Genomic DNA, 67,135 nt, shown 5'->3' with positions numbered 1-67,135 from the left:
CAACACTATCAAATACAGATGTCTCAGGTAATGTGAATAAAGAGGATTAAAAGAAAAATAAAAACAAAAACACTTCCCCTCAAAACTCCAAACCTAAACATTCCCGTTTCTGGACAATAAGAGACCACGATACTCGCAGCAGTGCCTCTGGGATTCCACATGTGCAGGGAGCAGAAGCTTATGCCCACATAGCTCATAGTCAGAGAAAGTTAGCAAAGGGAAATGAAACATTTTGACTTGTTGGGGTTCCGTGAGGTGCTTGTATTGTAAATAACTTGTCAGAGTTTCTGTTCGCAGCAGTAGGCGGTAGGCAGCAGAAGAAACCAGGGGAGATGGAAACACACTTGAAAGGAGGTGCCCTGCTCGGTGCAGATTTTCCTAATGCTCGTGTGCAGAGTTAATGTTCCTTGTGCTCTGGATAAATGGATCAGGTGAAAAGACATCAAGCTCAGAGGTAGGACATCAGTTTTTGGTTTTGCATTGCTTTGTTTTGCTTGTTTATTTTAGAGCATCCTGTTTGCACCAAAGGGCTTGCTGTTACCTGAACATTTAGCTGAAGGCCTTTAGGAGGCCTCTTGCCTCCAGTGGAAGATCTCGGAGCTCTTTAAAACCAGGTGTACCCAGGCTGCCCGCTGTGTAGCTCATTACATTTCAGCAGGCACCCTCTGCAGTCTGATGGTTTTGCCTTGGAGCCTTTCTACCTCCACGGTTTTGGCTGCCCCGTTGCCTGTTCCAGCAATGTGAAACCCACGTGGACCCATGTGAGACAGCGATCTCATGACGGGCTCTGTGACCACACACACGGAACTCTGCAGGTTCTCATATCAAGTTCACAGCTCCCTGTGGCCTCAGCTTTCACACTTCTTATTCACATCAATTCCTTTTTTATACAGGATTTAACCTTAATCTGCGATTCCAATGGTTTTCTACAAAGCCGAGCTTCTAGTAAAAGGTTGACTCCGTGTCAAATGTTTTCTTAAAATACATCATCATGATGAGTTGAAATAGTCTAGCTTTATTTTCATTTAAACAGCACTTCTGATTAATTAATCTCTATGAATGTGGTAATTGCAGTTGTAATGCCAGAGGTTCATTTCCATTGGGGCTGAAGCTGAAAACTTTTCTGCCAAGTGCACTTCGATCGTCAACGCAGTAAGTCTGCAATGTGTGGGTAACATCCAGAGTGCATAGGCTGGTAAATCCAGCCCTCCTCTTTGTGACAAGGAATAAATTTATGTTTCAAGTGAGCGGATTCAGTATTTTAGGGATTTGGGATAGGATAGCAAGATTGTTCATGCAGCAGAAAAAAAAAAAAGAAGCCTTGAGAAATCTTCCTAACATTAATCTGTGCTGCTTCTTTGTTTCCTATTCTTGATAATTTTTCTTCACTTTAATTCATGTTTTAAATTCTTCGATCTCTTCTCTTACAACCAGCGTATCAGGGAACCGTCCTGCTGCTCAAGTACCAGTCACGCTTCTTTGTACCCTTTGAAAACACAGCTCTTGCTCTTTCTCTTCTTTAGCATTTGGGATCCTGCATGGTTGTTTTCAATAAAGCACGCTAACTCATCGTACTGAAATTAGAACTACTGCTGCTGCTTCTTGCAACGATCTCTGGATTAATTTAGGCTACAAGTTTTAATATCAGGCATGCATGGCGAATTATTATATGCCACCTTTTAAAAGTAATACCTATAGTGACTATATAATAATTGCCAGGAGTATTCTGGGGAACAGAAAATGTCAGAAAATATGATGTGAATTGGTGTTTATACCCATGAGGCTCAACTTTGAGCCTAACCCTAGTCATGCACACAAGGGAGCACGTGGGAGAGACGTTTCTGTTTGTCTAATTCTGGTCTGTGGCTTCTCTGCGTGGCTGGACCGAGCGAGAGGGGGCTGGAACAGGATGGTTGTGCTTGCTCCAGCAGCAGAACAGCCAGGTGCAATTGCACGGTGCCCTGGCTTTGCTCTTCAACACAGCAGTTGGCAAGGATGTGAAAATCCTAAAAAGAAAATACATGGACTAGCTGACTGTTCCCTGCAGACTGTTACATAAAGGAGTCATGTCTAAGTTTCTGCCTGCCTTCAAACATCATCTATAGGTCACTGGGGTAGAAACTGAAGCTCTCAGTAACATAAGCACTGCTGCCTTTGAGGCGTTACCCAGCTGTTCTTCAGCCCATGTGTTTAAAGAAGCAGTGACAGGTGTGGCTGGGGTAAGAGATCCCTTACCTGCCTGTTCATTCCCATACTGGACCATGAAAATAAATTCTGGAGAACCTTCTTTCTAGCAGTGACTTCAATACAATCTGTGTGACTTTCTTATAAGCATTTCTCCCAGTCTCTGAACCGGTTCCCACTTCTCACCTTGTCTTAATGCTGTTATTTTGTTTAACTTGCTGGTGTTTCGTGGCATTTATTTTACCTGAAGAATAGATTTCAATTTATATCCTTGCTTGCTTTAATGCAATTAACTTTTGTTTCGGTGTGGATGCAAATTATGCAAGATCTTCATTCCCTGACCTAATTTCTCATTTTAAAACATTGTGGGGTAAAAAAGGTTGAAGCCCCAAGACTTACCGAAAGAAATACTTCATAGTCTACAGAGACAGCTAACAAAAAGTGAAAATGAGAGGCAGGCAGCTACGTATGGCAAGGTAACCCTTTCCTCAGACTCACTTTACTGTAGCAAAGTACTTTGGTAAAATTTACTGAGCTTTTAAAGTATTTATTTTTTTATTGGCACTTGCTGGATTCTTCAAAGAGCATTGCAGAAAAGAATACCATGTATGTCTTTCTACAGCCATATTTCAGTGGTGGATTATTCTATCCGTTTAAGAGTAAAAATGCCTTTTTCTCCCCCAGTGATTTTGTAAAGTTGTGCTTTGCCTAGGTCACTAGAAGTAGCTTTGCAGCCTGTAGCTGAACGGGTGAAACTGTTTTCTGAAGAAAAGGTGCTCTGACCTGCATCTGGCTGAACTCGGTTATGTATGTGTGAATAAATATATATCACACAGTGCAGATTTCTAACATGGTACATGGCATCAGGCCTTACTATGGCAGTATTAAAATGAAATACACAAGTAGCAACTTCTTTTGTATGAATTTTGCTTGAGTAGGTTTAAAAATAAAGCTTTTTAAAGCTAACAGTGTTTAAAGAATGACTTAAAATGTTACAGCATGCAGAGTGAGTATGCTTCAGTTTTCCCGTGATACCAAAATCAGATTTATTTACCTGTGTATCTGTTTTTATCCTGCAAAAGCCAGTTGTGTCTGGGCATTTACCAGTACCAGGAAGCACTGGTTTCAGTGGTACCTTCCTCATCTACAGTTTCTCTCACTGCCAATCTCCTCCCACGCCCCTTCAGGAATTGCTGCAAGACTTCTAAAACACCAGTAGTGTTTGTACTTCTAAATCGTAACCACACATCTTATTTGCTTGTACTCAGGCCCTGGAAGTTCCCAATTTCCGTGCCAGCAAGTGATTTGTGTGGGAAGCAGGGGCTGCAGCGTCAAATTTGATGTGGTGTTCCTGCGTGTTACGTGCTGCGGTTGTGCTACTAAACATGAAACAGAGGGAACAGAGATTTGAGGGCTTTTTACTTTTAACTAGCAATTCATTCCCCGTGCTTGTTAAACGATGAAGAGAGCCTGGTCATTAAAAGTCTTTTCCTGATTCCTTCTGAATAAAACTGGGGTTTATTAATACTTGCTGATGAAATGTTTCTTTAAAATGATCACAATGAGAGGTTGGCTCTATAATCAATATTTTAAATTCAGTGTTCCTATTCTGTGTGTATTCAGAATATGGTGTGTTTAAGGAAGATCACTGTCAAAAAGGAAAACATTTTTCAAGCCACTTCAACGATGAATTTCCACAAAAAAAAAAAAAAGGAAAATAAGCATTTTTTTCGGTATCTTCACACACAGAAACCCAGCGAACAGCATGTGTGTAATGCTAAAAGGAAGAGATGTCTGAAATAGTGTTGGCTGTGATTGAATGTTCTACAAATACGTCCTATATCTCATGTATTTATCCACAATGCAGCTTATTTCAGCCACCTTTGGAAGCAGTTTTAACAGTCTTACTAACGTCATGCTCAGTCCTCATCTGTGTTGTCTGCATTAGCAAATTAATCCTGTAAAACTATTCCCTGAGTGGGTTTTTAGGGTAGGTGCTTTGTAAGGCTAAAGTTTGCCATCAAAACTCTACTGGTATGTGGAAAAAATAAAAAATAAAAATAAAAAAGTTGACTTGGGCATGCAACAGTTGTTGAACAAAGTTGGCCCTGGTTTTTGTGAGCTGAAATTCAATGAAGGTTCTCCATGTTCTTGGGGAGGGGGGCTCCTGGCTACAGGAAAAACATTTTTCTTGAATCATTCTTTTCTGGTGTTCCCTCATTCTGCTGGCATCTTTGAAACAAAATTCGTTCAGACATTACGTTCAGGAATTTGGTACTTCAGAGCAGTTATAGCGAGTGAAGTACGGCTCTTACGATGTTGCTGCATGACTCTATTTATTGCTTTTGTGTAGTGCCTGTGCTAAATCTCCTTGACTTCTCTGTGTCTTTCTGTGCAGGTTACAAAAGTACGATCTCTTGCAGCCCTTAGGATAGGAGCGAGGTAAAGATCAGCAGAAGACCTGGGGTCTGCCAAGGCCTGCATTGCGCTTCTGTAAATCTGGACAGTTCACAGCACTTTAAATTAGGTGCTGCCTGGTCCACGAAGACTTTTCTACAAGGACCAGGAAGCGCTATTAAAACATTTCAGTAACGCTCGGTTCTCTCTGATCTCTCTAAATCTTTCCTTCGTTGTCTTTTCCTGGGAGAAAATCCTCTCTTAGAAGTGCTTCAGTTGTTGTTCTCCCCTGTAAAGCAGGACCTGGCAGTAAGCTATCGGCCTTTAACATGCGATGGGATGTGTTAGAGCGAACGGTGGTGCGGCCACTTCGGGGATCTTGAAGGCTTGGACCACAGATGACACAGTGTGGGAAGCCTGCCTCTATCCAGCCTGGGTAAAGCGAGACGAGAGTAGATACTTTCCAAGTTTTATTGGTTTTCTACACAATTTCTAATAGCCTTGAAGATACATGAACAATGTCAGGTGACTTTTTTAATGTCAAGCGACCGATTTAGTATGCCTGTACATACATTTCCAGTGTAAGATCCTGTTGCTACCTGCCTTTTTGTACGCTATTAGAACGTGCATACTGTGTATACGTAATGCAATGAGTTGTGCACCCTGCACAAAAAGCCTGAATAAATGGGTTTTAATGTTAACCTGAAGAATCACTATTCTTTCGATGATCAGTCTTGCTAATTGTTAGACTGTGCCATTGTTCGTTTCACTGGGAACTTTCAGTTTGTGGTACGAGTCCATAGTGGAGTTTCCACCTGTGTGTTTTGTGCTGCGGTCAGATAAGCTGGGAGAGAGTGGATTTGCAAAGAATGGATCACTCCTGAAGGAGAAGATGGGGACTGGTAAATAAGGCACTTGGTAATTAAGCTGATGGATAAGTGAATTATTGGGAATACACCAAACCTTGGAAGCATTTGTGCTGGTCACATTGCCATCATGCACGATGGCTTCCCAGGCTGAGATCCGTGTGGGTCGATCCCTTGGAGGAATTGCCTGAGCCTGTAAAAAGTGTAAAGCACGGGTCTGAAGTTATTGGCCAAAATGCCAAGCGAGGGAGCTGCCCAGGGCCCATGAGCCTCCTGTTGAGCCTGGACGCTGTCTTGGTACTCACACCGTGCCTCGTGGAGGCAGCCCGTGGGGGCAGCGTGCGACCTGCACCTTCACCACCAGCTCAAGCAGGACCACCACGCGCACAGCGTTCAGGTTCAGGACCCCAAGAGGGACCTGAAACCCTGCACAGTGGGATTTCAGCCTGTGTTTCACACATTAGGGCCAGCACTGGGGCTTGGGACATGCTTGCCCAGCACTCATCGATTCCTTTAAAACCACTCCTGACGCCTCCCGTTCTCTGTGTGGCCCATGCTGGCGATAGGGATGTTCTGGGGCTGAGGGGGATCAAGGCACAGCAGCCTCAGGTAGCAGCAGCTTTATTTCTCAGTTGCCATCTCCTGGAGGGCTGCGGGGAACACTCGTGCACATCTCAGCTTTGTTGGCTCTGAATTTCACTGCGAGCCAGATTTAAAGTGTTTCTGCCATAGCTGCACCTGGGAGCAGCCTCCTTCCTCTAAGTTGTTTACTTCAAGTTCCTGACGGTGAAAGGTAGTGAGGCACTTTCATGCAAATGCATTTCAGTACAGCAGCAAAATGTTCCCGAGGATTTTATTTACCATTATGCTGCCTTTGCTGATCTCTGCCCACAGTGTTTCTTGGCTTCTCTTGTCAGCGTGCAGGTTCCCTGATGGATGTGCTGCAGGCAGGGAGTTGTGCAAGATGACGTGTAATATATTTGTAAGAGCTTGATTTAAAAAAAAAAAAAAAAAAAAAGTGATTTTGACATAATGAAAGCTTTGGGCTATTACTGTTGCCGATGGCTTTGTTTGAAACGTGGCAGCTCTGCCACAGCCCTAGAGGCTGCCTGTTTGCCAAGGGCCGGCAGGGCTGGTGGCTATAGATTTACAAGGTGAAAATGATGCCACAGGATGTTCTCTGCTCATCCCTGTGGGATGAGGATTTTGCCCCAGTGAGGATTTTGCTATTGAATTTAGCAGACTGGAGGTTGCCCCTCGATGCGGGTCTGTCTGAAGAGCCTTTGCGGTGGAGCTGTGTGATGAAAAACGCTGCATGTTGGTGAGGGGGTGCCCTGCGTGGACACACACCACCGTGCATGAGCACTGCCTGCTCTGCAAGACCCAGCACAGCCTCACCTAAAGCTGTGTTCTCCTCCCTCCATCTGCAGTCCCCATGTTTCAGAGCTGCTGCCTCCATGCTCGGCCTGGGCAGGGCAGCAGCAGCAGCCGACGTCTGTCCCTATTCCTGTATCTTGTCCCAGTCTCTCTGCAGGACAGTTCCCATCTCCCACACCAGCCCCCTGTGCCATTATCGCTCCTCCGGACCCTCGGTATCAGGTCACCGAGCGCCGGGCCGCGATCGGGGGATCTCTGCAACGCGAGCCCGCCTGATGCGGAGCAGCCGCCAGGCTAGCGCCGATCGCCATCTCCTCACCCCCTGCTCCTGTTGCTCGCGCTTCAGCAGCTCATGTAAATTAATCGCGGCGTTTAATTTCCTCCCGACCCACCTGCTGCTCTTGGCAGGCTCCTTTGTGGAGCGGGGGGGGAAGCAAAAGGCCAGCCCTGGCTTTGGGGGCTGTTAATGGGATGCCAGCTCCGTGGCTGTGGGGCCTGGGGGTGGCGCAGGGACACGGGGCCTCTCTCTAACCTCTGCCACAACGCCTGTGTGGAGCACAGACCTTTCTGAAGCAGACGATCCCTCACCCATCTCTCCAAGCTCCTGTGAAGCTGGAGGACGCTGCTCAGTGTGGCACCAGCGGGGTTTTTGTGTGTGTGGGCACAGCCCCACGGGGAGCGTCCCTGTGTGGGCCTACGCGAGCCGTGCTGTGGCTCCGCCGTCTGAGGCACTGCCAGCTGCCTGCAGGACAGGCAACAGAGACACCGTAAGGACACTTCAACCGGCATCAGGAGCTATCTGAGAGATGAGGCTGACCCCCAGCTCCCCACAGCTCCTTTCAGGCAGTTGCAGAGAGCAATGAGGCCTCCCCTGAGCCTCCTCTTCCCCAGACCAAACACCCCCAGCCGCTCCTCACAGGACTTATTCCCTAAACCCCTCACTGGCTTCACTGCCCTTTGGACATGAATGTCCCTGATTCCTGCAAACAAAAGACCTCTGGGCCTATTGTGTGGAGACACAAAGGAATTGATTTAGAGAACGACTTCAAACATGTGGCCAAGCCACCGGCCAGTGCTGCACCGCTCAAGTACACGGCCAAGGTGACCTGGCCTTGGGTCATAAGCTGTCTCCTCCACCCAGTGGAGGTGAAATTCACCTCTACCCAGCCCTCTGCTGCCACACGCTCTGATGGAACTGCAAGTGTTGGTTTGCTGGAAAGCAGTGATGAGAAGTCAAGAAACCCTGGTTTAGCCCATGGGGCACCCACCCGGTGCAGAGCAGCCGGTAGTGCCCTGTTGAAGGAGCTGTGAGCACCCAGGACAGCCCTGCCCCATCCCATCCTGGTTTCAGACAACAGTGAGATCAAGGTGTTTGCTGTCTAGCAGCAGCTCAGGGAAAACAAAAACAAAAACAAAAAACAAAAAAAAAAATCTGTATAGGGTAAAAGGGCAAAACCCTGGGGAGGTTGTGAGGTGGATTAGGAGCCAGGCGAGCACCCAAAGAGTGATTTCCCCCCACCTTGTGTAGCATTAAAATGGCAGGGATGGAGGGGAGGGGAATAAATCAGGCTTTTTCATCACAAAATGCTGGTTCTGCCCAGACAGAAACATCAAAGTCACCTTCCCAGTTCCACTCCAGTGCCCCTGTTTGCCCTGAAAGGAGGCGAAGCCACGCGCTGTGCTCAGCCCGGGTGCAGTAACACAGCTGATGCACACAGCTGTGCAGAGCATCCCATCAGGCACGTTACCCATGCTCACAACTCATTTTGGGCAATGCTGCCTCATTTCTCAGGCCAACTCCATCTGCACTCACCTCAGCCCTGCCGGGCTCCTTGCCCCAGGGCTGGCAGGACTCTCTGTGCACTCACTGCTAACTTCTATGCTGCTCGAGGTTTTTATTTTATGAAACAAAACCAGCCCATCAGTGAGGAAAATGAATCTTTATTGTTTTCTCTAAAAGCAGAATTCGAGGTACATGTTTCTTTTTTTCTTTTTTTTTTTTTCTTTTTTTTTTGTATGGTTTAGACGGTGGCTTTAAGGTGTGAATTGTCACCTCACAGAAACAACACAGAACAACCAGTGGAGGAACGACGAGCAAGTTTGACAATTGCTTTATCACGTAGTCCAAACATGACTTTTAACTAACGCTTTTGCCAGAGCTGGATTCAGGACAACATTAAAATCTCGCCTACTCAATACAGGTACAGTCATAATGAGGGGAAAAAGAACTACAAAACACAATTATTGCTGCTGTATCTGCATTTCTGTTTCCTTGCACGATGTTCTGTAATATGCTGGTAAAACATTTCTTAAATACCAGTATAATTAAGCATTTTTCATATAATGTAACCAACCAGCCAACCTCACTTGTTAAATGAGACTTCATCTGAGCACGACGACAACAAAAAGGCTGCCTTACAAAAATGGAGAGGTTTTTAGGACGTGTGATTGTTACACCTTTGAGACAGCGAGGATGAGATGCGCAGAAATGCCTGAACAGATTTTGTTTTCTGCGTGCTTTCAGTGCTGGCAGCAGCAGTGAGCCCTCACCTCTGCAGGGCAGCAGGCTGCTCCCAGCTGGTCCCGACGTGCTCAAGGCCCTGACTCCTCCAGCACTTGCACACATGCCCACCTTGATTCGTGCCTTCTCCAATTCCACCAAAAGCAGCCAGTGCACGCATTTGTGCTGAAGTCAGGCGTGTGCGTAAGCACTCAGGAGACGGGGCCCTAAATGGCAGCTAAAGCTGAGCGAGGGGAGGGGACCTACTGCAGCCATTTACACTTCAGAGGTGAACGGGTAGGCAGAGGAATAAACAACTCGAGCACGCATTGTGCCCATCCCTCGAGACCTGAAAACGGAAGATGGAAAATGATTTGCAGCACACTCACGGCTATTAACAGCTCAGTGCATTCAGCAGTGCCAGCATAAACAGCTCCTGTATGTCACAGGCACCAGCGTACTGCTGCACGGAAAACCCAGCGTGCAGGGGTCGGATCCACCCGCGTGGAGATGTTCTGCGGGTGATAGATCACGACTCCACCAGCTCCTGGTGAAGCCTGAAGACATCCATGAACAATATGAAACGTATGCTGCAACATCTGAAGGTGAAGTCTGAACACACCTCGTGTTATCTACTGAAAGGTCAGCTGGAACAACCATTTCATCACACAGATGGTTTGGGGATTAGTTACAGGGTCAGTCCGAACAATGCACACACACACATCGACCTGCAACAAAATTCTTGGACTAAACTTCTCTATAACTTACAAAGTATATAAAATGCATGATTTGACATTTAAAAAACCTCAGCCCTTTTGTAAGAAAACAAAACAAGGCCATAGGGATTTGTTTTGTTTTGAGCTTTAATCTGTTGTTTTTTTCAACAGCTTAAGTTCCTAGGCTAAATAAAAAATATAAACGGCACTCCACCACGGCCTTATAATGCAAGGAATAAATTAGCAAGAGTCACACTGTAAATCAAAATAAATAATTTCTAAATTACTTTTATTAAAAAATGGTCTCTTTAATTGCACAGTATTTTAATTTCTCAGTAGCAATGCAAAGTCAGTTGGGTGTTGTATTGTTCTAAATGCTTTAGACAGTACGGAAAGCATCATCTCGCTTTTTTTCCTTTTCAAGCTTCACACGTCAAAAACGTCAAAGTTGGTCAAACCAGCAACTGATGGGACTGACACGGGTTTTGGTAGCCTCGTGAGGTGCTGCGGCACCTCTCCCCCGGGCACTGCGTCCTCCCTCTGTCACCCCGCGGGGACAGGAGCCGCCGGCTCCCCGCTCCAAGTGAGGTACTCCGGTTTGCACCGACGGGTTTGGTATTTTTGGAGAAGTGTTCACCAGTAGCTACTACTTTCACAGCAGAAGGTCGGCAACGAGTCAGTGACAGTCCGCGTACTCGAAGGCTGCAAAAGTCCCCTTCATGGGCATCCCCAGGCTGGCACTCCTCCTTTTTGGGGTGTTCCACGAACACGGCAGCCCTGTGGCTCTCCCCGGAGCTGTTCTGCAGTGGAGCCCCGAGCTACAGTTCAGACATAGCACGGACAACGGGACACCTGAAAGGATGTGGCCTTACCTCAGAGCATTAGCGGTAGTTGGCAAGTGAGTTTAAGGTATTAAAAAACAAAACAACCAAACAACAATGTGACATTTCAGGATTTTTTTTTAAAAAAGACATCTTAGTGATTAACACTGTCGCAGCCCGGGCACGTTGAGCTCTAAGTCAGGTATCCACGGGGCATTTTAGGAACTCTAAATATTGGCAACACACTTTGTATACAAAACTGCTGTGGGCAGATGCCAAATGTCAACGTGCGCTCAAAACACCGTGTATCTACACACCATTACTGAGGGAGCTATGATGGCTTGGATTGTATTTAAAAATACGGAGTTTCTGCTAAGTATCAAAACAACTCTTGAGTAGTGAAGACAAGGGTAAGCGCTGCCCTGTTTTTAGGGGTGGGACAGGGCAAGCTGTGCTTTATTCTCTGTAACCCCAGCACTTGCAGCAAAGACAATGTTACCGAGCCACCTTTTGCTGTTTAAGATGCTGCGGTTCAGTTATTTGCATCAACACAACCACACCGCCAGGCGCAGTACTGAGCAGTACCACCGTGGTCATGCCTAGCACTGGTTTCCTCTCCACAGGGTGTGAAATACACAGACCGATCTCCTCCTCGAGGGGGAGGTCGCACACACCTCCTCCTTCCCTCTGCTACTCACATCAACAACAAAGGAAACACCACGGCCAACGCTTTGTCCACTGCGTGTTTCCTTTACCCAAGGGCCTAAGGGGAACTAGCACATCATTGCACAACACTGAGAACCACCGAATATCCCCCGTTCTTCTACTTTTAAAGCATTTTCAGTGCTTCAGCACAAAGCACACAACATACGGTAAGGATTCCCCACCCAGCACCACGCTTCTTGGCACGGCGGCGCTGCTCGGAGCCTTCTGAGGCTCGTGTGATGGGCAGGAGATGAAACGCCTCGATTACACGCACACGCTTCTGTTGGCCTTCAAGGAATTCATCTTTTGGCAGAAGGGAATTCCTACATAAGAATGAATGTAGAAACTCACCAAAAACACAAACACAGGAACTGCAGTACTAAAGCAGCTGCACCTACACTACGGTGTAGTACTTCAGTGTAATTCAGTTTTTAAAAAATCTTAGAGTACGACTGAGACGAGACCCATTCACCACTCCAAACCTCAGCGCGAGCGCTGCATCAGCCTCTAGGTTCAGACAAGCTCTACGGACAGCGACCCACCACACCACGGGACAAACTACTGCCAAGCAGACAACTCAGGCTAATTATGTACAGCACCTCCTGTATTGTCACAGGGACAGGCGAATGCAGATCCCAGGCCAAATCAGCAGTAAAAGCTGTCTGGAACACTACTTCCTGAATTAGTTTGCTGAACACGGTTCAGATTATTGGATATGTCTATAAGCACAATGCTCTTTAGAAGCATTTACTGTATACCCAAATCCTACTCGCCGCAACACATGGTGTCGCGCAAGTAGTGAAAATGTCTTCGTATTCAAAGGTGCTTGGACATCATTTTCAGGCAGCATTTTACCTTTATTTTAGTGAGTTTACACTACAAAGATTTTAGAAGGAAGAAGATGCCAATAGTTTCTTTCTTTCTTTCTTTCTTTCTTTCTTTCTTTCTTTCTTTCTTTTTCTTTTTAATATGTGAAATTGAGACAGACACCTAAATAAATATCTATTTTTACTCACCTAACTCTATTCTATGTCTGAAAACTCTAATTTTCCAATAAGGGATAAAATGTTGCCCAAAAGACTATAGTTATATGTTTGTGTTTCTACTAAATCTACAAATCAAAATAGTTCTCAGTTAAAAAGATACAATTTGTATCAACAGTAAAAGGTACTTTCTGGTTCTTCAGGGCCTTTAAATTCCAGCAAGTGTACCAAAATTATCAGCAGTAAACTAGTGGTTTTGTAACACTGAAAAACATTACAATGGATGGAAACCTAAAACTGTAGGTAACTGACTATGTCACGTTAAGTACAACTGACATCAATTGCAAGATCTATTTCTATTTTATATATATATATATATATATATATAAAAGCTTATGAGGTGCTAGTAAAACCCATGACTTTAACCAGAAATATCCCTTACTAGTACTAAAACAGACTTGTTTTATCTGTTTCTAAAACTCTACACTATTTGTGGCAAGAATCAGGCCTCCATGATGCAACAGGCCAAGGACTAACCTCAGGAACACGTACAGCCTCTTCTCTCCCCGCGACCCTCCCTCCCCAACCGAAACAGAAAAGACAAAAAGTTTAAGTTATTATTTTGAGCTACAATATCATTACCATAGTGCAGTTAATAAACGTTGCATATCCTCAACACACAAACCCTTTTCAGGCCAGCCTTGATAAATAGCAAGAAAAAAAACCAAAAAAACAAAAAACCAGTATCTTAAATACAAAACTTGCATTGAGATAATTAAATTCATTTAAAAACAGGTAAATATTTTATGAAAAGCGTATTTTATCCAGTACACTGGTGCAGCAATACAAAGAAAAACACATAAAACAACTAAACAGAACCCTACGAGATTTCAGGCCCCTTTCCACTGACCAGGAGTACAGGAAGCTGGAAAACAGCACGTGGGAATTGAAACCAGGTGGCCTGTTTCTAGGAGGTACTGAGTGTTTGCAGTTTGTGGCAGGTTCAAAGGGGGCTGCAAATTCTCAGCACCTTTGAAAATCAGGCAGTAAGGCTTTCCACCTTATCCATAAATTAGTAAAAAATAAAAATAATAATAAAAAAATTGTCCTCTGATTGCATTTGATCTTACTCATCAACTGCATCAACAAAACATGTAACTACTTAAACAAAACAAAGAGCAATGAAAAGTGCCATACTATAAATTACTAATATATCGTTACCCATTTCACCGTTAACTGGTAACTCAATTATTCGTTTAAAAAATAAAGTCAGTGCTGTAGTAAATCTTTGTTTCCTATAAATATGATTATAGCACAAAAAAAAAAGCCCACAAAAAACAAACAAACAAACACGGTGTTGTAAAAAGTTCAAAAACTTGGCTTGAAAATTGTCTGCTGGAAGAAGCAAAATCCTCTCTCTGCAGGTCGTTTTGACACCACGCAGCCCAAGGACAAACATCCAGCAAGTTAAAAAACAAAACCGAAAGTCGCAACAACATGTAACAAGGATAGAAAGTGCTGCATATAAACCCCTGATGCACCAAAGATTATAACCAGAGACGACAGATTTTTTTTTTTTTCATATATATATATATATATATATTAATTTAAACTGGAGCATCCTCCAGCCATGAAAATAGCCATTTAAAAAATTTTCGAACTAGAACACAAAACATACCGGGTCCTTCGGATGCACGGGGCTATACATACAGACTCCATGATACAGCATTTCACATAAATGGATTACTATTATAACCTCCTTGCTGAGAAGGAGATCCCAAATGCTATTGTAGCAAACCTCCCTCAGCATTAGAGCTGAGCTGAAAAACTACTAGACACCACAAAGATGCATCATCTCTCAATAACCTAGCTGAGACTTCTCCACTAAGATGGCTGCGGCGAGCTGCTGCGCGTCCGTCACGTGAGGGTTCTTCTTCATGACAATCCTCACCAGGTCGGGGGGGAAGATGTTGCACAGGTTTATGTAAACCTTCTCCCTGGTGTCTTGGTGCCTCGGGGGGTCTTGAGGGATCCCGCAGTAGGGTACGCGCCAGGCCTGGTCCTGCTGTTCGGGCAGGCTTTGGAAGGCAAACTGCTCGTAGCAGGGCTGCGTGGGGTTGCTGGGCAAGGAGTAGGTCTGGCGGTAGCCGTAGGCATCGACCCCGTAGCTCTGCCTGTCCCAGCTTCCAAGCCCGTCCTGGCCAGCGAAAGGCTTCCTGTGTCTCAGTGGAGAGCTGTCGTACAAACGCGAGTCCGAAATGCTGTCGATTCGGGTGGACACGAGGGCTCTCCCCAGGTGCATGGCCTTGGAGTGCGGCGAGCTCTGCGAGGCCGGGTAGTCGCTGGGGCAGCTGGAGCGAGCACCCACGGCGGGGTGCTGCAGGTGCACAGCCATGTACGGGATCGGAGGTTTGTGGTGGTGCTTTGGTTCTTCGTGGCTGTAGCTCTGCACTCGGGCTAGAGGCTCGTGGTAGCTCTGCAAGAAGGGCTGGGAGTTAAGGCGGCCGTGGGGGTGCATGTGCTGGCACTTCAGGTTCTCCTCCAGCTGCGGGTCGGGCGAACTCATGTAGGAGCGGTCGCTGTACCCCACGTAGGAGTCGCTGCTGCCACAACTGACGCTCCCCTCGCTGCTGCAGTCAGAAGCCACGGAGCTGATCCTGTAATCGGTGTCCAAGGAGAAGCGCCTCTCGGGACTCCGTGGACCAGATATACTCAGATTCGAATACGCATTCAGCATGGAGTAGTACCCTACGTCCACGGGAGACTCACATTTTGGATACTGGTCGTAAGGCATTGGCGTTCCGTGATTTTTGGTTGCCATCATCACCGTAGGAGGATATTGTCCCTGTGGTCGTTGATCCTGAGGTGGGAAATGAACTCCAGATGGAAGGCCGTTGGTTAAAGGTGCAGTGCTTTGGGGTTTTGCAGCAGAGGAACTTGGTATGCTAACTAAGGAAGGTACAGACCTGGTTTCCAATTTGTTTTTGGTGGGAAGCTTTTCCTCCAAGTCTTGGTAGACTTGAGTCCTTATACTAGGATCCGACTGCCTCTTCGGAGCGGCACGCTTAAGCTCAGAAGTGCCATCACTCTTAGTACTACAGGGAACACTATTGCTTTTTACCAGTCCTCCTTCACTTGTAGTTTTGGCAGCTGTGCTTCGAGACATGGCACGAAGCTCATCAGCTACAGATCGCTGAGGCTGATTTCCTCTTTCTGGATGATAGTATTTGCACTTGTGTCCATAGGTACATTTCTTCCCTGTTAACACAAACATAATGAGATTAAGAACATGATGTAAAATCTGTTAACTGTTAAACAATGAAAGTGCCTCTCATTTAAAGTTTTGCTGACAATTTGAAAGATTGATCAGAGCACCTCTCCTATGAAGACAGATAGAGGGAGTTGGGGTGTTCAGCCCGGAGAAGAGGGCTCCAGGGAGACCTTACAGCGCCCTGCCAGTACCTAAAGGGGGCTACAGGAAAGCCGGGGAGGGACTTTCTATTAGGAAGTGGAGTGATAGGACAAAGGGGAATGGCTTTCAACTAAAAGAGGGTAGGTTTGGATTAGATATAAGGAAGAAATTCTTCACTCAGAGGGTGGTGAGGCCCTGGCACAGGCTGCCCAGAGAAGCTGTGGATGCCCCATCCCTGGAGGTGCTCAAGGCCAGGCTGGATGGGCCTTTGGGCAACCTGGACTGGTGGGAGGTGTCCCTGCCCATGGCAGGGGGTTGGAATTTGATGATCTTTAAGGTCCCTTCCAATCCAAACCTTTCTATGTTTCTAAAGAGATCTTGCAAATGGTTTTGTGTGACACGGTGAGATCTAGGATCTCCTTTCTTGTATTGTCAGTAGAAGAGGCAGTGGTAATGTGCTGAAGCAACTGCTCTAGGAACACAGACCAACACCACCAGCAGCATTTTGAGCTGAACACGATGCCATCTGTGCGTATGCACACACTTGCTGTATTGTGCTAAGGAGACACACAAGTGGGAAACTTAACATGAAAATCATACTCATAAGAGCAGCAAACGTTCAGCTCAGTCAAGATGCTGGTGTGCCTGTAAGGAAGGTGAGTAGCTAAACGTCAGGCTGCTCGATCCATTTTCTGGCAGAAAACTTGGATGTGCTATAGACAAAGCACGTTACAAAATGGTTTTTTGGAGACTGAAGAATTTAGGTGATGTTTTGGATCTCGTCCTACCAATGATGAATGAAGTTACTCCTTTAGTTCAACTGGTACACAGAAATGTTCTTTAGCTAGCACATGAAAAAAAAATCGCTTTGGTCTCCACTAACTCCAGTGCTGAGCTTTTCAAACATTCTCAGGCTAAGACAATAATGTAAGAACTTCTGTTTAAAAGTTTTATTTTTGGCAGCATTAAAGTAAAGCAGGAGTTCAGTCCCCAGCCCCAGCAGTACAGAAAGCGCATGGATAGAAGAACAAATTACCATATGGACAAGGTTGCTTCTTATGTTCTGGCACAATAGGCTTCTTCCTAAGAAAATTGTCCAGACTTGGGCCATGGCGGCCAAGAGGATCATCAGGAGGCATAAATCTATAAAGCAACAAAAAAGTGTTACAGAAGCAAATGCCTTTTCATATTCCTCATGCAATGACCAAGAACCTCACAACTGCGTCCCACGCCGTAAGCTGCCATGCTATCATCTTTAAGCCTGGGTACTTTCAGAGCTGCTTTGAAATCAGCTGCAGCTCTTGATGTCCCTGTCCTGCAGCGATGCAAGGCCACCTTTCTGCTGCGGGTACTACCTGAGAGACCAGTCATACAAACAGACTGTGGACACCCCTCGTTGGCTTCAGGCACCTCTAGTCTGGCCCAGCTGACTGCTCTGCAGCAGGGCAGGGCTGCTCACAACCCATTCCTAAACCAGTGGAAGGGAAGCAATTTCCTAAAACACCACAACTAGATTTGCAAAACTGTGCGGATTGAAGTCTTTTGACTTTGTCAAGGTCAAAAGAGTGTCAGAGTCTTTTTCATCATCACTGAGGCACTCAAATACAAGTGTCTGCTTGGCAGAGTACTGAGACCTTCCCACTACAAAAAGACACCAGTATTCATTGCAAGTGACACTTACGCATTTACAAGAATTTACAAGAATTTACAAGAGGTGGATCAAGGTAGATGGTTCAACTAGAGACCTCCTGAGGTCCACTCCCATGTGGGTCGTTCTATGACTTTATGATTTAGGGGTCTAACCATAGGCACCCCAAAATTCTGGCTCAGTACATCAAGAAAACTGGAATACAATACTGTAACATACATACAATATAGCATATACATTGGCATACACCAGAAGCAGCAAATAATTTTACAATATAAAGATATAAACATATTGCCATAAAAAAGTCTGGCAAAAATAAACAAGTTCAAGTACTTTTTATTCAGAACACCAAATCTATGACAAACTATTCCTTCTATTTTCCTGCATGTACTTAGTGATTTGGGTTGAAGATAAAAAATCCATACACGTCTTCAAACTGTCCTTTCCTCAGTTATTTTACTTATAAGGATGGAATGACTTACTTGTCATTAACAAATGAATACATCAGCAAGCGTTCATCTATGAACTTCTTCCATTCGGGCTTCTCATTAGCTAGATCCCTGTAGTTGTCATTAGAAACAATGATGCCATCTGACTCGAAGGCCAGCTTCACTATGAATCGGTCATCGTAGCATACCACCCTTCTCCCTTGCACTCGGCGGGACGGTGTGAACACAAGAATCTTCTCTTTTTCTAATTTACGCAAGATCTCTTGATCTACAAGGAATACGAATTAAAGGTCAAAAAATAAAAAGAAAGTAAAGAAAAAGATGTTTGTTTCACCTCTGAAGACATTAGATTTTAGGAAGAAAACCCAAGCATTGAGGAGTAACTATGTCTTAAAAGGCTACAGCCCTGCAGAAGATGTCTGATGTGTGATACTTGAAGTTACAGGCAGCAACCAACCAGCAACACTTTCAAAACCAAACCAAAGCAAACGAAAACCTTCCACTACCCAACATTTCTCTAAGAGCAACACAGGGGACCTTGTTCACTTCGCTGTGGTTAAAAGAAACACTGCTTACCAAAACTCGTGTGAAAAACTCTTCTGCTTGAGGGAAAAAAGTCTTAAATCTTACTCAATGTCAGTGATTAGGAAGATTACACCCAGCTTACAGCCAAAGGTTTTCCGTAACTGAGCTCTGTGGTAATGATACAACTCTTCCATCCTGTTGTGGTACCCCGCCAGCAAGAAACATCTTTTGCAACAACTTCAATAGCTTAAATAAATAGATCTGCCTCGTTAAAGTCTCTCCCCATCATGAGCAGGGTATTCCTGCTACCCACAAAGACTAGAAAACTTACGTTTTGTACAAACACTCAGGCTCTTCACAATTTTTAGTAACATCTGCTAAAAAGCCTTCTGATGTCATCTTGTAACCATATAAAAAAAGGAAGCAGAATTTTTATTTTTTATTTTTACTGCCAGTATTGGCTCAGAACTTATCTTTCACTGTAGAGTTTTCAGTGTTATGTATGAAGTCTTAGCAAACCCAAAAAAGGTTTCTCTTCATTCTGCTGAATAAGTGTTTAACATTTGATGTAATTCCTTCCTGTCCTACGCAGTCCTTCAGTCACCCCTCCAAAAGCATCCTCTCTTTCTTTCTGTTGAACCTGGAGACCCTGGGGAGCTCAGACTGCCAAGGAGGTGACCTGGACTATGACTCTGGATGTAGCACCAGTGCACAGAGTGCTGGGGCACCCCTTCATTCTTTTGTTTCTGCTAGCTATCACTCTCCTCAGAGCAGACAAGCTACAAAAGAAAAATAAGCAGAAAGCTAGGCGACACCTACAACTGCAGAAGACACCTGCATGGTGAATATGAGTCATGGCTTTTAATAATGGTTTAAATCTCAAATAACTCAGCTGTTTTGTAGCACAAGAAACTTGACAGGGAACGTGTTCCACCCAGAAAAAAAAAAAGACTCCAATACAGCACTGATATTACAAATAAGCAATATATTTCATGCAAGCATTTATCTGCTTACTAGAAAAAAACACAAGATCAGAAATGATGTCCAGCCTTTTTGTAGGCATTTTTCTCCCCATTTGGTAGATGATGAGCGAGAGTCTGAAGGAAAGTGATTTCTCCCCATTAAGAAAGAACAAAAAATCTGTCAAGTATAAGAATGACAGGTTGTACTAAGAAAAATGCAGTCATTACATAGTCCAAGAAGTTTCTTGGACAGTCTAGAGCCATTAGTAAGTCATTTGAGACTTTTTCAAAATTCCAGATGGCCAAGTACTTCAGATACCTATCTCCAGAAACGGAGTGTCAGCACAATGTATTTCGCAAGACTGTTGGCCAACAGGCTCCCTGCGTCCTGATACTTTTGTTCTACAGAAGACACAATAAACTGCTTTGGTTTTCCTTCCATTTTCAGGGTCCATGATGACATGCAGGAAATTATTTTTTTGTGGTAGACAACTGGTCAACTCTGTGACTTCCTACTTGCTTGAAATTCCTTTATGGGTTTCTAGCCCTAGCCACAGCTCCAGCAGATGTTATGTTTCAATTCTAAATAGTCAACTCTTAATTACTTGGCCAATGCTCTTCTCATACCTCAAACACTAGTACAGTGACACAACTTGATCAAGACCAGCTCTTACGACAGGGAATATGTCTTCTTTCTCAGGGTATGGTTTTCTGTATTATCTTTGCAATAGTCTATAGCAAACATTCACCTGACTACCTTCAAGAGAAAGGCTCCACTCTGCCTCTGCTGAGGGGATGACAACAGCTTTCCAAATGCTTTCTTACACTAACATTGCATGCTCTTGTAGCAATAGGGCAAATGAAACAAAGAGTTGTAAAGACCTTTCCAGCTCTTCAGAAATGCACGTGCAAATCAAAGCATGCTTCTATATTCTTTTAGAAGTCATAGCTACTGTTCTCATAAGCTTCTTTTCCTTTGCACCAGGGGAGGTTCAGGCTGGAAATTAGGAGACATTTCTTTTCAGAAGGAGCAGTCAGGCACTGGGACGGGTTGCCCAGGGAGGTGGTGGAGTCACCGTTCCTGGGGGTGTTCAAGGAAAGGTTGGACGTGGTGCTTGGGGACATGGGTTAGTGGGTGATATTGGTGGTGGGGGGATGATTGGACCAGATGATCTTGGAGGGCTTTTCCAGCCTTAATGGTTCTATGATTAAAACGGGAAAAAAAAAAAAAAAAAAAAAAAAGCAAAAAAAAAGCCCTAATTCCCCTCTGTTTCAACTTTAGGGCAGAAGGGGGACAACTCTCCATACTCCATACAGAACAAAGAAGCTGGATAAAGAAGTAAATGCCTCTACAGCTTTTTTTTTTTTTTTTTTTTTTAATAAACACATTTAAAACAGACATTTTCAAAAGCTTTCTCACTTGTTAACCAGAATGTTCAAAAGGAGAACTGTTCCCTTTCTGCTGGGATCATTCCTCACTCCCGGCGCAGGGCAGTGACTCACCGCAGGTGACTGGCAGACAGGCCGGGCTGGCAGACTGCTCACCACAAGAGCCATCGCTTGGTGAATCACTGCCTTCAAACCTTTGCTGCCACCGCTACATGGGCGGAACAGCTTTAAAAAATGGCAGTAATGTTCTTGAAGAAATAAGTAGCAATATTAAGGGAAAATTTATAAGGCGAGCAGAAAGGGAGGGCTTGGTGATAACATTGCTTTGCCTTTTTCCTTCCTGAAGATTGTAATGCAGTTGCTACACCAAAAATACCTTCTATTATAGTCTTTCATTTTTTATGATCTGTTCATCTGTGCAGTAGCATTCACATTGTACAAAGAATCAAACAAACCAGTAAAGGCAGAACAGAGCTTACCTGTGATGAGAGCATCAGGTCTTGACTGTTCTTTCCTCCATGCTGGCACAAACACTGTAACATCCTTATGGCCTCTTTCCAAAAACCAGTCTACTGCCAATTTGATCCCTCGACAAGAAAATACTTCTTTATTCCCGTGGCTGAAACACACATTAAAATTCCTTGTTATATGACTTGGCTTTTCTGTGAGCACACAAGGAACACAGTGAGACAGAAATCTCCCCGTCCAGCATCATGTTTTCCACCTGCTCCAGGGTTTCTGAAAGTAACTGGGCGTCAGTCTGAGCCTTGCCCAAACGCTGCTATCACTTGCAAAATGGTACAGCAGAGGGACAATGAATCTGCTGAATATTTTTAATATCTCTGCACAGACCAGAAAATAGGAAAAATATAAGCGCAGATGTTAAAAATCTTCACAGACCAACCAAAAATCTGGTGTATAACAACCCCCACAGAGACTTGGTAAGGGAAGGCTGAAACACACCATGAAAGAGTGCAACTTTTGGAGGAGATGCTGGCAATGAACACCGAGTCCCTGTGTGCACGGTGGCCTGAAGGGCCAGCAGGGAGCTCGGCGAGCTCCCGTCTGAGCAGAGGAAGAGAAGGGGGACTCCTAACCCCAGGGGGTGGCAGGAGCACTGCAAGACAAATTAGGCAAACTGGAGACTAAAATCAACAGGAAAAAAATAAGAATTTGCTTAGTGCTGCACTTAGGAAGGTGAAATTAATTGTGTGTTAAAAAAAACACGGAGAGACACAAGTTCAGCAGAATATGATCAGACACAAGCAAAACAAAAATGTGCGTCCATTGTGCAATAACTGTCTGAGGTAAGGCAAGGGATGCAATTATTTCATTTTCTGAAGGCAGATGAGTCCTCAGCTGACTTCCACATCCAATTTCAGGCACTGCATAATACGAAAGATGGAGAGAAACTGGAGAGGATCCAAAAGAAAGCAAAATGAAACCTATGGGGAAAGCTTGGAAGAACTTCATGTAGTTAATCTGGGAAAAAAAATGTCTTAATACGTTGGATGCAACTGAAACGTAAGACAGCAACCAACCATGGGCCTCCACGGAAAGTTTCTGGTCCCCGGGAGGCTGCAGGGGTGGCCTCTGTGAGGAGAGCTCAGAGGCAACCTGTGCTGGATACAGCTGGTACCAGCGTGCTGCCAACAGGCCTGCCAGGGAAGCTGGTGGTACCTCTGTGAAAATACACTTAAGAAAGGGCAAAAGCACGGCACAGTCGGAGGAGAAGGTAACGAGGGACCCCCAAGGCCAGAGGAGGAGGAGGAGGTGCTCTGTGGGAGAGCAGGAACCTCCCTCAGAGGGGCTGCAGCAGGGATGGGGCCACGCTGGAGCAGGTATAGCCCCAGGGGGACTGCGGCCTGTGAAGGGCCTGTGCCAGAGTGCAGGAAGAAAAACGTGAAAAGGAAGGAGCAGCACCCAGAAAGAGATGTGTCCATTTGTTGGTGCCACCCCCTGCACTGCTCACCGCCTCACAGAAGGGACTGAACCTCCTGGGGAGGAGAGGGGCCTGCAGTGAGCGTGGGGATGAGAAGCAGGGAGGAGAGGTGGTTGACGTGAAGGGAGTGTGGAAAAGATAGACATTTTCCCTCATATCTTAATGTTTGTCTTTTTTTATTTTCCAGTATCTGAATCAGTAATTAGATAATTACCACAGAGGTTGGACTAGGTGATCTTTGAGGTCTCATCCAACCTAGACGATTCTGTGATAATTGTTAACTGGTTATAAACTGAAATAAATTCCCCTAGTTGAGACTTTTCTGACTGCAACAGTACTTAGTTAGTGATTTCCCTGTCATTATTTTGGGTTTTCTTGCTGCTGTTCCTCCTGTTTTCTCCCCTGTCCTGCCGTGGGGTGGTGCTGAGCAAGCAGCTGGCTGGGTGCTTGGCTGCCAGCTGGGGCCAGCCCATCCCGGTCCCACTGGGTAGGGACAGGAAAGTCACCATAATGTGTGTAAGGAACAGCCAAGCAATGCACTAGAAAACCCCTTCTAATCAATTAACGGGACAATCTGCCTAGGGGTGTTTTGAGATCTCCTCACGGGACACGTTTAAGAACAAGCCAGATGGCTCCTCTGGGGCTGGCCCAGGCTGTCTCCACATACAAGGAGGCCGGCCGTTTTTCTAAGGTTTTCCCAACCCCACAGGTCCATGAAGCAGAAGAGACACACAGGCAGCAGGCCACTAGCTTTCACCTGACAGGTTGTTGCATACACTGCATCACCTGCTTTTCCAGAAAGGCAGGAGGTATTTCATTCACTGAGGAGCGGTTTGTGACGGGGACAATATGATGACACACTTAAAGGTTCCTACTTTCAAGTTGCTAAGTAAAGATAAACACAATAAAAGTTATTAATTTTTTTTTTTTTTTGGTAGAACCATTCCAAAGTATCAGGTATTTCTACCTTTCTAAACCACAGCACTGCCACATGTTCCTTGATAGCTTGAGTGAACTTGAGTTCCTGTGCACTGGATGAAGTGCTACAGGAATAGTGAGGAAGAAAATGAGGAACTGTGTTCAGATTCCAGAAGCCCGCACAGGATGTGGCCTACACCTTCAGAGGTGTCTAAAGGTGGTGAATCGTGGCTAACACCTCTCACAAAGCACAATCCTCAGCAGAGGCTGTGTTGAAGGTCACAGGCCCAAAAAAAAGAAGAAGAAAAAAATAGAAAAAAAGAAGACTAGCACATCTCTGTTTTAAGGAAGTAATTGCATTATTTCCTCTCCAATGATGCTGGAAACAGGACCTGGGGAATGTAAATCACATACCAAGATACTGCAGTGGCTGCAGACTGCCACAATCAACGTTTGCAGGTTTTAGCTGGCACAAGGAACTCTCTAAGGATTGCTCAAGTCCACCTCCTTGCCTACAGGGCTATACTAGGAAAACTGTAGGGCGCAAGAGATTTATTACCTTAACAGCCTGTTTAGCTATGGGTAGAGACCTCTGCAATAGTACTTTCCTTGTTTGGTAGAGTAATATAATGTAATACACCATTCCATTGTAATAACACAGTAATAATAAACTACATACAATAATTTTTTTCTAGGCATCACTTTATATCATACAATTATTCTTGTATTTGTTTAGCTGAAAGAGCAGTATGTGTGTATTTTGTAACTTCCCAGGAACGGGAAACCAAACCATGCAGAGATGCATCACGTTTAAAATGCACACACACGCACAGAAAAGAAATGGCCAAGAGTATTTCCAGCCATGGCAAATGTAATTACACCTCCCTGCGATAACACACATGCAGGACTCCTGGGTGTGTTCAGAGGGCAGGCCAAGCAGCATGCTTTTATTTCTGAGGAGTGATGCGAGGTTTCTTCCCTGCACGCATCAGCCAGCCTCCCTTGTGGAGCCTGATACAAGAAGTTACTGCTCCTGCTATCAGCACATCATGTGCAGCCATGCACATATTGCAATCCATTTTAAAACAGTCAGGAAGGGTTTCTTCCAGCTACTAAATTCCAGTGAAATCACCGTGCTGATATTACTCCAAACAATCTCCATGGTTTCAAATGGATAAAACCACTTTTCGCTCCTTACGGTGAAGCAGCGTTTTGTTAGAGTACGCTTTAGTAACAGTATGAGCAGTATGTTTCTCCCCATAAATCGGATAAATCACTTCTGGAACGAAATCCTGGCCTCTCTGAAAGAAATGAAAATTCTTTCCTGCTGCTCTCGGCTGGGTTGGAATTCAAGCCACGCTGTTCAAGGCAGAGCAAGGATCAGGCAGTTCAGCTCCTCAGCTTTCTCTTGCCTAACGCAGACCTTTGAAATATTCTCACCCAGAGCATAAATTTGAAATATACGTAAACTCTACATAACAGAAATGGGAAATATATTACAATACATACAAGCTTTTCAGCATTGCTGAGCAAGTGGATTTACAGCTCACATAAGTCTTCGCATTTTTTTGCTTCTCTTCAAAGGCATGCCTAAACTAGTATCTGAATTGATAAACTCCAAAAAAAAAAAAGAATTATTAGTGAAAAACTCTGAAAAATGTGATTAAAATTTGTTATTTTCTCCTGTTTTGTGGTTATGCAGATTTGATGCTCTGCTTTTTGTGATCTTCATGCTTCACCAGCTTTATGATATATCATGATGAAAAGACCGAAATCATGTTAATGGTTAATTATATATTAAAAAAAAAAACAAAAACTCTTCCAAATATTACAAGTATTTGGAAGCTCTGGGCAGTCAGGATAACAGCAGTAGCAAATTAGTGTATTCTGCTTTGTTTCTGTTTGCCGACTGTATTTAAACTACTGCTGCAAGTTAAAGGAAAGTAAAGAATATTCCTTACGAAGTATCTATTACTCTTTCATACCCTGCAGGAATGATTTCCTTTTGTTACTACCTTTATGTTTGGCCTGTCGATAGATGTGGTTTTCTTTTTAAAAGAAAAAAAAAAGCTAGTAGTATTACACTGAACACTTCCTGAGCAAAATCAGACAAGCATTTCCTAGGCTGACAGAGGTAGTAGAAAAGTGGTAAAATATCTGATGAGAACATTTTCATTTTCTCTTGTTACCTTCCTAGCCCCTAGATTAGATTTTCAAGAGATTAAGTCATTGAAAGGAGTTACAGCATACTCCTAAAACCCTGACTACTAACAACAGTTGCAAGCCTTCTGCCATGCCCTAATCCAATATTCAACCCAAAATTTGGCTCAGATTTTGAAAGCTGCAGAATACATACTAATGACATTAGAGCTGAAAGCTGTAATAAGGTCTGGGGCAATTCATACACAGGCTTTTATCTCAGTGAATTCTGTACACAAGATACTTCACAGGTAAAAGTATATTTATTAAAAACCAAGAACAACAAAACTAAATCAGTCTAGCACATTTAGAGGCGATTTTCTTAAATTTAGAGGATTTTCTTCCATCATGTCATAGGGGGAAAGCAGTCCACAAGAGAGATAAGAATTTCCACCCTGGATGAATGACTCATTAGCCTGGCAGGCTGGTTTTATTGCTAACCTCATCCCTCCTCACCTCCCTTTTATTATTATTTCTATTATTTTAAATTTTGTTATGAAGCTCCACCAATTTCCTGACCAGAGTAATAATTTGTTCCAAAGTATTTCTCAATAACCTGAACCTTCCATCCTGCTCCTTATCAGCATTTTGCTGCAGATGTGAAGTGGATCAAACAGTTTACAATTTTTTTCTCCCATTAGGCAAATGACTGCAGCGCTTTGAAGTCTTTGAGGGAAAATGTTCTTGTCTCAAAAGCCTGTATGAAAACACCACTTCAGCTGCAGGATTTCCAGTGCTGGGGCACGGCAAGCGTTGGCACCAGCCAGACACGCATGCGGGTGCGTGACCAAGCCAGTCATGCACTCATCAGTCAGAGTTCAAAAGAGACAACGAGAAGTTACACTCAGAGCTGCCAGCAACAGGCTCCCATCCACATGATTGTTACTTGTTGGAAAAATATTTTTATCTATTGCTTAAAGCGGCTTCATCAAAATAATTTAAGAAACAAGTCAGATCATGGGGAAAAGGCTGCTGGTGCCACTGAGGGATGAACGTCTCAGCCAGTGCTGTTGTGACTACTGATCTCAGCAGCAGAGAGTCTGAGAAGAGGCTAATGCAGCTGAATTGTTGGTTAATTATCATAATATATAAGCAATTTAATTGCTAGATGGAAGCTACATCTGGCATAGAGGAGACAAAACCACTCCTCCTTTGGTTGACACTGCACGAAGATTTGCAGCTGTGGAAAAACTACACAGAGCAGGTATCAGCAAACCTTTTACTACAGCCAAATGACCTGCAATGCGATTAGCACATGTGGAGAGGACTCAGATACCTAAACAGAGACACCCAAAGGTGCCTCAGCCAGCATTGAGCATGTCCTGCACATCCTCCTGCTGAATGCCCCTCCTGAATAGCACTGGGACTGTCATACCTGCCAGCTGTGGATGTGCATTTCTGATACTGCGGAGTGCTGGAGGCAAGGCTGGGCAAGAAAGCTGTAAGAAAACTGTACAATTTCTGCCTTTCGTAAGTGGGAGCACATTTAACTAAAAAACAAAAAGGTCAGCATCTTCCTCTCCCATAGAAAAGTTAGGTATGCAATGGATATCTCAGGTGGCCCTGTCCTTGTGCAAAGATGTATCACCAATACAGGCTGGGGTTTTCCAAAAGGGAAAGCTGAAGTTCAATGCCTACATCATCTTAGAATCCTAAGGGTAAAGGTTTCAGAAAAACCTAATTACTCAGAATAAGATTCACTGATTTTAACCAGCAAACCCACATGACACATGATCAAAACTCCAGTTCCTTCTCCTACGTAATTCTGAAAGTGGTTGAATAAAAATTCTAACATAGCCAATTACATGCTTACCATTCTTGTCTTCATGTTGCTTTCACCACTAAGCACAGCAACAAGGATCAGACTTTCTTGTCTGTATGTTTTCAGCACAAAGTTTTATGTACATTTACATAAAACCTGTAACTCATTCTCCCTGTCAGTAAAGAAAGCGAAGGCACCCACAGCTGCCTTGTAAAGGTAACAAACATGGGACAGAAGCACATAAATTACACAGTGAAGGTTTTGCAATCGTCTTTGTAACTAACAACACTGTTCCTTACCCTGTACTCTTGCTGGCAAAAGGCTGACTTTGATTCCAGCAAAGAAAAGCATCACAGCAGTAACTAATTTTAGGCAATTTTCAGAGTCCCAGCCTTATCCTTGAAAAGGACAAGCAAAGGAAAAGGACTGTGTCAAATATGCTGCAGCATATTTTCTCTCTTCAGAAGGAACTCTCTGAAGCTCTGTGGTAGAGCCTTAAAAGGAAGGGGCAAAAACCCTTCAAAACCTTGTCCCTGCCACCTCATGGAGAAACAGGACCTTCTCCCTTCCACTCCAGACAAGGCAGCCTGGGATGCACAAAAAGTGGATCCAGGAGAGACAGCGGACACTAAGGTGAAGAGCTGATGATCGGTAGTTAGATGGGCAAAGATTACCTTCCTTTGTCTACCTCTGTTAAGTAAATGACAAATTTAGGTTAGCTTAAAGGTTCAGATGAGGATACAGAACTACTGTGGACTGAAACGTGTCATCTGTATAGTATCTGCTGTGCAGTTTGCGCTAAGTAAGGTGCTGAGTGAATTTCTATATAGTGAACAAATGCTTTTCGTCCTCTTGTGGACTAAAACTCTAAATTACAGTTGTGCATTACAATGCATACAAACTAGAACACTATTCTGCAGCATGGTCACATCTACACAGCTCTCTGCAGTGCCAGCATACATCACTGCACAGGTACGGTACGAGTGAATCCCAGGTTTCTACCCCACAGTCCAGCCTCACTCTCAGTTGTAGTAAACGTACAGCAAGAGCTCTACACCTGCTCTAGGGGATTATCCACCCTACTCTTCAGCTCTGATTTTAAATTTAGGGATATGCACACATGAGTCAGTCTCATCTGTAAGATTTTTCTAAGAAAAGAGTGTGTGTTTGTGATTTGAAAGGGGGGGAAGATTGCTTTGTTTTTACACTTCAAGCAATTCTTTAGACAGTATTGGAGCTTTACAATATGAAAGACACACGATGCATCTTACCAACTGTTCTTGGTTCAAGGCACGAATGACAAGCAATGCCACCTCAAAGCGTAAGGAAGATTTTCCAAGCATTAGTGAATGACTGGAAGCCCACTGCAGTAAGAGAGGGTTAGCAAGCTTGCTAAAGCAGCTTGTCTGGAGCAGCCACCAGACCAGACCAGCACCTAGACCAGCCAAAGTGAGTTATTCTGGCCCAAACCTGGATCTATGCTGCCCTTTATCCCCAAGGGACTCACAAATCTACCCACCATCACTTGGCTTTACGCAACCAGCTACACAAATACGAACATCCAGCCACATAATCAGGCAAGTCCTTCCTCCTTTGTTTCAGACCTAGTAGTTCGCCCAACCACCAAGACATCTGGCTTCATTTACAGGTCTAATGGAAAAAATAACCCTAATTTAGGAGAAAAAGAAGTCAGAAGGGAAGCTGAATCAACTCAGCTTGCAGCTGTGCTGTCACTAGATGAGGCGCAGGGAGGGAAGCATCACTTTCAGGCTCACCTCTCACTGACAGGAAGCCACCCCGTGTCCCTCCCTGGATGTGTTGTGCAACCATATCCCTAGACACGAAATGGAGACAGGGCTGCATGCAATCTCTGATGCTTCCAGAAGAGGACAGCTGTCTCACCCCACTTGTATTATCGGGCACTGCTCACCTCATCCTTCACCAGAACACCTCCCTCCGCCCCCTTTACACCAAACTGATCCCTTAAAGGAAAGCAATCAGTCCTTATTTAGAGTAATTATAATAGGAAATCATTATGTCCATGTCTTATGACAACAGAGGGATAAGAATATAGCTCAGCCTACCCATTCCTGTCAGAACATAAGAGAAAACCCCCTAGACTAGCTATTGCCTTGCTTTTCCTGCTTGCAGCTCCAAAGTGGGCTAGTTGGCAGCAGCTTGGAAAAGCAAAGAGGAAAGAAAAAAGACTGTGCCAGTTCACAGGTGTTAGGTACTCATAACAGTACCCTGGACATACAGAGATACAGAAATTCGAGTAAGATCATCTGAGCTGCAGGAGAATTCCTGTATCTTATATACAAACCAACAACATTCAAAGCAGTGGGAAAAAGCTGAACTCCTTCAAGTATGTTAAGTACCTATTAGCTATTTTCTCAAAAGGGAGAGGACCCATTCTGCAGGTAAACAACTGGTTGCATGGCTAGTGTCAGCAACAGGTGCACACATTTTCACAAACATGGGACCTTCTTCCATAATCAAGGACTGATCTCTAGCTGAAGATGGAATCTGCCTGCCCAAGCAGAACAAGCACATCTTTGCCAACTGGCTGAACAAAGCAGAACAAAAATGTCTTTGCCATCAGGCTGGCCAGAACTGCACAAGGCATGAGCAACCCAGAAGTTTCTAGAGTGCATTGATAACTTAACATTGCAGACTAAGGAACCAACATGGGAACCTTGCTGGATCTCATACTTACAAACAAGAACTGGTCAGGGATGTGAAGGTCAGGGGCAGCCTTGGCTGCAGTGACCTGAGTAGTGTTCAGGGCCTTTGAAGAAATTAGCAATGGAAAAAGCAGGATCACAACCCTGGACTTCAGGAGAGCAGACTCTACCCTGTTTAGAAGAATCCCATGGGATATGGCCCTGGGGAGAAGAGGCAAGTACCTTGTGACAAAAGATGTGAAAAAGCTGAAGGTACTCAATGCTTTCTTTACCTTGGTCTTTACTGGAAAGATTTGCCTTCAGGAATCTTGGTCCAAGGAAAGTCTGGAGCAAGGAAGGCTTCTCCTTGGCACAGCTCAGGGAACACTTCAACTGGACATTCCCAAACCACTGGGTCCTGACAGGATGCACTCAGCAGCGCTGGCCGATGACACTGCGAGGCCACTCTTGGTAACCTCTGAAAGGTCCTGGTGAGCATGGATGTTCCTGAGGACTGGTAGAGAAATGGGCCAACAGGAACCTCAGCAAGTTCAACACACAGAAACGCCAATCCTACAGCTGGGAAGGAATAACCCCAGACATCAGTACAGACTGGGGGCCACCAAGTATAAAAGCAACTCTGAGAAGAATGACTCTGGGGCTTCTGGTGTGCACCAAGCTGGCCACGAGCCAGCAGCGTGCCTTTGTAGCATGGAAGACCATCAGAGTCCTTGGCTGCATTTAGGAAAAGTGTTGCCAGCAGGTTGAGGGAGGTGATCCTTCTCTGCTTAGTCCTTGCGAGACACATCTGGTGTGCTGGGTTCAGTGCTGGGCTCCCCCGTATAAGAATAGATATGGGCATACTGGAGCAAGCCCAGTGAATGGCAACAAAGATAATTAAGGGACTGGAGCATCTGTCACACCAGGAGAGGCTGACAGAGCTGGGACTGGTGAACAGAAGGCTCGGGGAGATCTTATCCATATGTATAAATACCTTACAGGGAAAGAATAAAGACAACTGAAACAGACTTCTCAGTGGTGACCAGTGACAGTACAATAGGCAATGAGCACTAACAAAAATACAAGAAATTTTGTCGAAACATAAAAAAAAAGAAAAGAAAAACAACTTCCTTATAGCGAGGGCATTCAAACACTGGCCCAGAGAACACGTGGAATCTCCACCCTTAAACACATCTGAAACCCAACTGGACATGGCCTAGAATTGACACTGCTCTGTGCAGGGGACCGGACTGGAAAACCTCAAGAAGTCCCTTCCAAACTCAATGATTCTATCATATAAAGTTGGTGAAAAAGAAGTAAAGAGCTGTTAATTGGGTTCTTAGGTATAGACTAAATCAGTTAATATAATAGTTTTTCTATTTTAAGGCCCCATAGCATGCATAGGATGGACTCACATTTGGCCCATTTTATGTAGGCAGTCAAGGAGAATAGGAAGTCATAGCCTTATTACTTCAGGTAATAGTTGAATAAACATCAGGAAAAAGTGACTGATCTGGAGCTACTGGAATCTGTCGGGTGCAGTTAACGGGAGTAGTTGCACCTAAGTTCAGGCATCACGTTTGAACTAACACACAAGTGTTTTGGATTTCTGTAAAAGGCAGTTCAAATCCATTTTAGCATCAGAATAGTGTTTGTTCAACTGGACATAACTGCTTTACAAGTCAAGTTGAACAAGACTACGAATGACTCATCACATAGAAAAAACTAGTAATGCCCCATTTAGAAAGAAGCACTACAGAATCACAGAATATCCTGAGTTGGAAGGGTCCCACAAGGACCATTGACTCAAACTCCTGGTTCCACGCAGGAGCACTCAAAAATCACACCAGACATCTGTGAGCATGAACCAAATGCCTCTTGAACTCCAGCAGGCTCGGTGCTGTGACCACTGCCCTGGGGAGCCTGTCCCAGTGCCCGAGCACCCTCTGGGTGCAGACCCTTTCCCTAACCCCCAGCCTGACCCTCCCCTGTCCCAGCTCCATGCCGTTCCCTCGGGTCCTGTCGCTGTCCCCAGAGAGCAGAGCTCAGCGCCTGCCCCTCCGCTCCCCTCGTGAGGGAGCTGCAGGCCGCCATGAGGCCTCCCCTCAGCCTGCTTTGCTCTGGGCTGAGCAAACCAAGGGGCCTCAGCCACTCCTCATATGTCTCTGGACCCTTCACCATCTTTGTAGTCCTCCTTTGGATGCTCTCTAATAGTTTTATGTCCTTCTTGTATTGCGGTGCCCCAAAACGGCTCGCAGTACTTGAGGGTGAGGCGGCACCAGCACAGAGCAGAGTGGGACAATCCCTCCCGTCGACTGGCTAGCTTCATGCTCCCCTGGCTACCAGGACACACTGCTGGCTCATTCAATTTGCTGTTGACCAAAACACCCAAATCCCTTTTGTCCCCAAGCCTGTACGTACAGGCAGGGTTGCTCCATCCCATGCACAGAATCCATCTCTTGCTCTTGTTAAACTTCACACTGTCGGTGATCGCCCAGTTCTCTTATTTGTCAAGATGTCTCTGCAAGGCCTCTCTACCTTCAATGGAGTCAGCAGCTCCTCCCAATTTAGTAGCACCTGCAAGCTTACTCAAAACACCTTCAAGTCCTGCATCCAAGTCATTTATGAAAACATTAAAGAGAACCGGCCCTAAAATGGAGCCCTGGGAAACCCCACTAGCGACCTACAGCCTTTATTCCAGAAGAGTCTCACACCAACTTTTATTGCTATGTTAATATAACCACATCAGTTCGTTAGGAGACTAAAAATGTCCTTCTAAACTGTGCTGCCAGTAATCAGATAATCCCTATGAATTACCTAATTAGTTACTAATCAATTTGTCACTTAATCATTTACATAGCTGTAAAAACCATCTCTGAGAATCTCTGCCATTTCCTTCTCTCTAATCACTGAGGAAACACGAACCTCCTGCCTCCCCTCAGACAAGTCTCTTGCTGTGCACCTAGACGAGTGGGGTCAGCATGGGTGAATGCTGCAGGTAGGTGCATCTCCCACAGGCACGTCAGTGAAAGTCTAACGATGCAGTTATCTCAGAATTTAACAACAGTAAAGTCTAGCTCCAAATCTGATAACCAACACTCAGATTTTACAGATAGATCACTTATCACATGAATCTACTGAGGAAAAGTATCCCTTAAACCACTCTCTTCTAAGTCACTTACTGTTTTATAATCTTAAAGAATCTTTGCTTTGACCTCTTGTAAGTAACTGGATACAGCAATTACTCGTAGCAATGGTGCCTAATAAGGATTTTTTTTAACTATATCAGAAGTTAATTAACTATTAGACTGGCAGTGGGAAGGAGAGATTTGATAGCTGTGTACACAGGGAGATTGACATAGTTAACCTACGGTTATTTTAACAGCAAGTACAAACCACTGAACTCTTACAGACCTCTAGCCTGATTACAAGATCAGCACAGTGTGTGGTTGAGGAAGAAGCTTTCAAAAGAACGTGCACACAGTTTTAGGCAATTATACAGAACATCAGTGCTTGAATTGGACAAGGTAATTCTGTTTCCATTTAAAAACAAAAGGAAAAGCTTCATGGTCACATACCTCATTGCAACATTGCTGCCATCAATAACTATTGGCCTCAGGTTGTCACCATCCTCCGTCACATCCTCCTGCAGCGGAGATTCTGACCTCTGAGACTCTATGGAAGACGCTTCACGCATTACACTAGTGTTAGCATTAGTTACAGACTGATCAGTCTCAGTTTTATTCCCAAGTTTGACAAGTTCTCCCAAAATATCGTTTATTAAAGCATCAGTACCAAGTTTATTTAGTACAAGTTGAACCTGCTCTTCAGAGTAACCCAACTTAAGTGCAAACTCCAGTTTGGTTTGATATTCTTTCACCACATCAGGGGGCTTTTTGACTTCCTTCGGTACTATCTGAGCCTCTTCTATCCTAAAGTCTTGCAAGATTTCATTTCTTTTTAGAATATGAGGCTCTAAGCAAGGAGATCGGCACAGCTGTCGGTGAGTCTTAGGCAATAAATGTGATTCTGATGCAGAATTATTCAGTTTCTCTGAATCATTATCAGAATTTGTGCTTTCTTCAGAGTCACAACTGGAGCTTCCTGAAGTCTCTTCAGATGCCTCCTTGACTACATCTTCTTTCCTAGAATTAACCTTATCCATCGTTGGCTTCTCCGCCATCGACCAAGGTACAATTGCATTTATTTGTGTGCCAGTGCTCCCCACATAAAGATGGCCTAAGTCATGCCCCAGGTGATCCTTCAAGCCCATGAAGCTGCTGCATGTACTTGACTCCACTTTGCTGTTTTTCTTGTATTCCTGAATATAAAGTGTTCCGTATTCCTGAAGAGAGAACAAAAATGTTGCAACTGGTTACACATCTTACTTGTTTTGTATTTTCTTCCTGCTTCCTTGGAACTGCACTTACTGTCTCCCAGAAACGAAATATAACTTATTTTTTAAATATGGAAAACTTTTTTGGGAAAAAACAACAACAAAAATTAATAAGGAATAAATGTAGGTAAGCTGACTAACAACTGTTTTCCGAATGTATGAAATACTTTTACTTAATCATTTCTAGAAATGTGAAAGAATAGGAAAGTTTATATAGTTTATGAAAATAAATAGTTTAATGAAAGAATAGTAAACCAAACAAGCTTTTTTTTACTTTAACTCGGAATTCATCAAGAGCTAAAGGTACCCAGGTATTTCTTCTAACTATAGACAAAACTGCAACAACAACAAAAAAATGCATCTGTACAAGTACTATAAAAACTTTTTAAACTAAGTAGCTTAGATTCTCTGTTGAATAGAAATTAGCATAATACTAGATTACCTGGCTTATTAGGCAAATAGAAGACACTACCATAAACAAAAGTTATTAGTAACATAAAAATAAGAAACTTATTGGCCCTAAAATACACTATCGGTTAAACTAAATACACTCAAGCTATTTCTGAACTCTTTCATAAAGTGATAATTAAGTGAAGAAAGGCTAATTGCTCTCAGAGTACTGCATTACTAACATATATAGGATGTAGAGGCATGGATTGATCTAATGGCCAATAAAGCCAATGGAAATCCTTGCACTGATCACACCAGGCTATTCATCAAGCCAGTACGGCAACAAAATTAAATGCTAATTTCAACTCTTGGACTTGACTCGTGCAAGCCTTTTACTGGATCAAACTAAATATATCGAAAGAAGTCACATAGGAAGAATGGAAAAAAAAAAGTTGCAGTTTTCTGGACTTTGTACATTTGCTGCACCAGTTTTTCTGGAGGTATTTCGTATAACAGTTATACAGAAGTTAGCTGCCCATTTCATCACAAAGATTACTTCCACAATCTATACTTCTAAAGATAGCTTGCAACCTCTTTCCCGTATTTTGTTCTTTTAGAAGAATTTAGATGGGAATTTTTACTAACTGCTTCAACTAAAAAAGTAAAAGACTTCTCATAAATGACAACGGTCAGTATGAAGCAATTCTGCTGCAAGGTTACGATAAAATAATAATAAAAAAACACCAAGGGAAGACTACGAAACAAAGAGTTTGTTCACACTTCATCTTACAAGGCAGAATATAAGAGTAAGATGTAGACTCAAGGGATTTCACTTGAACTTGACAAATACAGTACAGACACAAACTTCATTAAAGAAGTTATATTGAGAAAAAAACATTATGCTAAGCAGAATCCCTTGATCTACACTAATACAAGTTACTGATACATCCCACAAAGAGCCAACATCTCTGACAGCAAGTACATTAACTCTCCTATTCCCTTACAGGAGAGCATTTAAGAATAACCCAGTGTTTTTTAAATACAGTGTACGTTCCTCTTCTAGGGATAAAGATCTGGGTGCACATGAGCAATTCATCCAGGCTGGCCTTAAGACTAAAGGGAATCAACCAAGGAAACCGGCCCCTGATTTAATCACAGAGCATCCCATAGGCACTTAATGCTAAGATATCATTGCTGGGGTGGAGATTTCATTAACTGAATAAAAAAAGTTTACCTGAGAGTTTTTAGTTATAATACATAAAAAAAGTCACCAGAAGCATTTCTGTATCCAGTGCCATAATCTGGTTAAGACGGACCACTAAAAATATTCTACTTTGAAGTTTTATTTTGATCTGGCTATTAGAAGGGAGTAAGGCCACAACATTCTCCCAAACAGAATATCAAGGAACATTACGTTCCCTTAACTTGAAGTTTTAGGATTTCTAGCCATACCACAGATCAAACACAACAAGAAATTAAGAGATGAACCTTTCCAACCAGTGATTTAGTAACTAATGTAATGCACTCGATAGCACAGTGCTAGTAACAAATCACAGCGATATCCCAATAAAAGGATACAGTTAGAAAACCCAACGGTGTGGCCTTCATAGGACTGACCCCCCTCCCAAAAAAACAACAACAACAACAAAAAACTCAAACAAGGAAAACCTATTGGAAGCAAGGCTGCTAAGCAACAAGCCCTTAGTTGCTAGGATGCGCTCCTTTAACATACCATCATGAATACTAGCGCGGCAAAAGAATAATTTGGTATGAACAAAAGCCCATGAAAAAGAGTGGGACTTAAGTGCGTCTGGTTTCCCCTCGGAGAACAATGCAGCTGCCAAACCAATCTGGAAGGCCCGACATCATTGTTCCCCAGCCGCAATCTGCTCTGACTCGAGGAAGTCCAGTTAATGGGCAACACTGAAAAGTTGAGCTGGCTCATGTACCGCCGCCGCAGAATGCGCTCGGATAATGGGTCGCTGCCTAAATCCGTGTACTGTGAAATGTCATTTTAGCACTCAGCTAGGAGGAGAGAGAGGCTGGGTTTTGTTTTTCCTTCTCTCCCCCCCCCTTGGAAGTGTGTGGGGGATGAGGTTGGATATTAACAGCATGGCATAAAGAAATCTTGAAGTGCCTCGATCACCAGGAGGATTTTGTTTGCTTAGTGTTAAAATAACACTTAAGTCGTTTTCCAATTCCTTCTTCGCTGAAATTTGAGTGCCTCACAGCAACTACAGTCATAACACCCTCCAGTGTGATTAAAAAACCTCATTGGCATATGAATATATCCGAAGATCAGACCTAATACGGAGCATAGTTGAGATGATTTGCACATCAACTACATACAAAAAGTGACCACAAGTTGAGCTCCGTGCATTGTTGGGAATGTATGTATCACCCCCCCAGCATGCATCTGCTTTAAGTCTCCCCAGTCTCTCAAGGGTAGTTAAGACGAGGCATCCACTGCAAATCCCAAACTGAAGATTTCTGAAATAGTTGTGCTTAACAAGCACTGTGCTATTCCTGGCATTTGGCCTATACCCTGCATGCAAACTGTACTTGTTTTCAGACCAATTTTTGCAACATCCGTGAACTTTGCACACTGTAGTTGTGGTCAGCAGCATCTCTCTGAAATGCTGGCCTTGGGAGCTCCCAAGGTGATGTCCCTTACAAGAGCCCCCATTAGAACCATGAAAATCAGACGCCACTGTTAAATGCTGCTGGAGTTGATTATTTTATCTTGACCTTGTTAGCGAGGAGCAATATGCCAGAATCTGTTTATTTGGAATTCAAATTCATTCAAGCACTAGTGTACTTAGATATAGCACAATGAAGGTCAAAAAAAAAAAAAAAAGCCAACAGAAAAGGTCACATTTATTCAAGGAGTAACATCAGATACGAAGAACTCCTTACACTCTTTATTTACAAGGAACTCTCATTATGCACATAAGGTTTTGAAGTATGCGTGCTGATACAATGCAATATAGATAACAAAAACATCCACTACGAGTTCTGACTTGACTGAGTGCCAAACAAGCAAACAAAACAGCCAAAAAAAATCGTGTCAAGAAAAGTCTGCAACTTTTGGTTATGCTGAGTAACATAACATGCTTTTACGTGTAAAGAAAAAAAAAAAAAAACAAATTGGGGGTTACCAATTTCATTATAGTTACAACAATGTAACTTTTAAGAACAAACTACAGCCTGTTTGAAACCAGAGCATCTCATGCTAGATTCACTGATAATGGCCCAAAATACTGTACTATTGAGTCATTTATGAAGCATAAATGTAATACGTTGGATGAGAACTGTGCTATTACATTGTAGAATTGCATTCCTTTTTCATTTCCATTTTCATCCACTGTTCTCCACTAGCTGTTAACAACAATCAACTCATTAATTCACGGAGTATTTCTATTTCTCAGAGGAATGTGGGCAAAGAGATCATCTAATCTTTTAATGCATATTCTGAATATTATTCACTTACAACTGAACATAAGAAAAGTAGTTTAATGCAAATTTCGTTCATGGAGGAAAATAACAAGGAGCAAATGGCATGTCTTGTGGCATAGTACCAGAAATTGTGTATTCTCAAAAGAATTCAAGAGTTTCTGAAGATGCATTCTACAGTGAAATAGATCATCTTGTTTTCACACAGGAAGTTTTTTTCTAAATCTTCTAAAAAGAAAATGGAAAATATTGAAATCACAGTTTGTTGAAACACTGTAATCACTTGTCACAAAGAAGTGCATAGCTGATCAGGAAAGAAAAAATGAACGTGTGTTACTCAAATCGTAAAGATACTGCAACAATGCAAATAAAATAATGAATATGTAATAAATACCTACTGCTGTAGTTTCTATGTATTTAATTACCATTGTATTTCAGCGAGTGCTGTTGTCTGCATCATTCTACCCAACAAAGGAAGGATGTCCCATTGAACAGATTGGTTAATGCTCTGGGGCAACAGATGTCTACTGGAACTGCAGGAGACCAGCAACTGGTGGCCTGCCCATCTTCTGAAAACTTTCAATAGACTCATGCATATGTTCACACAATAGGGCATGTGGTAGAAATGCAAACCTCTTTTTAACCCTTTTATATGCTCTCTTTCCCTCCCAACTCATATATGAAGGTCTTTGTTTTTTTGTTTTGTTTTTTTTTCTTTACAGGATCCTTGGAACACAGGCTCATGGCGTATATAGCGCTTGTTCTTCAGCCTAACATCTGAACTCAAAACATAAAACAAAACAGATTAGAAACTTTATAAAAATAACTGTGCTAGATTTGACACACTTATGAATAGCTTTCAAAGCACAAAAGCTTTGAATGGAACACGTTCCCACCTGAGAATATCCTAATGCTCTCACAATACAGTATCTCTGCACAGCTCACAATGGAGCTCTTCCTATTTTCACAAACAGAAAAACTTACCCATTGTACGGTACAAAACAAAAAAAGTTTTCTTTCTTCTTTTAAAAGCATTTTCTACCTCTCAGAAATTAAAATAAGCAGTAGCCTACTTGCAAAAAGAACGTCAAGACCCGTAACTCAAGGTTGAAACCTTCCCTTCTCCTCAAAGGGCCAGAAGGAATTTTGTTCTATGGATGGGTACTGCCTACCATTTTCAGGTTCTTGCAAACGCACCGTTTCTACTGCTTTTAAAAGTTCCTTAACAGAATGCACTGAGCCAGAAGATGACTCTTTAATATACTTAGTCTTCATATATATATATATATATATATATATATATATATATATATACATATTTTTTTTTTTTTTTTTTAAGAGGTACCCAAAGTGTGCAAACCTCATCTGACCCAGACGCTAGCTACGTTGTCGGAGCACAAACTGACCTGCTGGAACATCAGAAAGGCGAAGCGTCCCATTGCTGCAGAGAGAAGCCCGTATACTTACGTTCGCTGGGAAACACACAGACATTGGTTTCTTGTAGCTGTTCCAGAAGCAACTCCTTAACACGATTTCAGCTGCAGACTTCAGGCTAGCGAGCAGAACAATGAATGGATGAACAGATGGACCCGCAATGTCTTTGCTTAACCTATTACTGAGCGGAAGAGGAGCCAATCACAACCCGCAGCGCTCACAATTAGTTGGCCGGGCAGATGCAAGGCAACCTCCCCACCCTGCATCAGGTTTGGAGGTTTCTAAGATAAGCAAGTTGATGTCATTCGCAGGGTCTGCCCCGGGCAGCATGTGTATTAACGAGGGGTATGCAGCAACAATAGGCCATACAAAAGAGACTAGCAGGCAGCTGCTGTATGAGAGCCAGAGTCATTAGGGAGCAGGCTGCCAACAAGAAACACCTGGCTTGGGCAGACTTCGGCTTCTCCTCATTGTTTCTAATTCATGAAACAAAGAAAAGGAATTATTTTTTAAGTAGTAAAAGTTGTGAGTTCCTATGAAATTAAAAAAAAAAAAATCACTCCCGAGGAATATAATCTCTTCCATCACGGAAACTAAAAGTTTTTTTTTAAGGAAAAATATTGAGGTGAAATAAATCCATCAGTAGCTATGCGTGTTCCCCTTCTCTTGTTAGCAAAATTAATCATATCGGTACGTTGTGCAAGGAGCTACGAAAGGAGCCCACACTAGGCACTGAAATGTATTCAGAAACCGCTTTCTGAATTTCCTGACACTTTTGTGCATCAGTCACTAAGTGTAATAAATTTGCATTTATACACAGCTATAACAGTACTTGTGGGTATATTTCAGTTTCAGCAGAAGGCAAAACTGATTAAACTAAACTCACATAATATTAATACTTGCAATAATGCACATTTTTATGCAATGGCAGTGAAACATTAGGGCACTTGACAGAAAGGCAGCAAGAAGCACCCTTTTGTTCTGGCACCGCTCCTGTTTGTAACAGGACTTCTCTCCCTGTTATTTCACAGGCCTGTTCTGGATGTCAAGATCTTTCTGCTCCTTTGCAGTGATGAAATATTTGAACAGAAGTCAGGAGCTAGGCAATAGCCGGCTTCTCTTGTTTTTATTTTGACTGAGGTAAGCCACAATGATAACCCAAACCCAAACTCCAGTCCTGCTCCCTGCACTGCCCAATGTTTCCAATCCAACAGGCCCTAAAACAGCAGCAAGGTTTGATGTCTGATTAAAAAAGCAGAGTCATACGGCCTTCCAAATCAGAAGCTGCCACGGCTGGTAACCTCAGCACAGGCAGCTCAGTGCAGAGAAGCACACAGCCTTGCAGGGATTCGACATTTGCAAACATTCACCTGAACGACTGCTAGAAGAGCAAATTTTCTGAACTTCAGCATCTGTATGTGGCTGAAAGCATGACTGAAAACCACAGGGTCAGCTGTCCTCCTCCTCTGCTTGGGAAGACAGGCGACCTGCTGGGAAACTTCAGCTGCGATTTAGAAGAAGTAACGAACGTGAACAGGTTTGTTAGGCCTCTCTGGGTGATTTCCCAGAGCTTGATGTTGATGTTAGCGATTCAAGGCAGTAAACGAAACCACACTCCACCACGCTACCACCTGATGACTTTACCACACGTCCAGATACGAAACTGAAGATCAGGACCCCCAAGTTTAGTTCCTCTGCACTGTCCACTAACCACTCCCGAGAACAACAGCCAGCACCACTATTTTGGGGCTTTTGAGTCAGCGGCAGGAGGAGACTCCTCACTAATTTCTGCCACCGTGAACACAAAGACTGAGGGAAAGCTACCCACGAGCACAGTGGGAAGCCTGATCTCCAGCACTGGATTAAGCCTCTTTGCAAACAGCAAATAAAAGCAGTGATCTGAAAAAGCTAATCAGTCCCTGCTGTGGTATTTAGACTACCTCAGTCGCCGGTATTGGATAACCTTAAGCATGTTAAAACTTCTGTAGGCAAAATAAGAAGCCAGTCCACTTCCCCTATGCCCAAGATCTGCCCTTAAAAGCAAGCGGGATCACTTGGTAGTCATTAGTTTAATATCTCCCTGATTAGAGCCAGGCACTTCTTCCGTGATACCAGAAATGCCTGTTTTGGCAGAGGGCATGTGAGCCACCATTTACATGCAAACTGAGAACTTCCCAGCACAGAAGTGGTGTCCTTATGGCTCCACACACACAGCTAGGACAAGAATATGATCGGGCTTGAAAACCTACCTTCAAAATAAGGGTGTAAGTTCTGGAAGTTTATTTGCTAAGACGGGTCCCCTCAATGTCTTCTGCAGTAGCAATAAGTATAACAAAAACAAACAAACAAACCACACAAAACAAACAGAGAAACCCTACACCACAAAACAACTTCCCATACTCCAACCACGTGTCTTGTGGGCACCAGGTCTGAGCGTCGGCTGCTGGTAAATCTTCGTGCTAACGCCACGCTGCTGCCCTGACTGTGACTAAACTCGGGACAATCTCAAGACTTGTGCTATATTGTTTCATTTGCATAAAGTTTTCTAACAAGCTGCAGTTGCGTGAATTAAGAAAACATTTTTTGCATGATGTCAGCTCCGTGAACCAGCTGCCTGGACTCGAAGAATTCTCTCGGCTCGCCCCTGAAAGAAGCTGTGCTGCCGAAGGTTTACAAAATGTCAGATCATCCCATTAAATCATGTTTGCAATGACAGCACAGCATTCATATTAAGGTTTTAACCAGTACACTAGGCTTCCTACTGGGATTGAGGGGGTCAACAAAGAAACCTCAGTAAGAAACAATGTGGATCTCCTGTCACATCTGTGACGGGCTACAATAGAATCACTCGAAAGTACACAGCGCAAACGAACAAAGAGCTCTACTTCTTCGCTAAAACCTGCAAATCCCATAACTTGACTAGCTCAGCAACCTCCTCTCACCTCATTTAAAATACAAAGAGTCACGAAGTTAAACCCCGTCGCCAAACTACAGCATATGGCAGCTCTTCAAACTTCTGACCTTTCAAGAGGGGGAAGCTCCCAACACCTACTTCTTGTGGCTCCCACAGATCCCACAGCTCACAGCGCTCATCGGGTCTCTGACGCCACTTGGCTGAGCAGCAGGCTAGCCCAAAATCGTGAGCTGGGTGGAGGTGGGGGGATAACTCGGACTCAGAGGCAGGAGGAGAGTTGAGGAGGGCGCAGAGCCAGGGGTAGGATGCTGTAGGGGTGCAGCCTCGGCTGGGAGAGGGGTGGGAAGGGAAGAGTCCCCTCCTTGGGAGGATCTGAGGGACCACAGCAGACAGAGCTGGAGCACCTAGGAAATCCGGACTGCCTAGAGAGAAGAGCTGCTGCTTTCATGCAAACCTTGACATTTCAAGCACAGAGACAAAGCCTTTAAAAAAAAGAAGTGATTGTATGCAAGCATAACGAGTGGTCACTCCGTAACTCCCGGGCTACGGTTGCAGCAATTAGATGATTTGCCTACCAATGCATTTCAGTATCTTTTGTTGTAGAACTTTATGCTAAGTCTCCAGTAATAACTGATGTATTTGCAAGAAACTGAACAAGTTAAATCAAGCACATAACACTGCATTTATGAAACTGAGACAAAGGTTGTATGCTAAGACAAAGCTCACTGCTGTGCCATTGCAAAATATCCTACGTTCACTGCTGTACTTGGAAGCTGCAAGGGAAATGCTTTTATTCCAAACAATGAGGTGGAAATAGGTGTTCAAGACCAGGCTGGATGGGACTTGGAGCAACCTGATCGAGTGGGTGGCATCCCTGCCCGTGGCAGGGGGCTGGAACGGGATGGTCTGTCAGGTCCCTTCCAACCCGAGCCATCCTATGGTACGATGCTACAAAATGCAGCAGAAATTCCTCTTCACCAGTCCGTGTCTTGAGTGATGCCAAGTGTCTCAAGCTCAGCACTTGGAGAGAAGAATGCTTAGTTTGGAGAAATGCTGAAGTGGTACTCTAGACGCTATCTACACGTGGCCACAAAACAAACAAACAAAAAACCACCGCCACTCTTACAGCCACACAGAGAACTAACCGGCCAGTAAAAACCCCCTAGAATTCAGGAACACAACCGATGTTATGATAAAGATGAGTAATGCTCCGCCTAGAGAAAATAGCTGGCCTGCAAAACAAATATTTTTAAAGTATCAATTGCATTTTAAAGTGCAATGTGATTTCTCCATAGGAATATAAATAAAACCACTTTCAAATGAAAAAAGCTGAGCGGCAAAGAGTTACTTCAATTGTGGAAAGACAACCAAAGATGCCTGTAGTTATCCTTTAATTTTAACAAGGCAGGGATGCACTTTCCACCAGGCCATCATCCTAAGAGGTCAATGAGTTCCCAGTGTAAGATCACCAGTATTGACAGCATGCAAGACTTGAGCAAGCTGTTGCTCAATTCATCACATCCTCTAATATGTTTTAAAGAGAAGAGCAAAAACTTAAGCTTTTTCTTTTCCAGAAGTAGCAATTACTTCTTTGCTGACCATGCAGATGAACAGCTGCAGTCTTTCCTCATCTGTGGGTAGACAAAGGCCGTGACCACAGGCTGTTTGCCATGAGATGACTTGGTGCCCACATGCAGCTGCCCCCAAATACTGCTGCCTGCTTAAGGAGGCCGACGGGCTCGAGTCCGACCAGCCAACTGAGCAGAAAGCACAGAGCAGAGACACTGCAGTCACCCCACAGCCTCTCTGGGCAGCCTGTGCCAGGGCTCCGTCACCCGCCCAGCACAGCAGTGCTGCCTGGTGCTCAGAGGGAGCCTCCTGGGTGCCCGGCTGTGCCCATGGCCTCCTGTCCTGGCACTGGGCACCACTGAGCAGAGCCTGGCTCCGGCCTCTCTGCACCCTCCCTTTGGGGATTTAGGGACACGGATGAGATCCCACAACCACATCACACATGACCACATCTGCATAAATAAACCAGTGCTTGCACACACACACGGCACAGCCACAGAAGTCCTGCTTCCAAGAAGAGTAAGTCAGGTGACCAGAAATTCTTGGTGTTTCGGGGAAACAGATACACAAGAGCAATCCAAACTGTATCAGGAAAGTGTTCTCCTTTACGGGATGCAAATGTAATTTCACCATTCCCACTGTTTGGCCATTCAAGGTTTAATTTCTTAACTATGCCTGTAGAAGAGGATCCTTTCACTCCCTGTTCAGATACAGCCATGAGTAAGACCCACCAACCCTGCGGACCTTGCTTTAGGATTGTTCCCTCAGTTACAGTCTCCTGAGGGAGGGGATTTTTTTTCCCCTCTTAAAAAAATGCAAGTATCATGGAAAAATATAACAGCTGCCACTAGTGCTGAGGGTAAGTTCAGAAGCTTTCTTTAGAAATGCACTGTAATCTAGTATCTTGTATTTATTTCTGCTCTTGGTGATGCAAGAGCCTACAATATGTTGTTATTAAGGAAATTACCCAGATTAAAAAAGGACAGAAAAATCACCTGCCTGGTTATCAATTCCAGTCTGTAGCCACTTAAGGGTCTATCCTACTTTTACACAGCTTGCTAAAGGAAACCAAGAAAAGCAGCTTCCAACCTGCGCCTTCCAGCTCTACCAGTCAGTTTTTCCTCCTGATTGCAAACCACGATGTCGAAAGCCCCCTGCCACGCAGCAGGGTGGCTGCTGATCAGCTGCTCCCATCCACACCAGGGCAGTGCGGAACACGCAGGTTTCTGCCACAAACTGGATGACGACAATTAGTTTAAGGTCATTGCCAGAGGACATCGTTTCATTCCTTCCTTATTTTGATTTATTTACTCGTGAATTGAGGCAGAGACACCGACAAACAAATCCCTGTGGAGAGGAGAGAGGAGTTTCCGGCGGTACACGTTGGATTCGATCTCTTCCCACTTCCAGAATGAGTCACGCTGTCTGGGTGCTTTCTGAACGTGAAAATCTGAACTGTCTAATTAACTTTCCTTGTGACAATATTGGGCGGCCAGACAATGCCTACAACTGTACAAAGTGTACGCCGTCATGCTTAGCAAAGTACTTTTATTCAAATTTGTTCTGTCAGAAGAAAATCCGCTAACAAAACTAACATGGTTAAGTGGGGAAAAAAAAAAAAAAAGTATTGTCTTCATTTAAATACAAATTTCAGAGACTTTGCTAGTCAACCTAACATCTTTTATCTGTGCCATGCTATTATTAAGAGTTTGAAAGGAGTGTCAGAGGAAAATAGGCTTCTCAAACTGTCTAGCGACACGGGCAGGTTGTGTTTCAGGTCATGCTGCTGGCAAGAGAGCTCCTTAATCTCCAGGGTTCCTGGACAGAGTTCAAGGTGTTGGTTGGACTCTGTGTAGCCCTAAATGGCTTCACAGGGCTATGCTTATTTGAGAGACAATTCCTCTGCCTGTACCACGCTGCTGCAGTTGTCATTTTGGACTGGAGCCTTCTCCAAGGGAGCTGCCAGCAGCGGATTTTCTGCAAGACTTTCAACTTTACAATTCACTCTCTACAGGGATGAAAAAGCCAAAAACAACATGTTAAGGTTCAGATTTTTTACTCAGATTTTTAAAGTAAAGAATTAAGAAAGAGACAGCAAATGTGGTTTGTTGAGACACACTTGGTATATAATTCTTCCCTGCTTTCTGGGGAATCTTTTAATAGCGCTGACAAGTAGTAACAACAGCCAGATCATTTGGTAAGCAGGTTACTGTAGCTGCAAATCCAAGCTCAAACAGAAATAAAGAGAAAATAACTACCCAGAGATCAATCTGATTACCTGTCATCTAGGTAAGGATTTTCTTCAGATTGCCGTATCCCAGAACTCAGGAGAACCGACCGGGAACTCCACACACTAAGCTGCAGACACCAATCTTTGAAATCCTAATTTTACATATTAATAAAAGTTTGGCCACTTTTGTTTAATAACCTAATATATCAGAAAGAGACAAACCATCTGGTAGTGATTTTAAACAATCTTTGTAGGACTTCAAAGTTGCAGATTCATTTTGTTCTAAGCTCAGAAGGTTGCAACTTTTAAGTTAGAAATGAACATTGCAGACCAGGTTTCCTCTATGTTTAGTCCCCACTTTATCATTTTATTTTTAAAGTTGGAAAGCAAACCAGATTTTTGTCCTGTGAGTGAATACCTGTGCATATTCCTTCATTAAAGTTAATACATTTTGATTCTTTTTGGCTCCCCAAGCTCACATTTTCCTTTCCTGAGTTCCACCCTCATACACCGAGTGATGCTGCATTTAAAATTAAATGATTTAGCTTGCAAGGGATCTCCAGAGGTCAACTAGTTCAACAAATCCCACAAAACTCAAAGCAAGGGCAACTACAGCAGGTCACTCGGCACCTTTCCCAGTCAAGCTTCCAGTCAATTTCCAGGGCTGGATATCCCACAGCCTCCCTAAGCACCTACCCAAGCGCTTAAATGCTCTCATGGGGAGAACGTTTCTCTTTATGGCCAGCGAGAATTTCTTCACTGTGACTTGTGACTGCTGGATCTTGTCCTTCTGGTCTATTCCTCTACACAGAGCATTTCTGTCTTCTCCACACCCTCAGGTTATAGAGCTGAAGAGAGCCGTAAGACTCCTGAGCTTTCTCTTACCAAGGCCACAGAAATTCAGGTTTCCCAGCCTCTCCTCGTACGTGAGGTATTTCAGCCCCCTGCACATCCCTGGAGCTGCCTTCTGGATTTGCTCCAGTCAGTCCACGTCCCCCATCCTCCAGAGACCAAACCTGGGCACGGCGCTCCAAGGGTGATGTCCTGAGTGCCAACAAGAGGCAGACAACCACCCCGTGCATCTGCTGGCTGTGCTCTTGCTAACGCAGCACGCTTGGCCTTAGGACCTATTTCTGCACAGTTTAATTTCTCCTACGTTATAAGGGCAAAGGAAGCTTACCAAGTTCCACTCCTAACAGAAGGGATGGCCCATCTGGAGAAGAATGCAGAGTTCAGAAGAAACAGCCTAACTTTGAATGAATTTTGGAATTCAGATCAAGCTGCAGCTAGTGGGCACCACACTCGTGAGCCACACAGCCTCTTGCTGGAACCAGATGAAAGCTCTGCCAATGCACGCACGATATCAGGTGTTATTTTCCACGCGATGGCTACCATAAGAAGCTATTACCAGACAACTGATCAAGCGGCTGGGGAAACAACAGCTGAAGCAGAAAACTCTGACTTTAATCTGACAGCAGCCAGCGCGGGCTGTAGCTCAGCAACAGCTTCAGGAAGCCCAGACTGCAATCCGACCGCGACAGCGCCGGGAACAGCAGCGAGCCCAACTCACAGCTCAGCTGGCGGCCCAGCGAGAGGAGCAGCAACAACCCCGGAGCAGCTGCTATAGAGACTCGTGAACCCAGGTGCACTGCCCTGGGCGTTTGTAAATCACAGCCCTTCCCCAGCCAGGAGAAACCATTTCCAGAGGTGCGTCTGGCAAGACAAACCGTATGTATTGGAATTATGGCTGAAGGAGAAATTACCTCAGGTTTATAACTCGGTTGAGCATTTTGAGCTGGGGAGGGCCTTAGGGGATGTTGTTGCAGTCTGTGAGGCCCTCAGACCCTCCACTTTGATGGAGAACTCCACGAAAGCGCTGATGGCACTTTACCAGGGAAATGTCTCACCAAGGATGAGGCTCTGCTTCGATGCCTTGTGCAGGAAGGAGTAGGTAACTCCATGGGTCAAATAACTTCACAGATGACGAAGGATTCAGAGCCCTATCAGAGACAGGGCACCAGTTATAACTAGGAACGCAGAGAGACAAGGGTTTAAAGATACCAGCTACTTGTGTAAACAGAAACTTGCAGAACAAAAGGAAGCTAGGGAAGTAATTTCTATTGGCGCAATTGCAATCTGTCCCTTCTCTTAGCCAAAACCACCAGATTTAATTAGTCCTAAGATAAAAGGACCAAGTGACAGCAGAGCAGCAATTTTCAACTCATCACAAAATCTCAAAGTTTCATGGCATTTTCCTTCAAGAACTGATCCATTGATTTCTCAACTTAACACATCACTTTTTATAGCTCATATGGGAAGCCGGCTCACAGAAATGGTCTTTCAGGAACTATCATGACAGCTTTAGTCAATTACCAAAGCACTCAAGGATTTCAGCCTCTTGCCAGCCCCAGAGCTTGAGCTACTTGCAGCAAGCAGACTGCTTTTCAGGTATCTGCAGTAACTTGTGTCACATGTGCCGCTGAACACCTCCAGCTTCACTCACTTCCCCAATCTTTGGCACCGCTCTGCAACTTTCAACCACCTCCTAAGACATTCCTTTCATACCAAAAGAAATTGCTGTATTTCTTCCTCTGGGAGGATTACTAATGACCACTAAATTCTCCTTCACTCCCGACCACTTCATGTCTTGCTTTGTCTCTTCCTCGCTTTTCCCTGCTTTTCTCAAAATACCGACTTCCACATAAATAAAATCCCTCCTCCTGAACACAGCTTTACTTTTCTCTCCATCCAGACTCAATAAAACTATTTTATGAGAATGAATTCTTAGTTTGTACAATCTTGCTGAAGTTTTATGCCTATTTATCCTGAAAGAACTCAGACCCAAATCACTTTGGATTAAAAACAAAGGTGTTGGGAACTATATTTTCAGAGGGTATATGATGTTTCTACATTTAAAGGACAAAGGACCCTGGGGATGGTCTAGCATTCTGTTCTGCATCTGTATCTACCTACATGTATACATAAACAGACATCTTCCCTCCCAGGGAGGAGGATGACGAATGAGAAATCTTCAAGTGTTACACTGGTATCATAAATCAAGCAAAAACAACCCCAACACAGCCAGGCACTCAGGAGAGGTAGTCTGGAGCGTGACTGTGCAGTGAGCCTGGCAGAAGGAATCCTGCAGTTGCAGAGGGCGAGCTGCTTTTCTCCCTGTGGCAAACTTCAGAAAGGTTCTTGTCTGGACCTTTCCAGCTGGGACTACAGATGCACAAGTCTGCAGATTCAAGCAGTCTCTTAAAACATTCTCCTTCTGCAGCTGTGATACAAGAATGAGTAGAGCTGGAGTTTACCAAAAAGCTAAAACAACTCCTTAACCAGGGAGCACAATATCCTTGCAGAGTGACAAAGCGTCAAGTCCAGCTCTTCACGCTAAGCAAAATACAGTTTGAATTTTTGGTAGTGCAAGCCCAGCCTTTTCACACAAGAAACGTGATACAGCCTTAAGTAATCAATCCCAAAACAGGTAAAAAAGGGAAATGCCTAGTTCATCTAAGCAGAAAGCCCCAGGGTTATGAAAACGTTCGTCAGTTTCTGCTCATCAATAAACAACATGGCACAGAACATGCCTTTTGACACAGCCTCAAGATGCTACATACCAGTATTTAAAGATGCAGAGCTTTAAGGGGGAAACCATCCATATGGTATTTTCCCCCTCTAACCCTGCAGAGCTGCCTATTCCACAAGATACGTAGAGGAAAAACATGGAGAGAGGGGAAAAAAGTAAAAGGAGGAGGGGGAAGAGAAGGAAAATTTGAGAGATGCCTCATAACTCTAGCAGGAAGGCAATTATGAGAAAATCAATTGTAATCTGCTATCTGCGTGCTAACTGGAAATGAGCAGGGGGTAAGAAAAATGACTCCACTTCTTGTTACACCATCTTACCTCTGCTGTTCTTATACACTACTTCAAACATACAAATTAGTGACTAAAAAGCAGTAAGTGTCAATTCTTTCAAGCATAAAAAAAAAAGAGGCTTGTTCAATTAATGGGTTACTCACTTCAAACATATGGCAGTGGTAGTACATTCACTGTAAATATTTAGCATGCTTGAAGACGGGAGGCATTTTAAACATAACTGCGCAGTACACAGTAAGAAATATCACACATAACTATACGATAACTTCAGTCCAAGGACTGAAACACTTCAGTCTTTTCACAGAAACAGTTCGCTACAGTCTATGTACAACATCTGTTTCTTCTGGTACCTCGGATATAGTTTCCGGTATCACAAGACATGAAAAAAGAAGTGCAACCACCTTCATCACTAATAAGGCCACTGGCCAGCTGCCATGGCAACAAACACTACGGAAATGAGTGAAGGAGGAAATATCTCCTGAATAACAACAACAAAAAACCCACCCCTATCCACTACTTCCTAGCTACATGTGGGACATTGCTTCACCGAACAGCAGAAGCAACAGAATAATATTTACAGAACAGGAAAAAGGTAAGTTTTACGCCATAACCTGGCATATCCCATTTCCAGCCTTCCCTTTGATTACTGTAACTCTCTACCCCCACCTCTTTTACTACTGTCATTCTTTTTCAAGTAGCTCAGCTTTTAAGAATTAATTAAAATACAGGCTGAGATCCATGGTTAGTAGCGGAGGCTAGACAATTCAGATTAGGATCTGTTATAATTAAAAAAAGAAAAGCATAAGCAGTGAAAAATCCACACAGACTTGAAGTACTCTAGGGTAGGGTGTTTTTTTTTTTTTTTTTTTACTATTATTATTTTTTCCAAAGTATTCGTTCAAGCCAGAAGTCACAGATCTGATGCAGAAAATACTGAACAAGATTGTGACCTCATTAACATACGAAATCAACCTAAATGACATGTGTCCTTCCTACCAAGCACTGAGTACTTTTTTTTTTTTAAATCTGTAGCCATTTCTGAATACAACAAAAACTGACCTGAGCCAAGCAAGTTCCTCATTTCACTTCAAGTTGTCTTTTAATTGTCCTGTTTTAGCTTGCTTAAGGAGTATTTTCATCTACGTGTAGGATATGTAAGATGTCAGTGAAGAAAATCTTGTAAGGTTTTCCACTTACCTATGTAAAATTAAAGAGCAAATGGTTTCATCAAATATTGAACTGAGCCTCCAGTCTTTTCAAGTCTCATCAACTGCTAGTCTAGTTTCCTTCAAAGAAATAAACAGCACTAGAATACCAATAGCATTTTAAACAGTTGGTACAATCCAGAAAAGCAAGCAGTGAAATCACTCCAGTGGACTGTTACTCAGCTCACTGTTCAGCCTAAAATGCACAATATACACAGATGAGTCAAGTCTAGATAATCCTTCATGCTCTATCTAGTTGAATAGTGCTGGTTTTTAAATTGCATACCTTAAATAAACTCCACTTTTCTTTGCATTTATAAGTCCACATTTCTTTAAAGCTTTTCGAGTTGGAGATGCCTAAAAATTTTGGGGGCAGTTCTGTCAACCAGGAACTCATAAATTATAGCTGCTTTTCTAAAAGGATCAAAAATGGTAATGTTTATTGTATGACCACTGAGTAACTGCTGTCCTATAGATGTCTAGTGTAGTAGTAACAGTGAAATGGGCACATTGGACTGAAACCATAAATATGGCAAGGTTTGTAGGGAGATGAGATTGGTTCAACTACCTCCACTAGAAAAAAGAAAGTTTTTGATTTCTCAACACTAGTAATTCTAATTAATGAAAAAGAAAGGGAAGGGAGAAGGCAGAGGAAGCACATTTACCTGTAGAAGTAATGTAAGCATGCTAACATAGCAGTGAACTTGTTTTGACTAAGATAAATTCTCTTAAAAATGACAGCACACTTGAATTCTGATCAGCTCACTACCTCACACTTTGTCGAGGTGGAATCTCATCTCAGAGCATCCTCACACAGAAAAGAAAAAAAAAGAAGTTTGTTAAGCTTTCTCTAATGCTGTCCCAGAAGAAGGGTGACAGTAAGCTCGTAGGATTGCTCTATGGGCACATGCCAGGTGGCAAAGCGACGGTGGAGGAGGAAGCATCCCGGCACTCTGCAAACCCAGACATGAATGGTTTATTTTTTTTTCCAGATCAAAAGACTGTACACCCAGCACTTTCTTAAGCACCTTGTTAGTTGTGTAACACGAAGATCCCCAGTTATGAACCACTGCTCCACTGTGCAAACACAGACCAAGAGGGCAGGACGCAGCACTTTTAACGCTTCTCCAGGTGGAGAAGCGAGACCTGATGCTTACCGGGATGGCTTGACGTGCTGAAGCCAACTTTCAGCAACAATATCCGACAGGGGCTACCTGGCCTTACCAAAGGCACAGGACTGCCGGCCGGGCCCGGCTGCTGTCTGTGGGTGCTGCACTCACGCAGCAGCCGAGTTTCCTCGCCCGAGGGCATTACAGAATAACGTCAGGGTGCCACAAACGCAGCCGTACATGCCCGACGTTACTCATACCTGTCTGCAGAATCAAGTCCAAAACACACAGGTGAATGGAAATCATTATTATATTTTCCTTTTTCTGAAGAGAAGCTGCACCTGGAAAGGCTGGGCTGGACCTGGCCGTGGCTCAGGCGGTGCTCTCTGAGGTGGCCGCCTGCCGCGGCTCTGCCCGCACAGCCACCAGCGCGGAGAGAAGCCCCCCGCCGCCCTGACTTATTAAAAATAATAATTTAAAGAAAAGGGTGACGGCGGGGCGAGCAGAGGACACGAACCAACTTTCTAATTCCCTCCGGGGCTCCGAGAGGAGCGGGGGCACCCCGGGACCCCCGGGGCTGAGGGACGGCGCCGTCTCCTACCTCCACCGAGCTGCTCCCTCCACCTCCTCCTCCTCCTCCTCCTCCTCTGCCGGCCGGGCGACCTCGGGGAGGCGCCGGGGGCAGGGCCGTGTTTACCCGCACGCCGGCCCAGCCCCGGCAATGGGCGGCCCCGGGGCCGCCGCCATGGCCGCTGCCACCGCCCCCCTCTCCCCGGTCCCCCCCCGGGCACCCACCTGGCCGCCATGCGGGGCGGAGGGCGGCTCGCCCCGCCAAGGTCGCCGCCACCTCGCCCACCGCCACCGCCCGCCTCATGGCCTCAGCCCGCCTGGCCCCCGAGCCCAGCCGCCGCCTCTTCCTCTTCCTCCTCCTCCTCCTCCTCCTCCTCCTTCTTTCTCCTCCTCCTCCTGCCGGGCGGCACCTGCCGGTGGGTGCCGCGGTGCCGCCCCCCAGGCACCCACACACGTCCCCTCAGTGCTGGAGGGGAGGCTCCGTGATGAAGCCCCCCGTGATGAAGCCCTCCGTGATTAACCCCCCTGTGATGAACCCCTCCATGATGAAGCCCCCCGTGATGAAACCCCCCGTGATGAAGCCCCCCGTAATGAACACCCCTGTGATGAACACCCCCCGTGATGATGAACACCCCTGGCCACGGCAGCAGCACGGCCTGGGCTTGTGGTCCTCCATGCCCACCCGGCTGCCACCAAGCCAGAGCTCTGTGAGCGGAGCCTGCTCGTACCTCGCTGTCCTGGTCTTCCCAGGCGGAGGAGCAGGGCTGGGAGAGCTCTTTGGCAAGGACGGCAAAGGGAGCCTGTGGCGGAGTTGGTGGAAAGCTCAGTTTCCGTCCCATGTTCTAAAACGGGGGGTGTTTCCTCCCACCCCGCTGTTGCTGCTGTGGAGATGAAGTAATCCATCTACCTCGCGCCATCCCACGGTGCCTTCTGTGTTCGTGCAGACGTGGCTGCGCGCCAGGGAGGTGGTTAGAGGAGATGAATGAAGCGCCGATGTTGTGGTTGTGGCTTGCTAGCTGGCTGAGCGTACACACGGCACGACACAAAGCCATCGCTACTCACAGGCGCAAAGCGTGTGTGTAAGCGTTAGTCACGCACAAAATCAGCCAGGTTGGAAGAGACCTCCAAGATCACCGAGCCCAACCTCTGACCTAACACTAACCAGTCCTCCACTAAACCATATCACTGAGCTCTACATCTAAACGTCTTTTAGAGACCTCCAGGGATGGTGACTCAACCAGTTCCCTGGGCAGCCCATTGCAATGCCTACTCGTATCCTACTACTGAAGTTTGTAAAGAATTCTTCAGGCACCCAGCAGAAAATGGGCTGCATTTCTGAATTTTGCATGTAATAAACCCTATGAAGAAATATCAGCCTGAAACGCCGTTCTTCAGGTTTCATTTTTCCAATAAAATGTGATAAATTTACTTGACAGAACATTCTAGAGAAACAGATCCGTGTCACTTTCCTGTATATATTTCAATAAAGCTTCCCTCATAGAACTGACAGAGTCTATAAGCAGGATGGCATTGTCTATTCAACCTGTTCAGCACAAGATCTGCTCAATTTCTCAGTGTATCGCATTCCCAGTTTGCTTGAGCATAATTTGGAAGGTTCAGCTTGGTGCAAGGGGTTGGCTGTGGTTTACTCCTTGGCTGTGCAGAAAGTCTGAGACCTCTACTAAAAAAAAAAAGATAATGCTTGTACCCTTAGTCCCAGACATGCTGATGCTGTTTCAGAAATGTCAGAGTGGTGTCCAAATGCAACTAACAATATTAATTTTGAAGAGGAAATTAGTGAAAGCAAGACTAAAGAATTAGACACTTGCGATTCCACTTTGCTGCTTATTATGGAAGGCTTTGCTGGTGATTGAGGAGTGTATGAGTCAGTTAAAAGCACTGCGGCACTGAAGAAAATGATTCGTAATTATCAGAAGAGGGAGAGACTTGAATTGATTTTGAAACTACTTAAAGTCACAAGAGAGTTTCACATTAACTTTTTCCTTAGTAAACTCTAGTTCCCAGTGAGTTTGTCTAAAGGATCTTTTTGACCTCGTCTCCTCTTTCAGATTATGTAAACCTCCAGTACCTTTGTAACTGATGAAAATGTGCTCACTGTAAGCATGAGTTAAGTTTGCTCAAACGTGAGTTTAAATGAAATGAGCTGCTTGATGTCACTGGATTGCTTATTGGCAAAATCCCATTTCCTCCCTATTGACTTAAGTAGCAAGTTGCTTCCAAATTAAAATAGAAGTGTGGGAGTCAGAATCCAAGATTTTTCTGTCCCATGATCGCAACCCCCAAATATAGCAGCAGTACCTGGAAGGGAACGTTGTAGGAGTTAAAAGTCTTCGTCTTGGTAGGACAGTCAGGTGCTGGGAATTTATACGCCTCCAGAACTTCCGATGCCTCCCTTCTCCCTCTGAGTTTGCTTCCCCATTACATGCTCACTGTTCTTCCCACACCACTGTTTTTCAGGTTTTGCTGAAACTCAGGACTTCAGTAGCTCGTCCGGGACTTTCACATGTTGCACAACCCTTTCCTGGTACGTAAAGGGAGGAAAAAGTTGTTATTAATAACTGACAATGCACTCGTGAGCATAATCAGTGCTTAAAAAAGAAGAGGGAAAACAGGACCAGCTGCCCCGTGCTGGAACCAGAATCTCCTTCATTTCCAGAATCTGTACTTACATCACTATAATGTAACAATACACAATCAGATAAGTTTATAAACAGTATGTTTTCTGTGAAACCATCTGTCTTCCCGTGCATGTTAACTCTAATTTCCCTTGTCTTCTTTATGAATCTCTGTTAAGTCAGGTTGGCTTTAGCAACTGTGCATCACAGCTGTCTCTTTTTTTTTTTTTTTTTTTTTAATAAAAAAACATATATTAATATTTTCAAAGTTTTTTACTTTTTCAATTGTGCTGTGCATTTATTCTGCCATTTCTGCTCTCCCCATACTAGCTACGGCTGTTTTCCATGACTTGAATATTTTCTGCCTGTTGGGTAGAAAATGCCTCTTTCATGCCTGCATTTGTCCAACAAGCTGCCCTCTAAGTGAACCTACTCACCCTCTTAACCTGGGAAACCTGTGTTACGTGCCTTCCTCCACACCAGTCCACTTCTTTGATTTAGTCCCTGCTCAAAATTCTCTTGATCCGGCTTGTTCTCATCAGTTGTGCCAGAGCAGATAATGGATTTCAACAAAGCGATTGTTAGTGCTTGCTGCCTTTATTTTATAACTAACTCCTGCTTAACTTTCAGATCCTAAATGGTAACTCTATTTCCTGCTGGCCACCTGCTTCAATATTTTGAGTACCTTTTGCAAGTAGACCCTCATCCTTTTTTTTTTTTTTTTTTTTTTTTTTTTTTTTTTTCTTTCTTCACTAAAACACAATTGTGGTCCCTGGTTCCAAACTGGCATCTTTAAAACATCTAGATGATTCGTCAGCTCTTGCTTTAGCCTCCCACTGTCATTATTTTCCCTTTTCAGCCACCACATTTTGTCCAGTTACTTTTTCATCTCAGATCCTTGTGCTGCTTCTGCCATGATTTGCGTAGAAAAGCCTACATACTTGCTATGACAAAGCTGCTACGACAATGTACATTTTGTTAATTTATGTTACCACAGCAACTGAGTCATGCAAAGATGTAATGTCACGTTGTTTGATACTGTACCTTGGTATGCTCATAAAAAGCTAGGGAAACGGGGTCTGTGCAGAGCTGCTGTGGAACTGGGGCTGAAATAGTTAGATAACCGTACCTACAGAGTAGGTGTCAAGGGTTTGTGTCAAAATGGATGCACTGCATAAGATCCTCTAGGAATCTAGATTTGGTTCTGTTCAGTTCTGGGAGGAATTGCAGACATGCTGGAGGAGGGGGTTAGGGTCTTGACAAATACAAAACTGGTCTAAAAAGCAAGGCATAACTTGTGGGGGGGACAAAAGCAAGCTGCTTAATTTAGGCAGGTATTAGAAACTGCACAAACTCAGGAAAAAGAACAACTGGTGAAAAAGTAACCGTTCAGAAATGAATCTGGAGTCTACTGTAAGCCATGAGCTTAACATGAATCAGCAACGTGCTTTTGTGGCAAAAAATTATAAACATCCCAGGAAGAAGTACATGTGGGACACGATCCATGCGGTGTGCAGTATTGGCAGGATATCATCAGAAGGGTTGGTTTTGTGCACCATAGCCTAGGAAGGATGGGAGCCAACAGGGGACAGTGCAGGTGGCAACGATAACAAGAAAAGGGCTGGGAAGTCGAAAGGATCTGCAGCTGTTGGACTAAAGAAAAGAGGGCAGGGGAAAAACATGCTAAGAGTCGTCATGTACTTAAAAGGCCATCGCAAAGAGGAAGGGAATAATCTATTCTTGGGTAGGTAGAGTAAGATGTAATGGATCTAAATTGCATCACGGAGGAAAAGCTTTTTTAATGGTAACATTAGTGAGGCACAGCTTTATGTTGCGGGGGGTGTAGTAGTGTCTCCATTACTGGATGTCTTTAAGGATGTGCTGGACAAGTAGTAAGTACTATTGATCTGGCATTGGGATTGGAAGATGGATAAGGTGACTAACCCAAGTCCATCACAGAGGTATTTTTCTGTGATTACATGTACTCGCAGGCTCCTCATTATTCACCATTCATTTATCCAGTCCCACTGTACATTCTGTTTTCTTTTCAAGTAGGATCCCCCATCATTCCTGTGCCCATTGCAGGGCAAAAAAATGTTTTGCCCCATTTTTCTCTCGAGTATAGTTGAAGACCCAAGCTTTTCTCATTTTCTTGGCAGCCTGCAAGAGACACGTGTTGGTGACTTGTACTGCAGTGAGCTGCCGAGGTAACTGATAATTTCATGTGAGTCAAACATGCAATAAAAATTATTTAGATGACTGTTTCAGTCTATTCAAACACGTTCCACATAAACCCTACATAATGTTAACATAAATCTGATGTTCTTTGGACATATACTAGATAAAATCACTCCATTTGTAATATATTATTTGTATTCCAGACCTAGCTCATGCACACACTCCTAAGTTCCCCTATTTTCTCTGCCAGGAGCTCATAGGAGTTTTTAATGGGAACTGTGATGTGTTATTTATTTTCTAGGTAGCATTTTCTTTTAAATTTTAAATTAAAACTGAATTACAGTTCAAAAATGTAGCTTAATACCCACTTATGCATTTCAATTTAACATAAATAGCTTATACCAAGAACAATGGCCATTTGTTTTCTAGTTAGATCTGATCAACAGACAGCACACATGATAGGTTTTCTATTTTCTGGCCAGGCTATCTAGTCTAAGTAGATATTACTTGCTTCTACAAACTTTTGCTGCTACAGCCTTAAATCAGCATGTCTGCGAGTGTAGACCCAGGCACGTTTTGGGCACCCTGGAATAAAAATGCTATTGCAGTAAATGCCAACGCTGAATACATCACTTGTGGAGATTTTAAAGACAATGTCCATTAAGAGATTAAACCTACATTTTTCCCCATTATAGGTAACTTTGGAAAATTGGATGGCCATTTTATCCTTTCAAAGAATGGAGTTTTTCTTTCTGTACTTGTTCCCTGTTAAAGATTAAAAGTGTGCTTTTCTGCACAGGATATGTATTGCCCATTTCTTTTATCTATGCACACCTGTGTACCTGCATGTGTGCTGATCGCCATATTTGCAGCAATGTGGAAAAAGAAGCAGTGAATAAAGGGGCAAAAATTCATGATATTATTTTTTCAGGGTCATAAAAATTAAAATCCAGTGATGGAGAACTATTGACCTCATGTGAGGCAGAGGACATTGGGGTTATAATGAACATGTCAGTCCTCAACAGTGGCTGAATGAAATCAGTATTAAAAAAGAATAAAAACCAGAAAGCATCATTATGCCACTGTACACGTGTATGGTGCTCCAGGGTTTTGGATGCTCCAAGCAGTTCTTGCCTCTCAACAGAGACACAGGAGAAGCAGGGAAAAGGGGTGTGGATGGTCAGGGATGTGGAACAGCTTCTCCGTGAGGTGTGACTGAACAGACACTCTTCAGCCTGCACAGGACACACAGCCAGGTGAGGGTATGAGAGAGACTTGTGAACCATGAATGGCATGAAAAACATCAATAGCACATAACTATTTGTTGTCCCTCTTAATATGGGAATTAGGGAGCATCAGATGAAATTGTCAGGTGTCAGGTTTCAGAGTAAGCACAGGAGAAATTCCCTGAAACTACCAGGTTTTTTCCAAAAACAAGCAGAGTCATACATGGAAGAAAAATCTCTCTAGAGCTATTGAAAACCGAGGAGCAGAGATCTCTGTTTCAGCGAGTCCCTAAGACAGCTCTGAGCTGTAAGCTCCCTGCTGGAGCTTTTTATGTTTGTTTGGTTCTTGTGCTTGGCAGAGGACTTCTTCAGCTGGCTGCTGCCAGAGAAAGATATGGGGCTGGGCTAAGACCCGTGTCCCAGTGTGAACATTCGTCCTTTAATGTTTATTAGCCTGTTTACTGCGAAAGCTCTGAAACACTTTGAGTTGTCCAGGGCTCTGCTCCTGCAACCTTACAGCACTGTGGGAGACAGTGAGACTGGGAGGTGATCAAAAGGATAAGCAGGAGGCAGAAATCTGCCTTTGATGAGTCAGCATATTTATTTTTTTTTTAGTTGAAAAAAAGACAAAAAAAAAAAGACTGCCTCATCCATCTGTGGACGCAAGCGTGGCCTGCATTATCACCTTCCCCCTCATCGTGAACAAAACAATCAAAACCCTGAGGCTTCTTGAAGCCAGGAGATGCGTCAGTAACGTGGGGGTGGGGGAGCCAGAGAAGTAATTCCCTGGCTGTGCCTGTGGGAGAGCGAATGGAGCAAATGCCAGCTCCTTCCCGCAGCTGGGAGCCAGCGCTTGGGGGATCCCTGAGGTGGTCAGGGCAGGTCAGAGGCGCGGGCTGCAAAAATTCCACAGCAGCGGCAGGAAGGAGAATTACTCACTGTCAGCACATCCAGGGGCATGATTGAAAACCGAGGGGAATCTTCTTCCTAGCAGAGAGCAGGAAAGCAGGAATCTGAGGTTCAGAAAATGCTGACGGACTTTCGCTTAGCAGGATGTGTGCGCATTGGCTTCTGGAGCCCAGGAAGGACAGGAGGCACCTCAAGCTTGTTGGAAAGCTGTGAGGCACGGCACAGCCAGAGGAACATCGGTGCTGGTGGGGGTTCCTCATGCCAAAGGGCCCCTTTGGGCCGGGGAGAGTGCTAGGAGAAGTTGGTGAAGAAACCCAGTGTATGGGGTTTGTCCTTCCTTTAGGAAGGTCTTTATTACCCCATGTATTCATCTGTTGCTCTTTAATGGATAAGGCAAAGAAGTAAGATGGGAGAGTGAAATGCCTTCATCCCATTTATTTTCTTTTGGATGTCTGTGTTTTGGAGCCATGCAAATTTGAACAAAAATAGTTGCTATAGTGTTTCAAGTTTGGAGTCATAATCCTTAAAACATGGAGCACTTTTAGATGCTTACAGAATTTTCATTATGTATAATTATTTGAGTTTCCACCTTTATTTATTTATTTATTTATTTAGATTCCATGGTTAGGAGAAAAACAAACAAACAAACAAACAAACAAAAAACCACAACTTCGAAATTTCCTTGAGTTTATCTTAAAATATTTTAAATGCCCAGAATTAAAATGAACAAGTACTTGAGTGATTATTTTCAGATAGTCCAAAATCAACTGGAATTTCCAGTGAACCTAAACCTGCTTGTCCCTATAAATTCTGGCCAGGACTGGGCTCTCATGTCAAGGAGGTTTGTGCACCAACATCCACATTGTGTGAAAATAATGCTACACTTTGGTTCTTATATGCAGGAAACTCAAGTGCCCAAACCAGAAGAGGGCTGTGTCTTGCTCCAGCAATTCCTTTGATGTGTTTAATTGTGGCATTAATATTTAGGGGCGTGCTGCAACCGTGGCTTTCCTCTGGGGCAAACATTGCTTATGGGAAGTGGAGAGAGGAGATTCACCTGTCACAAGCGTAGGAATGTTTTCTGAAAAGTGTATAACAAATTTGAAACTTGGTACCTTTGAAAAAAAAATCAAATCAAAGTGTCCCAGTGAATTTGTAAGTAAAATTTGTCTATTGGTAAATTTGGCAGATGGCAAAAACTGGCAGAGTGCTGCAGAGGAACAAACTTTTCTGTCCTTTTTCAGCCTCTTAGTCATCTTCTGTGGTTTCACCTGACAGTATTTTTTATCATAAGTTTTATAGCTCAGTGCTGTAGCTGGTTGGTGTTTTTACAAGTTGTAGTGATACAACTTTGTTTCCTTTGTTTTGCTAAATTCTGATCTTACTGACGCAAAAGAAGAGTCAACGCTAGCATTTTCTTTCCTGATTTTTTTTTTTTCATGTATATTTCTGCTTCACGATGGCTCAGGGCTGAGCACAGCAGAACAGCTTCCACAGGCGAACAAAATGGCTTTTGGTTGCAGTGAGAATTCATTTTTTTCAGGAACTATGCAATTTGACCAAAAGCTGCTAAGTACATGACGTTACCATTTTCTTAGTGGTTTTGCCTATTGTTAATGAGACAGCGGTAATATCTCCTCATAGTTGCTGTTCTTTATACATCATCTCCTGAGAGATAAGAATCTCTACTTTCTTTCTTCCTTCCACTTAAATATATGTTCTGCTCCTTTTTTTGAAGAAAGTTCTGAAAGCAGGCAAGCACTGAACCATCTCCATATATTTATGTATTTATTCTTTGCATTTGAGATGCAATATGACAGTTGCAATTGAGCATCCAGGTTCTCAGCACCTCTGCTGGGTTATGTTCATTCTGATTTCTCTTTGTAACAATTTTTGAACTAATGGAACAGTTTACAGTGTTCAGGAGGCAATAACAGCTTTATACATTCACCTTTTTAATGCTCCAGTTTTTGAGCCTTTTGGGGTCTATTACCCGCATCCCTGGCCACCTTTGTACATCCTTATGTGCAGAATCATAGAAATCACAGAAAATAGGACGAGAAGAGACATCATTTGGCCCCCCTTTATGCTCCACAGCAAGATCATCTCCACCTAAATTAGTTCTAAATGTGTTTGTCCTAGCTCTTCTTGAGAACACCTGGTGATGGAGATGCCACACACTCTATAGGTAAAATGCTCCATCAGTACTTTTTTGTACTGCTAGAACCATTTCCATGGGAAATTTTCAAATACTCAGCATGGGATGAATTTTCTAAAGTGTAGGGGTCTACAGGTATATATCTACAAATATTGTAGGTTTCTAAGTTTCTGCTGGAAGTGGAGATCTGGAGCTTGAGTCGGTTGTCTACAGTATGGTGTTTAGAGCTGAGCTGGACAGACCATCCCTGAAGTCTAACCAATATCCAGAGCTGTTTTCTCTCTGTCTCTTCTACAGAACATGTGTGATGAGCAGTTTATTCTTTTCCTGTTTGTCACACCCTTACCCTTATTTGATATTTGTCATGTCGTCTCTCATCTTCTATTGACAAAACAAGCCCACTGTTTCCCTTAGCATTGTTTGTTCTTAAATCATCCTTTTTGTTCCTCTTTGGGCTCCTTCCATTTGGTTCGTGTAGTTCTCAAAATAAGGAACATGAAACTAAGCATGTGGTGGAAGAGAGACTACATGGCATTAAATGTATGCTGTGGGAACCCCAGCTTATCTTTTAGGACAGTGACTGGGGAACTTAAACAGAGGAAAAGCCCTCTTCCATTATATCACCACCAGAGCAAAAAATTGCATCACACCCCACACTGCTGTGTGCTGTAAAACTTGGCACTGGATGTCAGGGAGCCACAGTGACTGCATAGAGAGCATCCAAATTAGCAAACACCACATCAGAAGAAGTGTGCTGGTGGATTCTTGATAGTATACACAATGCTTCAAAAAGATGCTCACAAAAATAAGATGCCAAAAGTGCTATTAAGAAGCTTACTAGACTGCTAGTTTAAGAAGGTATTGCCTCCATTCTTGATGTGGTGGAGTAAATTTTCAAGTTCATGGGTGGGGGAGGAATATTGAGAGGAATTTTACATATATCTAAAAAGCAAGTGGATCTAAAAATGTACTCCATTGTAGCTCAGTGTTCAGAAATATTGCTCTTTTCAGTTCTATTTTTATAAACTGCTTAAACGCTTTATAATAGTTCCATAAAAAAATCCTTATTACTATCATGCATCTTATGGGGGATAATTGTTTCTGAATCTTCCAATTGTTCATGTGTCAATCTGTAAGAAACTCAGAACATTTTTTTTTGATAAAAACGGAACAAACTTCAAGAGAAGAGAACTGTCTGAGGCCGAAGGTAATAAAAAGAAAATGCAAATGACCAAACCGATATTAGGGGTGTGGGAGAATGCATGAGTGTCTGCAAACAGTGCTTGTGTTTGAGGTAATCCATACCACTTCGATTATTCCTTGATTTTATTAGTGTTATGATACTACTAATAACCATAGTTCACATGTAACCTGAGACACAGTTCTTCTGCTTCTTCCAATTATTTGATTATTATTTGTTATTTGTGTTAATGTTATGCCTACAAGCTTATTAGTGTGAGATCAAGGACTTGCCCTCTTAGGTGTTGACAAACACAAAATGCAGAGAGGATCTGTCCCCTTCATACCTCCTAATTTAGAACAGGTGAAGAGAGATGGGTGCCACAGTCAGACACATGTCATCTGAACAACCATCGATTTTGGAGATCTGAAACAAGATATTTCAAGATTTATGTCTAGACAATCCTTTTTTTTTTTTTTTTTTTTTTTTTTTTCTCATTTGAAAGTGACTTTTCTACTTAAACTGTACGGTGAGAAAACAAAATCATCAAAACTGAATTAAAATCTCTTTTTAAAACCAAGTCATTTAATCTTTTTTAAAACCAACATGAAGACTTCTCATCTTGATTTGGACTGAAGAATTTTTTTCAGTTCTTAAAACTTTACCCAGGTGTCAAAACTATTTCCTATCTGCCTCTTCCCCAGCAGACAGAAGGCTCTTTGAGTCTGATGGCCCAGCCTGTACTAACACAAGGATGCATACCGTAAACCATACAGTTCATTTTCATGAATATCAAGCAGTTTTCAAGCCAATTTCCCTGATTTTGACTTTTTCCAAGTAATAACTAATAGCAATTTATGTATGCCTCTAGTGCTTCTCAAAATTTAGGGTTAGCCATATTGTAGGTGGTCTGTGACAAATGACAGCTTTTCTCTAAAAGCAGCGAGAGGCAATGCTTTGAACAAACTGAAACCATGGCGCACTGCTTAGCATTTGAGAGCCAGGATGTGGAAAAGGCCCTGACACTGGTTCCCTTTTTCTGTCGTGAAATGTCAGGTTAATTTTAGTTACTGCTGTTGCTTTTACTTGGGGTTTGTTCTATTTGTAGTCGGTCTGAATTTGCTTGAGCATTTGAGGCTGTTGAACCCAAGGCAGAGTGGCATCGAGCAGGTTTAGCTCTGTTATTAGAAGATTTGTTACTGTTTAGACACACTGTTGTTGGGTGAAATCTCACCATCTATTAAAAAGCCACAGGGTGCGAAGATTAGCACATTCAAGAGGCATAATGATTTCCAATCTGATTTTTTAGTGTGCCCCACTGTAAATTAGCTTGCTTGATTGCTGTCTAAGTGACAATGTGCAATTTGCAAAATTACTTATGCAAAACACGTTATGAAAGGGTGGCATCTTAGGTGGAGGTTAAAACACAGCTCAGAAGTCCTTTCCTAGCCCAAATATACTTGAACTGTGCTAGACCTACCCTAAAAAGGGTGATTAATCATGTAAATGTCTTGAACTTCCCCCAGATATTCCTGTATTTTAGCGTCTACACACCACATTAACAACAATATACTGTGACCGCCATCCTGGTTCAATTAAAAATAATGTTGTCATTTTTCATTACAGTCCAAAACGAATTTAGCACGGATCTGGAAGAAGGTACATAGTGCAGGACGGATAGCGGCCCCTCTGTCAGCAGTCGTATGTGGATTTTCAGTAAATGAGGACTTCTGGTGGTGTTTCAGCCCTCACAGATGCGTGGTAAGAATGATTTACACTTGTCCATAAACATGTGCAGCACAGGGAAGGCTCTTCTGCCTCTCTGCTTGTGGCAAATGGAAATGAACACTGTTAAGGCCACTGTTCTGGGAAGTGCTGAGGGCCTGCAGCGCTGGCTGCGCCAAGGGCCCTGGGAGCGATATGCCTGCGGTGTAGGCCTCAGTGCAGTCAGGGTAATAATGAGAGCATAGCCCCAGCTCCCGGGGTGGTGAAGTTCAGTGAATTGCTGAGTGAAAATGCCTGAAAGAACTCTGCAGATTGTGGTGGAGGTTCCACCAGAAACACCCACACTGTGTCCTAAAGAGACGCATGCTGGCAACAAAACATTAGCGCAATTACGGACCCAGTAGGAGTTAGGGAGGTGGGGGAAATAGTCAGGGCTACGTAACTGCCTTCGGTACCATTACACTCATGTTCCTGCTTTTAACGAAATCCTGGCCAGTCTGGGACAAGCCTCTATTGTGAAATCCTCAAGATCCAGCTCTTGAAGATGAGGCCAGACTTGACTTGATGGGGTCTGCTGGGCAGGAGCTATGCTATAAGTCCCTTAGCCTATGGTGGTATGTAAAGAAGTGTAGAATCTGCTTCTGTTGACTGCAGTTTTTGCTGCTGACTGATTGAGTTTGGATGGATTTGTCATACTAGAGGTGAATCTATCTTGGTGTTTGCTGAGAGGATGAATGCAGAGTCACTTTCCTCCTGGGACAGATAGAAGAAATAGCGAGGTTGGTGTCAGATCCACATGATGCTACAGGCTCCTTATACTTGAGGATGGCAGAAACTGCTCAATTGCATCATTAACTTCTTTGATTTCAGCTCATGTCCATTAGTGGTGTTTGGCTCTGCTAACTGTCCTGTGTTTGGAGTTCTGACAGTCAGGAGCTCTGCATGAGATTGGCATTCATATCCTTGAGACTGGTGCTTTGTATCCTCGGGCAGTTGCACTCTCCTGGGAGTTTGGTTGGCAAAGAACTGAACTGTGTTGGCTTGTTGGGCAGAGGAATGGGTTTCTGCTGTGGAAAGCCAAATCTTCAGTCTGCTTCTTAGAGCTATCACCTGTTAGAGGCAGTGTTCCTGGGGCAATCTAATGCCATGTAAGAGGGAACTGAGGGAGTCCTGGGAAGAAATCACAAGGCTTCCATCTTTGCCTTCTCTAGATCTTACTCATAACAGAACCAGTTATTCTTATATCTGCTGCTTTTTAGTAGGTAGTAGTGAGACATTCACTCAAGAAACAGTCAGTCCCTTACCAGTCTGGCCATGAATTTAATCTTGCCTCTTTCTGCAAGTGATATCGCTACCCAAAGGGAACCTTACAGTTTGGGCTCAGCTTACTGGTCTTGTTAGCAGTTTATAAGCATCTTGCCAAAATAATAGCATAATGTGTACCATGACTGGTTCTAGGCATACTGCTGCATGAACCACGCCTCTTTGTTCACTTCTCTAAATGTGCTGCTGAAGGCTATGGTTGCAGGAGGATGATACTCAAGTGGTAGTTTGCA

At 43.7% G+C, this 67,135-nt stretch overlaps 1 protein-coding gene and 1 long non-coding RNA gene across 3 annotated transcripts; both read right to left on the bottom strand.

The window, feature by feature from the left end:
- Positions 1 to 8,749: 8,749 nt before the first annotated feature.
- ZC3H12C (zinc finger CCCH-type containing 12C) lies at positions 8,750 to 54,432 on the bottom strand. 2 transcript variants are annotated; one of them, XM_084497823.1, is made up of 6 exons: positions 54,296 to 54,432; positions 33,997 to 34,763; positions 21,414 to 21,553; positions 18,092 to 18,326; positions 16,998 to 17,104; positions 8,750 to 15,807 (listed from the first exon to the last, which is right to left on the bottom strand). In XM_084497823.1, exons 1-6 carry the CDS (start codon positions 54,404 to 54,406, stop codon positions 14,408 to 14,410), a joined length of 2,760 nt encoding a protein of 919 aa, XP_084353949.1. In that variant the 5' UTR covers positions 54,407 to 54,432; the 3' UTR covers positions 8,750 to 14,407. The 2 variants fall into 2 exon arrangements, with proteins under 2 accessions (XP_084353949.1, XP_084353950.1); XM_084497824.1 differs by lacking the exon at positions 54,296 to 54,432 and adding an exon at positions 53,793 to 53,886.
- Positions 54,433 to 54,950: 518 nt separating this feature from the next.
- Positions 54,951 to 60,681, bottom strand: LOC311423613. The gene is made up of 3 exons (XR_014685753.1): positions 60,547 to 60,681; positions 55,887 to 56,109; positions 54,951 to 55,248 (listed from the first exon to the last, which is right to left on the bottom strand). It is a non-coding gene; the product is annotated as an uncharacterized lncRNA (long non-coding RNA).
- Positions 60,682 to 67,135: the final 6,454 nt, after the last annotated feature.

Source organism: Aythya ferina, assembly GCF_964211825.1.
Source record: "Aythya ferina genome assembly, chromosome: 1".
NCBI lineage: Eukaryota > Metazoa > Chordata > Aves > Anseriformes > Anatidae > Aythya > Aythya ferina.
The sequence above is the reverse complement of the archived record's forward strand: the minus strand, read 5'-3'. Positions and strand labels throughout refer to the sequence as shown.

Coding starts and splice junctions, on each gene's coding strand:
- ZC3H12C (XM_084497823.1), bottom strand. CDS start 54,406: ATGGGACGGAAACTGAGCTTTCCACCAACTCCGCCACAGGCTCCCTTT. Junction 17,105..18,091: donor TATTCATTTGTTAATGACAA/GTAAGTCATTCC, acceptor GTTGCTTTATAG/ATTTATGCCTCCTGATGATC. Junction 15,808..16,997: donor GAAGCAACCTTGTCCATATG/GTAATTTGTTCT, acceptor TTGTGTTAACAG/GGAAGAAATGTACCTATGGA.